This window comes from Lathamus discolor, chromosome 7, assembly GCF_037157495.1.
Source record: "Lathamus discolor isolate bLatDis1 chromosome 7, bLatDis1.hap1, whole genome shotgun sequence".
Taxonomy (NCBI): Eukaryota; Metazoa; Chordata; class Aves; order Psittaciformes; family Psittacidae; genus Lathamus; species Lathamus discolor.
In genome coordinates, this window is record NC_088890.1 from 22,253,520 (window position 1) to 22,321,162 (window position 67,643).

Here is a 67,643-nt window from a genome sequence, read left to right on the forward strand (position 1 = left end):
CTGGCATGGACTAAGTAAGGAAGTTCACACAGCGCCCGTCTGCTCAGTGTGCGGTTCTGGTCAAGGTTATTAATGTCTCATTTTTCATAAGCACAGAGAGATACAAGAAACATACCCACAGAAATGAAAAAGATTGCCTTTTTTTGTTGTTTTTAAGATGGCCTCTGATAACACAAATTCACGAGGGAGAATGTGGTTAAAAGCCCATTTTGTAACTAGATCCTAGATGCACATACCATCAATACTCCAACTCTGGCTCCCTTTTATCAGGCTAATCATAGCTGCACTGTTTTGTTGTCAAAACATAGAAGTCAGACTAGAGAGTCCTTTCAGTAGCAAAAATGTGAGGTTAATATACCAGTGCTCCCTGTACTGAGAATCCCCTACCTCCTAAAAGGGTGTTTAAAAAAGTACAATAATAAATAAATAATACTCTCAAAGCCAGTTAATTTCCTGGGCTCTTCTTGGCCCATTCCTGTGATAGATCATATCCTCAGCAACCACAGCCCCTTCTCAGTTTACAGATGTATTCGTGGGGCTGCAAAACGAGCAATAAATAGCCTGCTGCAGAGTTTCTCTGTAGAAGCAGTACACGACGTGAGGAGCTACAGCAGGTCAGAGCTCAGGAAGGGTGCGAGCCACCTCCCTTGCCCTGGCCACCCCTCCTGAGCATGCTGCTGCACTGGGGTGGGGGGGGGATTGCTTCCAGAGCAAGTCTTGTCCAGTTTTGAACACTTGTGGCAATTAAAAGGTGACACGTGCCCGGCTGGGATCAGATGCCTTGTGTGGATGGACTCGGTGACACAGACAGGCAACTGGCAAGCTCAGGACAAGGGGTCTGAGAAATGTGGTGCAGGCTTGCACCCTTTGAGAGGGACACTCAGACCCCAGATCCCACTGGGGTGTGCTCCAGGTGGGGTTCATCCAAGCCAAGCAGTCAGTGCAAGCCAGCAAAAGTACCTGGGAGCTGATTACCTGCAGCTTCAGTCAGTAGGTGATGGGCTCAGTGTCACAGGGGCTGGATGAGGAGAGAGGTGGGTGACTAGAAGCCAGGAGAAGATCTGGGGTAAGGAAAGAGTGGCTCTGTTTCAGTGATTTAGGAGTCTGCTTCAGTGACTTGGAAGATGCAGCCAGTTGATGCTCATCTGGCATAGAGCTGTGCCTGTGTGTGAGCATCAGGGAAGCACTCCTCTGCTGTCAACTCTGACATTGCTGGATTCTGGAGCTGGACACAGCCTGAGGACCTCCTGAAAACAAAGACTGTGAGTCCTGGGTTTCTCTGGGGTTGCTTAGGCTTTTTAATCTAGGTACGGGTGAAGGAATACTTCACATTAAGGCCAAAGCAATGGGTCTCCCATGTTTCTGCAGGCACCAGGCTGGGCGCTGGGGCTGTATCCTAAAATGGTATTGGCCTTCACCCTGCCTACAGCTGCAGACTGTGCCATGGGTACCACTTCACCCGCTTGGAGTTTGGACCCTGCCCTGCTGCACATACCTGAGAAGGAGATAATAATTAATACACATGAAGTAAGTTACTCTCAAACAGTAATCCTTAACATAGATAGAAGAAGTGGAGTGGTAGACCCCTTGTTGCTAATGGTTTTGAGCCAAGTACCTGAATCCCAGTGGTCTGCATCTTCTGCTCCCTCAACCAATGTGCAGATGTCATCAGGTGCCTATTGCACATCACACAGAGACCTCCAGTTCTACAGTGGTTCACTTTTGGTCCCTGACAGGTACAAACACAGCTCTTTGTTTACAGGGTGCTGCTTCTCCAGGCTTCTTTCTTTTTTGTTTTTCCCTGCACAGCTTCTCTGGGAGTCTTTTCAGATTCTGTCCCATCACAGGTTGGTCTTTACAGACACACTGGGGAATCTCGGTTATCACAACTGCACTTGGGCAAATACTGGGTTTGCCTTTTTGTTGTAGGGGTTTTTTAACAATAAAAAAGAAGAGGCTGACATTTCCTTTACACGTTTATTAATGGGCACAGAGGTGAAAAGATGAGCTGTTAAGGCAGATTATTTGTTGCCAGAGAAAGATCTTAAACACCATGGACCTGATCCAGCAAATATGACACAGTCTTCCAGGCAGTGTAAAAACCAAAGAGCTACAGATGCTGCTAAAAGAAGGTATTCCCAAAGCTATCAGGTTCTCCCCAGGTCTGCAGGGAGAGGGAGTAGTGTGGGGGGAAGAGAGCTGGAGTGCAAAACTGAAGGTGAATCGTGCACCTTTGCCAGCTGTGGCCAGCTGGAGTTGAATCTCAAGTCCTGCTGGTGCGTGTTTTGGTGTTGAAACCTGCTGGGTACCAGTGATGTGCCCCAGAATAAACTCCTGATGGTTGCTCACAGCACAGCGCAAGAGGGGAAGGGTGAAGCAGAGCTGAGCCTGACACTGGTGGCTGCCAAAGTCCCAGGAGCTCCCTGTTGGACAGATGTGCCATGAGTGGGGTGATGTGCGGGAGCAGATAGCGTGTGGCTGGGTGGGGACAGCAGCGTGGACAACAAGGGTGTTGTCCATCCCTGAATGTGTGCAGGGCGGAGACACAGAACTGTGGATGGGAAGGGGTAACAAATAGCATGAGGAAATCATGTGGAGATCAGGGGAAGCAAACTCGTGTTCACAGCAGGAAGGAGAGAAAGGGTGGAGAGAGTGGAATGATGGGGAGGAAGGCACAGAAAGACACGGGTCTACTTTTTGTTCTGACCAAGGCTGACCTTGGATTAACACATGCTTACAAATCTGACAATGGGCAGAAGACATTTTGAGACTGTTACGACTATTGATAAGATTAATATCACTATAATTGCAGTTACAATGATAGAACTCGAAACCTGTCTTTTTCCAAAATGAAGCTTTCCCTTTTTCCTCTATTCAAAGATCTGAGATGTACTTTTACAAGGCTGATGTCAAGGTGCCACTAGCAATTCACATGGCCGCAGTGATATCATGGTGTGAGAGTTATGAGCAATGCACATAAACTTTATGAAACGCTGTGTTTTTTTCCTCTTCCTTTTTAGCCAGTGCCCGAACTGAAACCATAAAAACTGGGCTTAAAATAGCACTACAGGTAAAAAAAAAAAAGAGAAAAAAAAAAAGAAAAGGAAAAGTACTGAACTGGGTTTTGTTTTCCAGCCAAGTTTGTTCAAACAGCCCTTGTTAATAGAGGAGCTTTGGGGGAACTCTGTGAACCCTGGGAAAGGGGATTGTATTGCAGATATCAGGGCTCGTATCAATAATTTCCTATCTATCTCCTTGCAAAGCCAGGAACTTTTTCCTATCTCTCCACACAGAGATATATTTTATGTCAAGGTGTAAGGCAAAATAGGCTTTCATTCAATATTTCGTTTCAAATTACGTAAATAATATTAACTGATCTGTCGAAACTGTGTTCACGGAATACACTTGCATAAGCTAATCCATGGTTTTGGAAAGGTTGCTTGTGCAGACACTGAAAGCACATCTGTTTACCATGGACCAGGTGATGTCTTCAGAGTGAGCCATACAGCCCTCCAGTTATGCATTTCCAAAAAGTAATGTAAAAGTAGAGTAAATCATAGAACTACAGAATCAACTAGGTCAGAAAAGACCTTTAAGATCACTAAGTTCAACAATAAAGGTACTAAGCATGTAATTGTAAACTGCTGAGGGTCTAACAATACTGAAGGCATTGTGATGGAGTCCTGGCATGTGCTCTGTGCACTTGGGAAGATGGAGGCAAATCAGTACCACAAGTGCCAGAGGTTGTCTGGTGGGGGTCTGGGCCATGGTCCTGGTGATGTGGGTTGTTGTGGCCTCGCTGAAGCTCGCTGGATTTAGCCAGATGAAAAGACTTGGCACTAGGAAACTGAAGTTTCTTTATGCTGTGTTGGCAGCGCTGCCCTGCTGCTGCCACAGCTCCTGTACTCTGCCAAGGCTAGACCTGGACAAGGGGTCATCTCTGACGATGAGATTAGGACACTTCACCATTGGTTCTAGTGTCCACCTGCCAAAATGGTTAATTTTTCTAATGCATTTCACATGTTAGCCCAAGGCTGTCATATGGTCACAGAGGATAAGCAAGGTGTCTGCTCTCTGGGCTAGGGGGCACTTCCAGACGTACCCTTCAACTGGTGGTTCAGGTTCAAAGGGCTTTGCAGCTGTGTTCTTGCTGGTCTGGTTCGACTGAGTGCTCTTGTCAGCAAGGGATTTTGCTGTGCTGTTCATCAGAAGGGAAAGCCTGAAAAGACACGAAGAAATTCAGCCTTTACTGGATTGTTCCTGGGAAGCACTGGGGAGCCGTGGCTGGGTTGTGTTAGTGCACACAAACCCTTTGGCATCTCATAGTCTACCCTTTTGTGAAATAATTTCTCATGGAGTCAGGGCCATTTGAAAGGTGTCAGCATTGCACTAGACCTGAGCAGAAGGCACAGGCTGAAAGAATCCCTGGAAGGATTTATATGTTCGATCATGGATGTGTGTGGTAGGAGTACACTCTGATAATTACATTTTCCACATATTGCCATGATTTGCAAGCCATTTGATGGGGATAGACACCTATCTCTTCAGTAGGTTGCCTTTCTGCAGCATCATCTACAGAGGCAGAAGAAGGATCTCATCCCAAAAATTCATTACTGTGTATGTAGAAGATGAGGGTGGAATACATGAGGGTAAGAAGGAAACCATGCTCATCGTTACGGTGAGCAGCTGCTGTGGCTGTAGGAGAAGAGTGAAGTGCTTTTACAAGTAGTCACAAGGAGCTCTAAGCAGGAATTCAGCACCCGGGAACAAGACAGGTGCTTCCTTGGAAATATAATAGTGAGGGATAAAGGCCATTGTAGTGGAGCAGCCGTAGAGCAGCTTCTTATCAGTGAGGGCCAGTATGTCTTGAAGAGCCTTGAAAGCAAAGTGACTCACACTTGATGCTGAAGAGGAGGTGTCAGAAGAGATGTGAAAGGAAGAGTGTATGTCAAAATGCCAGTGACAAACTGTGCAGAGTGCTGGACTGCTGTGAGCAAAACAAGAGTAAAGCTAATGGTCTCATCCGATGTCAGATGGTGAGAGTTCAGCTGAGGGATCACTGGGAAAGGCTCTCAGCCCCTAGGAGCCAACTTCATGAGAATTAATCCCCATTTGAAGGAACAGATTCATAAGCTGGGCATTAGGAGAGAGACAGGAGGCTGTGGTGGGTTGCAGGGTGACTGACACGTGTAGTCACACTGCCAGTAGTGAAGGTAGGTGGATTGCATGGAGGCACGAGCAGGGGCTTTGCTTTAGCCAGGAAGAGTATGAGTTAAAAGCAGACCTAAATAAAAGATTACCTTACAGAAAGGTCTTTTTTTTTTTTTTTTTTACTTTGGGCAGAAAAACCAGGTCTGGAGTTGAGCCGTAGAGCAGGAGGTCTCTGCAGTGGTGGCTACCAAGTTTGTGCGTGGAGGCGAGTTTGGGTTTGTTGTTTGGTTTGATGGGTGGTTTTCTCCTGGAAATGAGATGGTAGGAGAAAAGAGACCAAGATTACCCAATTCTGGTGAAGAAGACTGCTTAGCAAATGCGCTCAGCAAGGGATGGTAAAGGCAGAGGATGAGGGGTGCTGGATCCAGAGAACAAGATCTCAGCAAGCGTGTGGTCAACAGTGCTGAAAGCAAATGAAGAAAGATAAAGAAGCAGTGTCTGACTGAAGTAGTGGTAAGGAGATATGAGAGACCTCAACCAAAGAAGCTTCAGTAAGATGTGAGGGGCAGAAACTGTTGGAGGAACACTGGGACACTACAAACAGCAATGACCTATGGGATGGAACAGTGTCTGTAAGGATAAAAAGGGAATCAAGGACCTTTTGGTACATCTTAAAGAAAGGAGATGCCAAAGAATGTTAGTGAAGGGGAAACTGCAGGATTCAAGGTTTAATAAAGAGGAGGGGGGTTAAGGATAGTTAGAATTAAAAGGCATGAATGAAACTAAGATGGTGTGGAGATACTGTTGGAAGGGAGAACAATGCAGTGCCATACCACAGAGATGAGGAAAACCGGTCAGCTCAAGCTTCCTGGGAGAACAGGGGAGCCAGGAGGAGAAAGTGGTTGAGAAGTTGCATCAGCCAGAGCTGCAGATATATTGCTTCAGCCTCAGCTGGATCTTAAAGCTGCTAAGTTGGGAAGGTGACGCTATGGAGAGGTGGAGAGAATGAATTTGCTGCTGTGTTAATAGCTTCAGGGGGAAACCAAAGTGAAATGAAGTCAGTAGGCCAGGCTCTGTGAAGGCAGTCTAGACTGAAATGAAGCTTGAAAGCAAATGAGCAATCTTCAAATTAAGAAAAGGATGGGGAAGAAAGGTCTGCAAAGAGAGGAGGAAGGAAACACTGATTGAATTACCTGGATGAGCAGTGGCCAGAGGAGAAATCTGCAGAGTGGAGAGGTGAGGAAGAGCAGTGCTAGGTGAAAAAAACCTGTACATTCACCATTTCAGAGTGACTGAGTCAAACAGGAGGTGCAGATCAGCTGAAAGCACAAGGATATGGAGGTGCCAATGTAAGAAACTGGGTGAGTTGTCACATCAGAACCCAGCACCATTAAGAGTGGATGTAGGAATCTGGGAGGAGAAGAAAGAGCTTAGGAACAAGCATGGCAGAGGCTGGGGAGAGGCTGAGCAAAAGAAAGGCTTTGGAAGCAGCAGGAATGGGAGGGATCCCCAACCATTTGTACCATGACCCAAGAAGCTCAGAGAAAGGCAGATACCCGGAGAAAGCAGAGATGAGGTCCCGAGAGCTGGAGGAGCTGTGGGGTGAGCTCACAGGGCCCAGAGATAACCAGGAGTGGAAAGAAGCACAGAGGTGGCACTGGAAAGCAGGTGGAGGTGTGGAGCTGGTGTGGCTGGGTGGAGAGGGTGGTGTGCCAGGACAGAGACTCAACCCAGCGCTGCCAAAGGAAGGGGTGAGGAGCATGGTGGGAAGAGGATAGGCTTGGCATGGAAAATGGGAAGGCATAAGGAAGATAACGGGGACAGATGCTGCTGCTGTGAACAAAGGGTGAGGTCAGAGCAGCGGCCAAGGGGCAGACGGACGCATGTACGAAGCCAGAAAACAAGAGGCAGCTCCTGCCTGTGGCTTCTCGTTGCGGCGCTGGACTGCCTGCAATCAGAGGTGATTGATTACAGAATTAGGCTTGTGCTATTTTGGCCCTGTGACTTCAGATGCTGTAATCTAAGCCCACTGTGCACTTACCCTTGCAGCAAGGAGAACTCTGCAGGCACAGGGATGCTTTTGGGGGAGACATGTCAGAAAGCTTTTCCCCAAACTGCGTTTGTAACCCTGCCACTCCTCTCATCAGTCATCGAGCTAATATCAAACTGGCAGCGAGCTTCCTGTTAGAGTGTTGTGAATTTTCAAAGGCAAAGTGCACCATTGTTTAATAGCCAGTTATTCACTGGCATTGATAAACAGGCTCTGCTCGCCATTACTGCAGCAATTACTCACCTTCCTAATTTAGACATGAGGAAAAATTAATTCAAGCTTCCAGTTGATCATTTATATCTTTGGCTTTGTAATACACATCACAGCACACTGAAAACAGCTCCACCACAAAGGAAACTGATGTGTCCAAATTGATAAGGTGTTTTACTCCTGCTCTGTATCCAAGAGAGGCTCATCCGAGTTCAGGCTGAAGGGCTGGGGCGGAAGGTGGGGCTTTTTATGTTCTGGGGACATAAAAATATGAAAATCATTTTGTTAACACTTAAGAGGGGAGAGATGTTGCTGTGGGCAGATGGGGACTCCATGTACGGCTAGACAAGCAAATCAAACAGGAGGATGTTGAAGTAATTTGACCTCACCTTACCCCAAACCACCCTTCAAGTGCTGACAGACCCATGTCCAAACAACAGACATCCAAGACATTCAGGGGAGGCTCATGGGGAGGAACAAGAGGATGCTGGTGTCTAGTTGAGGAAGAAGCGGTGGCAGAGGTACCTAAAACTGCTCACAGTTGTAGCAATGGTATGTTGCAACTCTCATATTTACTCTTTCTCATAACTCGGGGCAGTGAGGTGGAAAGGCATCCACACAACAGCGAAACACGGAAATGCCTTCATTTATTTTATTATCACTACTGAAGTTACTGCACAAACTGCAAAGGGCACGAGGTTCCTGGGGTAACTGTGGGCTCGAGCCCTCAAGGAGCAGCTCTTGGGTCTCTTCCCTTCCAGTGTCCATCCCTGCTGCTGGCAGCCGGTCCCCGCAAAGGGCAGGAGGAGCCTCTCCCGGGCACAGGCAGTGGGGTCCAACAGCACGCTCCTGGTGGGCACAGACTGTGTGCAAGCTGGAACCACTCCTGTGCCTGGTGAGGAGCCTCGTGCCTTGCACACAGCAACCTCTGCAGTGGAGCTTGGGGTGCCTCTGGCTCCATCCACCAAACTCTGGCTTATTTACCCCAAACGCTGTCACTGCAGAGAGCTTCTGTGTTAGGTGCAGGACAGGGCTCGAGTGACCCCAGATGGGTTTTCACTCTGCCTCTAGCCCTGAGAAGTGCCTGCAGAGGCTTGGAGCAAGCTGCAGTAGTGCAAGGTGTCCCTGCCCATGGCAGGGGGTTGGAATTGGATGAGCTTTAAGGTCCCTTCCAACCCAAACCATTCCATGATTCTGTGAAGTAATGCCACCACTTCCATCAGCCCAGGAAGCAGATGGGATGCAGCACAGACAAGGCTCTGACACTCAAAGCAAACTTGAGGGAAAACACTGGTTGAAAAAGTAAAAGGCAGCAAAATAATGTCTTGTCTTGGAGATAAGCTCCGACTGGCACCATGGGAGTTCAGAGTGTTGAGCTGAAGTAGCTAAAACTGACCACAGAGTTGGCGCATTAACTGAAATTTGGCTATTGCTTTAGTTGGGAGACAGAATCAGACCTTTCTCTTTTCCTCCTTCAGTGCAGCAAAGGCTTGGTTAGCAGCAGATCATCACTGCTGGGGTTTGCATGGGTGTACCCGCCTGCTCCTGCTCCCTGTACTGTGTCTCTGGAGATGCTGCTCTCATCCCATCCCTGGTGGAGGTCATGTCCTACCTCTCTTGCTGCCACCACAGCTCTGCCTGTCTTTGGGATGCTTGAAGCTCTTCTGAGCAGTTTAAGTGCCATGCAGGCGAAGGCACCAACACTGCTGTGCCCGAGCCGAGCAGCCGGGTGGGCACACAGGCTGGCTGGGGCTGAGGAGGGAAGGATGGGGACACTGCTCTGGGGAGCTGCTGGGGCCAGGACAGCTGCCTCCAGGGACAGGGCACAAGCACAGCACTACAGCACTGCCGACAGGAGTCACTGGCTGTGAGCCCTGTGCCTGCACATCACAGTAGTACACGATACAGCCATGGGAAAAGCCATCCCTGGAGATCCTCAAGGTCAGGCTGGATGCGGTTCTGGGCAACCTGCTCTAGATGAAGATGTCGCCACTCATTGCAGGACTGGATGAGCTTTGAAGGTCCCTTCCAACCCAAACTGCTCTGTGATTCTACATAGCAGAGCCTGCAGCACCCTGACATTCCTGGCTGTGGTGTCTGTTCCAGGTGTGGAGCAATCACAGCACCAACAGTTTTGTTAGAACCGGGCTGATCAGAGGAAAGGAACAAACCCCTGTCATTGGGTGCTCATCTTATCTGAGGTCGTCATGCGTGCTCAGGGAACTGTGCAATTCAGTTGCCCAGCTTAGCCAAAAGCTAAATAGTTTCTAAAGTTTATTTCCTGTCTTTATAGCAACTGTCTGTCCCTTTATTTGTTTTCACTGAAAGCTCTGGTGCTCTAAAAATAATCTGTGGAGCAATTCTTGGGGCAGATTGTCCAACAATCGCGGGCTGGGCTGGGAGCAGCTGGAAGTGAAGGATGCCTCCTTGGCCAATCTCTGCTTAGGAACTTCCATCATTTTTATTGTTATGTTTTGTTCTGAAGCAGTTTCTGCCCGTCGCAGCTGAGCAGAGCTGACGGTTCTCATTGTTGTTACCTTGACAGGGCAGTTATCATGGCTAATCCACCCTCCAAGGTTTTTCCTCAGGATAATGATTGTTTCGGTGATTCATCTTGCAGACCCTGCCCTTCCTTATTCACGCAAATATCCTACTCCAGGCAATATTCCCGGGTCAGGCTCGTGCCACACATGTGACTTCCTCTTGGGCACGCAGACAGGGTGGATTTAAAGGTCAGGCATCTCGAAGGCAGCTTCAGTGTCACCTATGGGACGGAACGGGATGAGGCAAGGCCGGGGCTGCAGGGGAGCGGGTGCCGAGATAGAGCTTACTCATGTTTCACATGGGACAGGGGGAATGGTGCCTCTGTTGTTATGCTGGAAAATTTCACTGCTCCTGTCTTCAGTGGAAAACATTATCACCAGCACATCCTGGCATGTAATTTGCCTCATTTATTATTGTCTCGCGTTGGCTTAATGCTTATAGTGCATTTCTAAAGTACTTAGAGAGGGTTGTGGTTTTTCAAGGAAACAACTCACGAGGGACAGGGGAGGGAGAATCCTGAAAGGTTTTGGCACAAATTAAGTCAAATTTTACTGAACATGAAAAATATAACCCGTGCAGGCTTTAACACGAGCCCTGCACGGCCAGAAGGCTGTGGGAAGGGAACATGCCCAGCAGGCAGGATTACCACTCAGGAGACATGGGCTCTGCTTTTCCTGCCAACCTGCTTCTCAGGGGCTGTTTGTACATCCTGTGCCTCCCAGTTTGGGTGCAAACCACCACAGTTTGTCTCAGGCAGATGTTACCCAGCACTTGTAGTTGTCTAATCTCAGATTCCTTCTCTGGACACAGAAGCTGGATGAAACCCGGTGATGCCACCACAAAGGTAGATCAGAAGCTTGGTTTGGGAGGTTTTCCCCCACTTTAACTTTGGTGTTAGGTAGCTTCAGGTCCGTAACTTCCAGGTAGGATGGGAAATACGTATGAGCAGGGAAATCTTTTGCAGTGCTGATTTTAGCCAAGACCAGCAGAACCTGATGGCAGTTTGGCATCAAGCTGCCACCAACAAGTTCACTCGATTTTACTTCAGGTGCTTCGGAGGAAATCCAAGTTCTGAGTAAAGCCCCTCCAGGGACAGAGGAAATAAGGGAGAAAAAACTTAAGCTCCAAACTACATTTCTTTGTACACCGAGCACATAAAGTGGAAGGTGGCAACCGCTGCAACTCGTCCTGCTGCCCTTTCAAGGAGTGCGAGTTGTGGCTGATTCACAATACAGCCATGTGCTTGCTAATACAGTGAGGAACTTATTAACCCCACCCCTTCTGCTCTTGTGCCCCAGCCAGCAGAGCTGGCCCTTTGCTCACACCAAATAGCTCCTCATGGGCTCCAAGCACTACCGGCGAAGTCCTGGTGCTCCTGGGACCGGGACTCTTGCTCCTTGGTGTCCCTGGTAGTAGCAGCACTGGTTGCCTCCAGCATGTGCCTGTTCTGCCTCCTTTAGCCAAATTCGCCCAGTGAACTGGACTGTGTTTTAACGTCCCCGTATCAGTATACTCGCACAGCAGAATTCCTTCCCTGTGAACCTTTCACACACAGGTGGAGCATGATACCTTTCTCCAAACAGGTGTATGACTTTTGGTATCAAGAAATGACAACCAGCACACCCAGTGTTGACACACAGAGTGAAAACCTGCCTGAGGACCAGCCAAAACAAACTGGTCACCCATTCCTCGGGGAGTCAGGATGGGTGCCCTGCAGCCACCACAAGCCAGCACATAATGGGAGGTGTGGGAACCCCAAACTGCTATGTGAGGCACTGTGCATAGCCACCAGCAGTCAGTTTGTGGGATCTTTATGGGGCAGAGGTGGTTCCTTGTGACCCATTTCAATATTTTCAAAACCAAATTAATTTTGTAGATGACTAGTGCCATGGGTTAGTAGTGGCTTTGGCAGTGCTGGGGAATGGTTGGGCTTGAGGAACTTAAAGGTCTTTTCCAACCCAGCTGATTCTATGGTTCTATGATGGTCTTGCTGCCCTTCATTGTGTAGTATAGAGTTATGAGCTCTCTCAGTTCAAACTTTAAAGGATTATTCTAGTGATTTTTGTTCTCACTTTTCCTTGAAAAAGTTAACAGAAACAACGACCATACTGATTTGTTTGGGGAGTTCTCTCACAGGCCTACACTTCCACTTGCAGTTTGAGTGTGTAACACCAATGGTTCAAAGAACTGGGGCTTTAGTGGCAGAACAGAGGTTCAAGCTGTGCCTGCTGCCTTGACAGCAAAAGATGTTGAAGACTTTGAATTGCCTTCAGCATGTCTAAAATCCTTTCTTTTGGTTTGGCAGAGTTCTGGAGCAACACTTCAGAGAACAGCTCCCCAGGCAGGTGAGGCTGCTCCCACTGCCCAAAGGACCAAAATTGGGTTGGTTTGGTTGTACAGTGCTAAAATGAAACCACATACATTGTATGGGTCCATCGTGTATGCATTTGCTCAGGGTTTTACTACTGTGCAATGAAAACACCCAAGTAGCGTCCCTGACAGTAGGCTGGTGGCTGGAAAGACACACCAGCTACCCAGGTAAGAACAGATCCAGTGAACACTGTGTCCAGTAAAGAACCTAAAAATCCAAGTAGGGGAACTGGAAGCATATATTCACCATGGTTTAGGCTTAGGCAGTAGAGAAAATAAGAGTTTATTTGGTTACTTGTCTGGTGGTAGGTAACAGTTTTCAAAATGCTCAGTTGGAATTGAGTTTTGGTTACACTCTCAAAGATGCACATTAAAAGAAGCTACCTATTAAGTTCATACCAGGTATCAGTTACAATGCTTTGAGAGATATGGATGTAACTGTCACATGAATTTAGGCTTCAAGTCCATATTGGTGAGGGGTTTTTTTTAAACAAAGCTTTGCTGACCAACAAATCACCTCTGGACAAACAGCATTTGAGCATTATATTCTCAGGAGACTAAAAATAGAGCTCTGTCTGTTTGTTTTTCTTTACGAAGTGGTTAAATGTAACACTCCCTTACCAGCCCTAACAAAGAATTTATATAAAAGATGGTGACGCAAAACCTTATCTCATTAGCTTATCTCATTAGGTCATCGATGGGATGAAGAAATGGAATCATTTTTAAAGCCTTTTTCCCATCTTTCCTGACCATGAAGCACTTCCAGAAAAGTTCTAGGGACATACGGGCACACCGACATGTGCACTACATATCAATAGTGATAATCTGTTTCTTGAACCTACAGTACAATCTCAATTGTTAATCCTCCATAACAGAGAAACTTCCACATGTGCTGTCATTTCATAATACTCCATAATATGCTGTCTAAAGGGCACGGTATTTTTCCAGGTATACTGAGCTTCACATCTTTAAACACTTTGCTGACCAGAGCCTGTGGAGACTCAAAACTTCCCGTTCTATTTAACTCTGGGGTTTTTCTAACTCTGATTTTATTGTAGGAAAAGCTGTTGTCACGGCTTATCTGTCCAACAGGGAACATGTTTGGTGCTGGAAAGTTAACGTCTAGTACTTGTGCTGCAGGTACTGATGGCACAGTTACAGCCTGGAATGGGCAAGTTGTGAGAACATGAGCTCACATATTTTTTCTCTTGCCTTAAAAGTGACATTTAAGGGCCAAACCGATCCTGCAAATCTACTTACGACTCCAATATTTAGGCCTTCTACTTTGTTTCTTACAGAATCCTACTCCACTTAGGAAACAACTATCGTGACCTGAGAACGCTGGCTTTCAGCAGATAGTACTTCACACACTAAACTCTTTCCAATTTGGATATAGTGACCTCTGATAGAAACACAGATGGCATGGGATCATTTTAGAAAAGCATGTGAGGTACCAGGCATTTAGCTCTTCTAATGTCTTCATACAATTAAATACTCTCACACAGAAACATCTTGATATTTGGGCTGCTTTTCACCATTTAATTTTTTTTTTTCAGGGCCTGGTTTAAAACACCGTATTAAAACCCAGATCCATCAAGGATGTACAAATATTTCATTGGATCTTGATTTGTCTCGAAATAAAGACAGAAGGGAACAAAGAAATGCGCCAGTTTGTATAATTCACATTTTCTCCCTTTGAAGGCTCTTGAGAGGTCTGTACTGAATCCAAAAGCAGCATTTGAGTGTTTTCTGTTGCTGACCTTGATGGAGGAAACCCTGGATTGGAGAGGGGCTACACTATGTGATCCACCCAGTACCGCTGTCTAGAGTGAAGCACTGTGTTCAGTATCAGAGTTGCCAATGAGCACTTCATACGCAAATTTTATCTTTGGAAATTAGCTTCTGAACACTGAAATTCACAGCAGTCACCCTACAGCTAATGAACCCAACTCAAGAGCATCTTCAATTTGGTTACTGTCACAGGGTGCATGTAAAGGCAGTCTTAAAACACCTGGGACACCCGTCTTTGAGTCAACAGTGAACTGAATTGGCAGAGAGGTGTACAGCTGTGCTACGTGTGGCTCCAGAATGGGACTCTGCATTTCACGGGACCTCAGTGCTGCTCCAAAACAAAAGGGAATGGAGTAGAGGGGGATCAGGAGGGAATCTGAGGTTTGATATTGCAAGAGAAGTTGACAGGAAAACTCCTCAGTTGCCCCTACTTGAAATACAACAGCCTGTGGGCACTGAATGAGATCTGTGTGGCCAGCAATACATATATATACCTTATATATAAGGTAATCTTTGGCTGGAACTTCTTGGCCCCTGTTCAGAAATGCTGGAACACAATGGAGTGACCTGAGTCATGGCAGTGGGGACTCAGCTCCAATTGGGTTTGAAATGTGAAACAGAACACAGGTATTTTATTCAGAGTAAACTCAGGAAACAACGAACCTCCCCTAGCTGGGAGTAGATCTTAAAAAACCCAAACAAATTACTAATGTTTATTGGTCTCTTAGGTAATATTCCCTCAATCTGTTGATTCCTGTATTAAGGAGTTAGCTGTTTGCCTTGTTTCAATCACTTGTGTAGGAAATGTACTTGGACTCGAAGTGAAATCCTGCGCTGAGATGAAGGGAAGGATTTCCATTGACTTCAGCTGAAACAGGTTTTGAACGTGCCTGTTCCTGTCAGAGGACAGCTTTCCAGAGCTGCTTGTTGCAATTCATCCATTTATAAAACTCTGCTGTTGAAATACTTTATACTTCATGGCAAATTTTTATGACAGCTGAAACTTTTTAACAGCATGCTGACAACAATCACGTTTCCTGTGTTTGCATCTTTCAGACAGTCCCATACTCTCGTTATTTCACACTATTTATTCCTTAGTTATTCTCATGCCTAAGGCACCTAGTGTTTTACTTGCCTTTAGGGTTTTTTCCATTGGTTTGATTCAGTTTCACCAACCTCTCTCACCTGCTAAAACACCAGAAATCCCACCTATGACTTGGTGTTATGCTGCTGTATCAGAACAGCATCTCCAGTGCTTCTGTACCTACGTACATCAGGAGGCTGCTGTTGAGCAGGGAACAGCAGGAACACTGTTCTGTTCACCACCACCACTGAACAGCAAAAGGTTAGTCAGTGTTGACTTGGCCTACTGGCATTGGTAGTGCTCACTGCTGCTCTCCTGCACCCCCCACAGCAGCCGCATTTAAAGCGGTAACAGAAAAAGGAAATGTTCCGCATTTGTTCAAAACTGAGGGAAATTTGCTCCGTACTGTCCTTCTAGCCATTGTTTTCTGCAGCTGCACCACCTCTTTCACTACAGAGCATACGATAAGGCAGCTGGGGAAGCATATTTCAGCTGATGAAGAAACGACCAGGATGGTGTTACATCAGTGCCTGAAACCAGCTTCAGTCTTACTTTCCTGTAAAGTATCAAGGGAAGTCTCTGACTCTGCTTGTTTTGGCATTAAATATGATTGAGTTCTATGTACCAGGTCCTAACAGCATCAGTCACAGCTTAATCAGGCAGGATGTTAGTCACGAGTATTAGCTCTTTGACATCGTACAGATTTTTTTCTCTAGGAGTGGGGAAGTTCAAACTAAACTACACCTTTCTCTTTTTCTTCCTTACCCCTCTTCATTTTAGGTAGCTACTGTGGGAGGAGGCATTTATACACGGAAGATTCCACATGTGAATTGGGTTTCATGTGCTACATCATTTTGGGATACTGGGATTGATTTACTACTCCTTACTACTTTCACTTAGCAATTTATGTGTACTTACTGGGAGGACCGAGACCACAGATAAATCAAAAGGTAATTAAAGAGTGCATAATATATAAGGAAACATATACAGGGAGAAATAAGCTCCCTCACAGAACTGGGACTTGCAATTACCTTATTTGATCCTTCTCTCTGGCTTTATACTGTGCTGGGTTTAACTCATCAGCACAAGATCATTTATAGAAGAGAGTTTTAACGTCAAAGGAAGTTAAGTATTTTTTCAGTAATGTTCTCCTATTTTAGAAAGGACCTTTTCAGGCACCAAAAAAGCAGTCCTTAGTAGTATTATATGACTGGTAATAGCTTTATTCTAAAGATCACTTTAATACAATAGGCTGAAGTAGAACAGTATCTTCTTTTCTAATGCATGTAAGCTTTGCACTACAGCTTTGCTACAGTGGTTTTAAGTGTCTGAAACAAGCTAGTATAAAAATCAAATTCCAGTGAGACCATCATGCAACAGATCTGATTTCTAGCGTTGGAACAAAACATACATTGACATCTGGTGCTTCCAGTAGCTCCTGTCGTGACTCATCTCTACAGAACCATGGCACTAAATATACAGCTAAGCTTGTCGAGTGAACGCTGCTTTCTTGACTAAACCCAACCTCCTCCTCTGCTGGACCCCTTACGGCTTAGCAGAGGTCTGAAGGCCCCACCATGCACTGATCCTCTAGAACTGAGGGACTTCAATTGTCTTTTGGGAATTATCAGCCAAAGCCACTAATATGCATCTGAACTTGTCTGTTTTGAGCAGATTATCTGAGATTTTCCTCCCTCTCACACACATCCCTCCCTCCCCTTGCATGTATCAGGTATTTAACAGTTTGCTTGGTGAAGCCAAAAGATGAACCATATGTACGCACCTATTACTAAGTCCGGCCTGCTGGTCAGCAAAAGAGAGAGCAAGAAGAGCTTTTTGGCCTAAGTATGACACGGCATTTCATATGACCACAGGACCCCGATATTTGCTGGAAGACTCACACAGCCAGTCATTCACAGTCTAGGAGGTTCCTCGAGTGCATTGATGATAATTTCTTAATGCAAATGGTGGACGTACCAACTAGGGGAGCAGCGCTGCTAGATTTAGTACTCGCCAACAAGGAGGGTTTGGTCGAAGTGGTGACGGTCAATGGCAGCCTTGGCTGCAGTGACCATGAGATGGTGGAGTTTAGGATCCTGTGTGGGAGGAATAGAATACCTAGCAAAGCCACAGTTCTGGATTTCCGAAGGGCCAACTTTGGCCTCTTCAGTCAACTGCTAAGGGAAGTCTCATGGGAAAGTGTACTAGGCGGTAAAGGGGCTCAAGATAGTTGGTTAGCATTCAAGGACCGCTTCTTCCAAGCTCAGGATCGGAGCGTCCCAATGAGTAGGAAGTCAAGTAAGGGATCTAGGAGACCGGCGTGGTTAAACAAGGAGCTGCTGGGCAAACTCAAGTGGAAAAGGAGAATCTATGGATTATGGAAGGAGGGGCTGGCCGCTTGGGAGGAATATAGGACAGTTGTTAGAGGATGTAGGGAGGCAATTAGGACAGCTAAGGCCTCCTTGGAACTCAATCTTGCTAGTCGGGTTAAAGACAATAGAAAGGGCTTCTTCAAATACATAGCAAATAAAACTAAAACAAGAGGCAATATAGGCCCACTGCTGAACGAAGTGGGTACCCTGGAGACAGAGGATATAAAGAAGGCAGAGGTGCTGAATGCCTTCTTTGCCTCTGTCTTTACTCCTGCAGACTCTCCCCGAGGGCCCCGGATTTCTATAGCCCCAGAAGGAGTCAGGACAAAGGAGGAGTTTGCTTTGGTAGATGAGGATTGGGTTAGGGATCAGCTATGCAAACTGGACATCTGTAAATCGATGGGTCCGGATGGAATGCACCCACGGGTGCTGAGGGAGCTGGCGGAGGTCATTGCTAGGCCACTTTCCATCATCTTTGGTAAGTCGTGGGAAATGGGCGAGGTGCCTGAGGATTGGCGGATGGCAAAGGTCACAGCAGTCTATAAGAAGGGCAAGAAGGAGGACCCGGGTAATTATAGACCGGTCAGCCTTACCTCCATCCCTGGAAAGATGATGGAACAACTTATTCTTGACTCCATCACTAGGCATATCAAGGATGAGGGGGTCATTAAGAACAGCCAACATGGTTTTATGAGGGGGAAGTCATGTTTGACCAACCTTATAGCCTTCTATGAGGAAGTGACTAGGTGGAGGGATGATGGTAGAGCGGTAGATGTAGTTTTTCTTGATTTCAGTAAGGCATTTGATACTGTCTCCCACAGCATCCTCATAGATAAGCTAAGGAAGTGTGGGCTTGACGATCAAGTAGTGAGGTGGATCGAGAACTGGTTGAAAGGAAGAAGGCAGAGAGTTGGAGGTCTGTGACTAGTGGAGTTCCTCAGGGGTCGGTGCTGGGACCGGTGCTGTTTAATATTTTCATCAATGACCTGGATGAGGGAACTGAGTGCACCCTCAGCAAGTTCGCTGATGACACAAAACTGGGAGGAGTGGCTGACACACCAGAGGACTGTGCTGCCATTCAGCGAGACCTGGACAGGCTGGAGAGTTGGGCGGGGAGAAACTGGATGAAATTTAACAAGGGCAAGTGTAGAGTCTTGCATCTGGGGAAGAACAACCCCATGTACCAGTACAGGTTGGGGGGTGACCTGCTGGAAAGTAGTGAAGGGGAAAGGGACCTGGGGGTCCTGGTGGATAGGAGGATGACCATGAGCCAGCAATGTGCTCTTGTGGCCAAGAAGGCAAATGGCATCTTAGGGTGCATTAGAAAGGGAGTGGTTAGTAGGTCAAGAGAGGTTCTCCTCCCCCTCTACTCAGCCTTGGTGAGGCCGCATCTGGAATATTGCGTCCAGTTCTGGGCCCCTCTGTTCAAGAAGGACAGGGAATTGCTTGAAGGAGTCCAGCGCAGAGCCACAAAGATGATTAAGGGAGTGGAACATCTCCCTTATGAGGAGAGGCTGAGGGAGCTGGGTCTCTTTAGCTTGCAAAAGAGGAGACTGAGGGGTGACCTCATCAATGTTTACAAATATGTGAAGGGTAGGTGTCAGGATGATGGAGCTAGGCTTTTTTCAGTGATATCCAGTGATAGGACAAGGGGCAATGGGTGTAAACTGGAGCATAGGAAGTTCCACGTTAACATCAGGAAGAACTTCTTTACTGTAAGAGTGACAGAGCACTGGAACAGGCTGCCCAGGGGGGTTGTGGAGTCTCCTACACTGGAGATATTCAAGGCCCGCCTGGACAAGTTCCTGTGTGATGTACTGTAGGTTACCCTGCTCTTGCAGGGGGGTTGGACTAGATGATCTTTTTAGGTCCCTTCCAACCCTTGGGATTCTGTGATTCTGTGATTCTGTGATTGGATCTAACAATCAAGGATTCTAAATATACCATGAAAATTCTAGGTGTGTGTTGCTAACATCTCTCTACATACATTCAATTGATAGCTAAAGGTTAGTTTCCTTGCATCTGCTCTCACAGGTTGGAAGGAGGCTGAATACAGAAGCACAACGGAAAAGTTAAGCATGTTAAGCATGTGAATCTGCTACCCAGCCTGCAAAAGCTCAGCAGACAACACCCTTTGGGGCGCTGGCAGCAGCTCTCTAGGATCTATTATATCAGCAATTCTTCTCTGCCACAATCGCACTGGTCAACACAAGGCTGCAGAGGGGAGAACTTCTAATGTAGAAAGCTCATACACTGAACATGGCACCAAGTGTCCAGAATCCCCTTCGGAAGCACAAGAGAATTTCTTGGTAATGTTTCCTCTTAGGGAATAAGCTCCACAGGTCTCAGGTTTCCCACTACCAGGAAGATTTCAGAGCACACCTTCCTGTGTGGAAGAGCATAGAACAGAAACAATCCTCCTGGGATGTGGAGCTGCACTGACACTGTATTCTATTTTTGGAGCTCTACTGGAACATTTCCAAGACCACCAGGACACAATCACTTCAATATGGGTGGTAAACATGTCTCTACTGTTACTGCAAACTTTTCTGCACTGTCTGCTGTGCATTCTTTAAGCACTGTTTCTTTATTGGAAGGATTCTTGTTGTGGTGTCACTTCATCCTTGGACCTCTCTCTGAATATACACATGGAAAAAAGCAAACAAATCCTGTGCTTTGCTGAGCAGAAACCATTTACTAGGTGGAGCCCACAGACAAATCAAGGTAAGAAATAATCTAATGAGATAGGGCTGCTGAACCACAGCATAATTCCTTTCCAGTTTGAGCCTCATCACTTCATCAAGCTGCTTCCAATTACAAGGAAAAAAATGCCTGTACACCTTATAGGTAAGATAGAATCAGTAACAGAAAGTTGGGGGTCAAGGTTAACATTCTTAGCCTTAAGGCTACTTCAGTATTGCACAAGAGGGGCTAGATTTGATGTGGCAGAATCAGTATCACAGTAGCTCTCTGCAGTACTTGCTTATCACACTACGCTAAGATATGGAGACATTCATCCCAAAATTCACATCCTCTTGCCTAAGAAACACTTTGGCCTCTGCAAGAGGGGCTGGTTTTTAACACTTTTAACTTAAAAAAAAACCCTGTGATAATAGCATTGAGCTGCACATTTCAGTCAGACACTATGAAATCAAAAGCTTCATCTACTTGTTTGCTGAAGTTAAAGATACTGGCTCTGAGTGCTGCTGGGTTTCAAGTGTTATAGTAACAGAATGGCAAAAGTAAGTACATTAAGCCTAAAACTTGTATATTACTCCAAAAGTAAAATAAAACAGCCACTCATTTTCATCTAAGACTCAAGCTCTATTTATTTCTCTCACATATGGGGCCTTACAAATGTGTCAGTGACAATGGGAGTATCACAGATGGAGTGGGTAGCAGGTAATTCTTGTGTCTTTCATAAGCATACTCCTTGTACTTAAAATGTGAAGTATGTTAAAGCTTTTAAGGCACTTTGTACTGCTAGAATCAAACTTACTGGTATGTTTCTCTGCCCAAATCTGCTGATACCCTACCAGCTGTATTTATGCAAAAAGCCAAGGGGCAGTTAAGACTAACACAGCTCCCCTTTAGACTCCAGGTTTTTGTGCAGCAATTTAAACTTCCACTCAGAAACCAGCTCTAGAGCAAGCGCGGTTCCTGCACATTCATCAGCAATGTGGATTCCTGCTTCACAGTGAAAGCTTGTATCAAAGCTCTTCTTAACAAAAGTCACAGAATAATTTTCAGTTAACACTGAATAACTGATTAACACTAATTCTATAGTTAAAAGTTCTTTTTTTTAACATGGTCTTGTCTTTATTTCCATAACATAGGTTCTGATTTCCTGTAAAATTCACTTTTTTTTTAGAGAAAGTAAAGGCCATTCACCGTAAGATTGCATAGAATGCTGTATTTTATTAACTAAATCAAACACGTACAATTAAATTCATACAGGATGTTCAATATAAGCACATTTAGCATGTTTATAACCTACAATTCTGACTCATTGTCGAGTTTAAATAGTGGCCAGTGCAGGAATATCGTTAGCTCTATACAAGATGCTCAGCAGTTAAAGTCTCTGTATCCCATAGCAGAGGGTATCCAGCTGAAGCCCTACCAGAAGTATTGCTGTAGTGATGGACTACTTTTTAACGTGTAATTAATTCCATGAGACAAGCAATGTAATTGTTCATTTTGACTGAAAACTTCCCTTCTGTGAGGCTGCAAACAATCCACGACCAACAGCTTTTTTATTAGGAGTGCCTGTACCTGCTGAAAAACCACCAGTTTCAGGTAAGCTGTAAGCTGATCCTGCTGGGAAAGGGAAACTTCCATTTTACCACTTGACATGCACAAAGCCAAAGGAAGATACATTTCAGCTACCTGATTAAGAACACAGTATTACTACCTTAATGTTCAGTTTAGAAGTCCATACCACCTCCATCCTAACTGCAGGGAACTCAAATCTTACTCTTGAAGGAGCTGACTTCCAAACACAGCCTCTTACATATCACAACCTACGGATATCACAATCCAATGTCTCCAAAATGGCAAAAGCACCCCCAAAAGCAGCATTTTCCCAGCAGCTGGAAATACTGAATTCCAGCTAGCAGCATTACACTTGAGTTTGGTACCAAGTTTGCTGATATAGTGGTTTCATATGCTTAGAAATAGCTTGTCATTTCTCTTTACGTACCAAAGCTGCAGAGGTTAGGGTGGAGCCAGAACAGTCCTGGTGTTATAATAAAGCCCTAAGAAAGGCAGCAGGTTGTATAGTTACCTCCTTGTGAGCAAAATCCCTGCCCTAAAACTATGCAACCTACTACCTCTTCCTAGGAGCCCAATGCTTCCTTTTTGCAGTTCTTCTCCCTTAGCAGCTGCTCTGTGAAGTCATTTTAGCTTACCAGCTGCTTCTGGTCTTCTTCCTTCTAGGCCTTGGCACAAGTTTCAAGTTTACAGTGTTATTGTTGCTTGGTAAGTAGTTAACCTGTTTTAACCCTCCAGGCTTAAATACTCACAAACGGCTTCATTTTCACTATGCCCAGAATGCTAAACTTTCAGTCCCAAAAGGCATTTCATGCTTTTCTTTGTTACTATAGCAAGATGCTAGCTGGTCACACTAGTGCAGAAGCACTTAGACTGGTTACACCTAGGATGTCAGGAGGAATAAGAATGCAGTAAGTTTTAAAATGCCTTTTTATAACAACATTAATCACCTCAGAGAAAAATTACAGATCTTGGATACTCAAACTTCAGTTTTATGCTCCCCCCAAAAGGTGAGGGTTGCATTTTAGCCATTCAGCACTTTAATTTTGTATTACATTGTCTCACATGCTAGAAGAGTTGGAGAAAAGTAAGCAGACTTGTTAATGAAGTATAATTACAAGTTTTCCCTCCAACTTCTACTAAGCAGGTGGAGTCAAAGAATTTTAATGCATTGTAGAAGCTGGAGTCTCAAAGCAGTTTACCTCACAATGTACAAGTCTGAGCTACTCGTATTTTTACATTCAAACCAAAATTCTGTTAAAATGATTTCCACTCTATATCTAGCAACATGTGTGTGTTCAGTATCCAGCCAGCACTGTGCCACTCACCTTGGAAGAAAAAATGTATTAGTCCAATACATCATTTGGGGATTACACCATTCACACTGACTGTTAGTCCTGAAAACTCTGTCACTGATTAATCTGATACTTTACAACCCTAAATTTATCTTACAGATAAATTTTTACTCAATGCAGACATGAATGACTGCAAAGGACCGCAGTTTGTTTTACTCCTCAGGGAAGGCAATAGATTGTATAGTTATCTCCTGAACAGGGTAAAATGACTACCCTACAACTATACAATCTACTACCTCACTCTGACAGAGAAGCATAAACTTCATCAAAGACCTTAAGCAGCTAACCACAGTTCCATTCTAAAGGATATTTGATACTTCACTTAGCAATGTTAAAACAACACAACAACCGGAACATCACAAATTTATATTTGATTACCCCACCATATTCATACAGGAATCACTCTAGTCTTCACTTTTTTTACTCGTTAGAAGAGAAAAACTAATGCAGAATGAGAACAGATTTTCTAAGAATTAGAAAAGTCTAAAGACAATTGCTCACAGGTACTACAGAAATATATTCTCCTATAATAAGCATTATAAGTACAGAAGTTCAGTAGAATCTGACATTAAGCTTAAAACTGAGAAGTTTCCATTGCTGATTTTCTGCTGCTTTAGGAAAGACAGTAGATTGTATAGTTATCTCCCAGTTGCGGGTATGACCCTAAAACTATACAACCTACTACCTCATCCCACAGTGCAGGCATCTTCACAGTAGACGTAGAGAGAGTGTTGCTTTAATAAAGACAAGTTAAGCTACCTGCAGACAGCACTTACATAACGACCACAGAAAAAGCATTCACACAATGAAGTTATTTTAAAGATGTTTCCTTAATTACAGAATTTTACCAAAGGCTTGGGTCTTAACTATATTTCATCTTTAGCAGGTTAGCAGTTAGCAGGTTGTAGCAGTCACAGAAACTAGTCATTAAACTTCTGTTAAAAAGCTATTCCTGTTCCACAGCTGTAACCTCTCATCTGAAATTAGAAGAAAAGTCTATCAGACATCATGTGCAGATACAAACTTCTTCCTCTTTAGAACTTTCAAATAATATAACCTAGGACCACAGCTATGCAGCCAATTTCCCTGGATCAGTATAAGGCCCTAATATTTGTAATTCTGATCAAATAAGTATTACGTATAGTTACTTTTCCCAGCTATTTCAACAGTAAATAGCTCAAAGAAAATAATTTACTGTCAAAAGTAGTATTTTGTCCTGCTTCTGTCTGTCTTCAATCATATACAGTCCTATGGCCAGTGATTCTTTTATTATAAACAAAACTCATAAAGATTACAGCCTATACCCTGACATGTAATAATAGTTAAAGTGCCTTACCAAAAGGCCACTTCAATTTTACAGTTTTCAGATCAGAAACAAGTGGGTTTCTCTAACTGCTCATGACATAACCTTAAAGCCAATTTCTACATTATTAACACAGCTCAAAATGATCCTGAAGTAAAAAACGTCTTAGAATACTGAAATCAAAATACTTGCCAGAGAGATGTATGACTTGCAATCCCCTTCTTCGCAAGGACATCCTAAGAATAGAGCTGAAGAGGAAAAACAATTGTTTTGTTAATGTAATTTATAAGATAGTTGAACATGTTTACAGAAAAGCAGTTTTTGAAACATGAAATGCATGTTTTACTAGTACTTCATCCCAATTCTAAACCGAGGTTTTAAAACCACTCTTCAAACAAAGCCCTGATACAACGAGAGCGCCCTAATGCATGATCATGTCCTTGCCAAAAACCACAACGCGTGACCCAATGCATTAATATACAAAGGGATGACGTTATTCCTTGAACAGAGAAAAAATTAAAAGTATTTTCCAACCCCCTCAACACTTTACTCCAGAATCCTTTATACAAATATTGATGACAAGTTATGGTGAATCACTCTTAAAATCTTGCTTGTAACTGGTACAAATCCCATTATTTGCTTTTACTAATTTACATGCCTACCAGAATATATATTTTAGCATGCACCCATGGACAGAAGCAGTTGATCCTAATGCCCAAAACAGTAATAAATCAGAAGAGTAGCACTGGGACAAAGTCAAACCATTAAAGAATACTGGCACACACCACAGCCTTTATACTGGCTCAGGCAGAGGTCCCGCTATCAAGCACATATTCAGTTGGAAAGATGACCCTCCCAGGTCTCTGCATCCAAACCTTCACCAGCTGAGCAGAATTCCTGTAAAGCACCACTTCTCAATGAGGGAGGCAGCCTGCAGAGGCCTGTCCAGTGAGCCCAGCTGCAGAGAGCCAGCTCAGCATCTGGAGCTTGTCACTTAGCAATTCCAGGTGAGCTTCAGAAAGAACTTTAAGATGATGCTGAGGATTCTGTGATGTACTGAAAACCTTTAAGCGGTATGAAAAACTGAACAGGTGTTACCACACAAAAACCTTATGTCAAAAAAGCAAAATGTATAAAAAAAACCTGTAAGACAACACTTCTGAACTTCTGTTTTTAAAATGAACTCTGAAGGAGACAAGGAACGTAGCATACCTAGAAACCATCTGCTGCATTTCATCACCTTTAGACAAAAGTTAATTATAAACCTAACCAACTTGAGATGTAGCAAAAAGTTTTTGAGTTCTATTGACAGTAGGCCTTTCCAATCTAAAGTTCCAATTTAAAAATTCTAACTCATTTTCTACTGACACCACTAGATTTTCCTGCTCGGTACTTGCAGCTCCTCAATCCATAAGATTCTACCTCCTTTCAAGAGCCCTTCATCTAATACAGGTCTGGATGGACTGTTACTTAAGGTAAAACGTGTCCTTACTTCCAACTGTTATCCTGTGGTTATCGTAAGTGCACACAAGACAGTCATGAAAACCTCATTCTGTAACAAATATGCTTTATGAAAGATCACCAGGTCATTCTTCTAACTACTGCAGAAAAGGAATTTGATGTTATATCACTCAGGTGCCACTTTTATTTGCTTTAATACTAGAAAGAAATAAAAGAATTAAAATTCTAGTCAAAATCCTCTTTTGAAAGAAGTTCTAGTTACCTTCTGCTTTTCTGTTTTCACTGTATACTTACATAAAGTCTAGCTAATTTGTGTTCTGCTTTATATTAATCCTGCAGTTTTGGAAGTTTCTAACTTCTGGGTTATATTTAATAGTGTTTAAAACTACTATCACCCAAGTTGCAATGTCCTTTCACAGAATGAGATCTGCCAAATCTCCTTGGGAGGCCTGCTGCATGCTGCTTCCCTGATACCACGCATTAAGGTTTTCTGGCACACAGAAGCAGAGAAGCTGGATGTACAGCATGCTCCTGGCACAGCCTCTACTGATGTGGTATGTTCTCATCTCCAAGTGAATCTGCTATCGCATACACCCCTGCTACTGAAGTCACCATGCAGAAGATACCATGTCTTGGTACAGCACAAAAGTTTCTGGGTTATCCACCTTTATATTCTCTCCTTCAGCAATAAACACCTAGACTATGATGAGACTTTCAGCTTTTAAGAAATAGAAGTTTAACTTGTTTTCCACGGTAAAAGCTGAGTTCAAAGTTCTATTTCTCCAGTCCCCACGTGTTTCAAACCCCCAGAGAACTGAAAGCAAAGGACACTGCAGTTGTGGAACTGTGTAACTTTCACAGAGCACTGGCACAGAGGAACATGTCCTCTGCCAAACCTCTCCACTGAAGCTGCCCAGCGCAGGCCAGGGCTGAGACACAGCCGGCACACAGCTTCCACCACACGATGGAGCTCCAGGCCTCGAGTCAGCACTAATTCAGTGACTTCATGCAGACTTACAAACTCAAGCTTTTTGTTAAGCTTTGATGGGGAAAAGGAAGCAGCAGGATTGATGTGAACTTGATCATCCTTAACGTTGCTTCTCCTCACCAGTTACCCCTGCACCGTCTGTCACATGCTACATGCACAGCTCATCACCTCTTTCCAAAAGTCCCTCAGCAAAATTACTGTCACAAAAGTTTCGATGTGAATTAAAATGTTCTCCTCTTCTATATTTAGTTTTTGTACCTTCCTTTGTATTAATAAAGTGCTTATCTGACTAGAACCTTGCTCCTAATTTGTGTCGAAGAGAAGTGACAGTAGCAGAATCTAAATACGCTCTATCACTCTGAAGTATGCTTTCCATGTTTTTCTTGAGCTACCTGCCTGAAACGATCCTAAACTGCATAGGAAAAAAAGGCTCAAGAATGCACATGTTCTTGTTTAGTAGCACACAATGGGACATTAAGCACTTTTAAGCTATTCTCCAACCTGCAAAACTGGAAAAAAAATCCAGCTCAATAGCTATGGTTTTTATTTGCTATCTGCTGAAGGAACAAAATGTGTATATGTGGAAATAACAGAAGTCCTGCTTCTTCTCAGTGTGATCCTAAAAGACTAATATTTTATTCTCCCAGTTATCATGTCCACTTTGCAGCACATAAGAAACCTCCTGAAGCTGAAAGTGAGCTCGTAGAAGGAACATTCCTATACAAACTGTGCTTTACTGACACCTCCTACATGCAGTGTGGAGATAAGCATATACGTTAACTTGAGGTATACAGTGCTGCAGTACATCCTTCTGTGAAAGCATCATCTGGCAATTGTAAATTTGTGAAGAGTTTGTTATCTGAAAAGACTCTAGTGCTTCGGTTCAGCTGTAGAAATTCAGTGGGTAATATTAAGCACAGCAAAAATCAAAACTAAATTAAAAACGTGTGTGAAGATTAAGACTAAAGAAATCAGTTTATTGATTATCAGACTAAACAAATCAGTTTCTTGGTTTGGGGTTGATTTCTTTACTGTTACTTTGTGCAAAGCAAATTCACCTGCACTGAATACAGACACTGACCAAGAAAGCAAAAATTCTTTCAGCGGAATGTAACACTTTCCAGGTGAAGTCCAGGCACCTTTTCACGCCCCAAACCTTAAATTTCAATACCTCTACTCAGCCACGCTAGTCCATTCAGCAACAGTACACTTGGAGTAAGTGTGAATCACAACAGAATGCTGTTTTGAAGTGGCAAATTTTACAAAGAGGAGAAAAGGAACACAAGCAGCTTCGGCACTCAACGCTATACAAATGTGCTTCACCTTGAAGCACAAGCAGCACCAAGGCCCACACACCTGAGGGATGTGAGTCCACTACGGTATTTCTTGGCATTTTTCACACAACACTGTAAGATTAATACATCTGATTGTCACCAATAACGTATTTCTCTGGTGCCTCAATCAGAAATAGGTATTTTTAATTAAAGAAAAAAATCTATATCCCATCTACAATTAACTGCTTTAACACAAAGTATTCTGGTTTTAAGTAATTATAAGATGAAATATACTGGCTTGCCACACTTTTAATTAGTATATTTCATTTTGGCTTATTTTTTAATCATGTAGTTACAGACAGAATATAAATATCCAGAAACAGTGGCTTGAAAGAAAACAGAAGTCATTACTGTCCACTCATTAACTGAATGAAGCACATCTCCTGTGGAGATCTCCAATATTAACAAAGAAACAAAGTAATACAAATCCTACCATCTTCTCACACGCATATTCAAGTTTACAATATTGGTATTAAACTACCTGTATAAGTGCTGCATGCATTACAGTACTGTACAAGGCTGGCAAAAACCTCAGTGAAAGGAGTAACATGTAAGGATTAATGCTGTAAAAACTTTGTAAAGGAGTAACGTTGTAGTAGTGTACTACACCAAAATGTTGTGTATTCAAAAAGAATTTGTGGAAATCTGACATCTGTCAGTGCACTGCAAGAAGATTTATATAAGCACATTTCAGTTTAGCTACAGCTTCAAATGAAACAAAGGCCTCAACACACTTCTGAAGAGGAAACCATAATTTGGTTATTTATCCTGCTTCAAGCAAGAGTGCATACTTACTTCCAAGCATAAAACTCTGTATTTAATCACTAGATTCGCGTCTTTTAGATCATGCCACTAGTAAGACGGCTAGCTTCTCCAGCATAAACTTTGCATGTTAATCTAATAATTATGCAAATTGAACAAATAATTAAGTTAGTGCATGACAACATTTTCAAGTATGTTGTGTTACATTATTAATTCCCAGCATAACATCTAATGCAATTTACAAGGCCTGGGAGCCTTTCACTATTTTGCAAATGAACTGTTTTCCACTGTTGACAACAGAGGAAAATACAGAAGGCATTTATCAAAAGGAAAGTGAAATAAAGATACAGCTTCTTAGTAGCAGAAAAACAAAACAAGTGATTCCATGTTCTATCTAAGCTTCCTTTTGGCAAGTCTCCAGTATTACTATACAACTATATGCATGACCTATATGGATTGAGGTTGCATTTCAGATATATAGAGTACAACTTGGTGAAACAGTGAAAACAATTACAATCAAAAATTTTAAATTAAAAATACCACGATAAACAGCTATCTAGTATGCTCATCTTCATGCAGCCAACTACTACATACAAAATACTACTACTACATCTGTTACCACATGTCAAGTATACTGGAATGACTCTGAACAAGTCTTGAAGCAAGTCTGAACAGCCACTGTAAATAACTCCTTGGGTGAGTTCAGGTTGTTTAACAGCCGAGTGTTGCTGTGAACAGAACATATCACATTTGATGAGGAGCCACCCCAATACATGTGTGCTTTGGTGAAGTCCCCTGGAAGCCAGGTTGGCTTGCCTGCTCCAAGAATTAAGAAAGGATGCCCTGTTTCTTTAATATTAATTTAAAGAAATATTATTGGTTTTGAAGGGACAGACTCATTTTCTGCAAAATTCTGCTACTGATTAAGTGTGACCCACTGTTTTGATTAAGCACCATTCTGCAAGATTTCTATGCACATTTTTAACAGAACCAATTTTTCCATGCCAGTTGAGACTTGTATCAAGGCCAGAAAACGGTCTATGGAAAACAGGACAATTAAAGTCACAATGCAGAACACAAATCTCTAAGTGAGAATTACCATACCCTTCAACACCAGGTTGAGCTTCCACTCCTACCAGTCATGAAGATACAGTCTGAGCAGTCTCTCCCTCCAGAACTGACTGCACTGTGGCAGAATAAAGTCACATACACACGTTACTGAGCAGCAGGGACTGGTCCTACCCTGTGCCAGCAGCAGCACAGAGGCACAACAGTGGACACCTGCAGTTGGTGCCGCCCTGCCGTGCGCAGGGCAGCACGTTCCGCCGCCGCACTAGGTGCGTTCCATCCCGTATTTCCCCAGCCTCTGCCCCCTCGTTCTGAACGTGACTCGCCCCACGCGCCCCACGGGCTCCTATGGCCCCGTCGTGGCGGCACTGCCCGCCCCCCGCAGGGACCCCCGGCCGCAGCGCCGCCAGCGCGGGGCACGGCGGGCGCGGATCTCACCCCCGGCTCCGGTGCTGGAGGACCGGGGGGGGCTCCCCCCTGCGGCCAAGGTCTCCCCTGCCCACACACTTGATAGCGGAAGTGACGTATCCAGGCGCTGACGGCATCCGCAGCCTATCCCCAGCGGGCGGCGGAGCCAAGGCACCACTGCGGAGCGCCCGGGGGCGGCACTTCCGGGCCCGCAAGTTAGTCTGGAGTAGACGGGGGGGGGGGGGGGGAAGGCCTCGATGAGGAACATCACGACAATAACCGGGGGGCCCGAGGGCGGTGGAGGGGGGCAGTAAGCCCAGCCCGGCAGCAGCCGCCACGACCCCGCCTCTGACCGGGCCGGCGGCCCCAGCCCGCGGCCCAGGCCGCCCCGCCCGTCGGGGACAGTTCCCCCCCGCGGGGCGGGGACACCGAGTGGAGGAGCCGGGCTGAGGGGCGCGCGCACCGGCCCGCGGCTGGGTTGGGGGCCGGGCCCAGGCCCCCCCGCCTGTTCCACCCGCCTGTTCCGCCCCCCGCCCAGGCACCCGCGGCCATTCCCCGCGGGGTGCCCCCCGCCCGCGGGCCATGGCAGCGCCTCACGGGGACCGCGCCCACCGCCGCCGCCCCGTTACCTGCCGAAAGGGTGACCCAGAGCAGCGCCGGGACCCGGATGGAGTCGCGAACGCTCCTGCCGCCGCTCCCCGCGCGGCACCACGGGAAGGCGCGACGCGCCCCAAGCCGCACACCGCATTGGCTGACGGGCACCAAGGCCCGCCCACTGGAGGCACTGGGCGGAGGAGGCGACCCGTCCGTCATCCGAGGCCTCTAACACCCATTGGGGTTAGTGGCGTGGGGCACCGCCCCCCCGGGGCTTGAGGTCCTCACTGGGCAGCAGTGGAAAGGTCTCCGCCCCCTCCGCCATTTATTACAGGCGTCGGGGCGGGTGGCCCCGTAATGGCCCCCCCGGCGGCGGAGGCGGCGGGCCTGGAGCAGCGGTGTTGGGGGGTGCGGGCCCTTTCGCTCAGGGCGTGCGTTTGTGCTGTGCTGCTGGCGCAGCAGCCCTGAGGCCCGTGAGCCGGCCTCATCCCCTCCGGAAGGGGCTGCGCGGCCCAGCCCGGGTGGCCTCGAGTTGCGAGGCTGGGGGGTGTACGTCCTGCAGCCTGTGGCCGCTCAGGCGCTGGTCTGTAGTTCGGACAGCGCCTAGTCCTGGCTCTCGTTAGCACCGTTACCTAGCCCCAGGGGCTTTGGGTCCCCTTTGGGCCGTTGCCATTGCCCTTGTGGCTGCTCCCATGTCATTTCTCGTAAGCAACTTGCACTGGAAATGAGTGAGAAGATTTGAGACCAGTGATAATACATCAACACAACTTTGCAGCAGTTAACCAGGCTGTTGTGTGGTGCTGAGTAGTACAACACGAGGTAAATCACAAACGCCAAGTGCAGCCAGAACAGGTTAACCAGTGTGGCTGCTGCAGTGCCTAGCAAGCTCTCCGGGGTGGGGGGGAGAAGTAACAGCTCCAGGTAAGTACATATACTTAGGTACAGGTATCCACATATATACATATATAAACGTGGATGTGCAGTTTATCCAGAGCTCTTGTTAGCCTCTGTATTGCAAGAGTGGCTTTCTCCTTGTCACTGACAGCTTTTAATTGTATTTTTGTAGCCTATTTAAATAGATGATCGAATGAGCAACACAACTGGAGTTTTAATTGCTTTGCTGATAGCATTCTTTCATAGATGACAATTCTCTTTGACTGGGGAGCAACCACTGAAGCACTTTCTTCATCATTCCCTGCAATCCTGATGAGCTCTTCCAGTGATGAGTTTGGACTGTTCCTTGCTGGGAGGGAGGAGAGTCTCTGTTCCAGTGGCCACCCTTGTAAGTGATTCCTGTTTTCAAGTTACTGGCCATAGCAGCTGGCTGAGATAATCCTCTAGCTTGTTGATGACGCTATATTATGAATTTTGTGGTTTGGGCAAAATTTGTACTTTTCTTTTTCCCACTGTGTTTAGTTTTTATCCTTTTCTGTTGCAGAAGTGACATGACATGGAAGTACTATGTTAGTGTGTTGTTACTTGATTGAAATGCCTTTTCTAGTTATATTCCTGATAGACTTTTTTAAATGTTCTGGGGACGCACAGGGTCTAGAAGGCACATCAGTCTTTCAGAGGAGGAGGTGAGCCTGCAGTTTGTTAATATGTCTGCAGAATCAGAGACATCAGGACTAATACAAGCTCGGGGAGGGAAATGCTGTTTAAAAATAAACTTCAAATATAGATCTGTTTTCTGTGTCTCTTTATTTTTACAAGATCAGTGGGTGAGAGAGACCTTAAAAATGTGTGAACGCGCAAAGTATTCCTATCCGTCTTTCTTTGTAAGTAAGCTTTTTTTTTTTTTCTTCTTTTGAGATGTTTTAGAAATAATGGAACTTTGGTGAGTTCTTAATTTTGTAAAGGTGTACAGAGTTTGCATGATGATGTTCTAATGTGTGTGGTACTTCAGAGGTTAAGATTTTTATCACAAATGCAAGAAGGGATCATGGACCCTTGGTTCTGATGATTGAGAGCAAGGAGCAGCTATCCAGCACCTGTCTGGATAATGCAGATACTTTGTACGTCAAACCAACTAAATAATGATGCCTCATCAACTAAAACGTGAACCCAAATGCAGTTTTCATCCTCGTGCAGGTAAGCCTTTTTCATATTTGGCCGGCTGCTAAATTACTTTTTAATCTTTCCTTTCAAAAATACAGAAGCTACAGCCTGCGTTAGGGGGGGAACTGTTGTCAGGTGTCCTCGAGGTACAACAAGCAAGAAGCGCTTTGGTCGCTCCTGCACTTCCACTGCGGGTCACAAGATGGGGTACGAATACACAGAAAGATGATTGTCCGAGTAACACATTCAGCAGTGAAACACCATCAACACTGTATTTTGCTGAAGCACTGTAATAATTCTTGCTAGCACACAAACAGAATTTACTAGAGGTAGCAGTTATTAAATGTTACTTTCCAGGAGTCATATTCAGAAAGGTTATAAGAGGTATGAGTAAATTCAGATGTGCAATTTCAGTAATTTACAGCTTGTGCTGGCTATAGTGAGGATTCACTTCCTTACTGCAGGCTCTGCTCCTCCAGCAATCACAGCTACCAGATCCATGAGGAAGGATATGGAAGCATTTTTTAAAACTGAAGAATTCTACAGATGACACATTTCTTTTTAAGCAGGAAATACTGAGTGAGTGATGGTGTTCTCCTGGGCCTGTGCTTTGCCAGATGCACGCTGATTCATTGGTGGCCATTGCTCACTATACCCATAAATGGGAAGTGCCATTGGTTTTGGCTTAAAGAGAACAATTCCACAGCATGCCTAGTCAGACACCAGCCAGTTGTTGAGGTGACAAATTGTTTTATCACTTTTTGCCTACCTTAAGTCTTGTATTTTAATGAGGAATTCCAGTCCTTCTTGTGGATTCCCAGTTGTGGATTAGCAGGCCATTTTCACTAGTAGTGATTATTTCAAAAACAGATCAAGGGATACTGAAACCAGTGTCTTGAAATGTAATAGCACAGAATCACTTAGGTTGGAAAAGACCCTTAAGATCATCAAGTCCAACTGTTAACCCAGCACTGTCATGTGTATCCTAGGAAGAGTCTTTGGTCTTGCAAAATAGTGCGAGATAGTTCTGCTCCCCTTTCTATTTCTTTAGTACAGATATGGATTAGAGAGTTTTAATCCTTTTTCTCATCTAACTGGATAGCCGTGTAAAAAAGGCTGAAAACATCAGTTCAGAAGGTGATTCAGATGTATAAACCACTCGTTCTGATAAATCCATCAAATGAAGTTCTTTGGAAAAGGGTGATGTAGAAAGCCCAAGTTCTGACCCCAGCTGGTAGGTGCAGCAAACCAGTGTATGTTGCTCCTGTGGATCACCTCATACAGTACTTAAGCTTCAGTTTTATCAGGTGTAAACGATCAGAAGTGACAGTGAAGTTATTCTGAGCATTTGACTTGACAAGCACTGCCTGACTGCAGCAGCGATTACAAGCTGTAACCTTAGCCATGTGAAGCTCAGGTTACCTTCTGAACACAACATTCATTACAATTAAACAGCACTTGATCAGCAGCTTGGGGCAGCACCTTAGCAGGCTCTAAGTGAGAAGCAAGAGATAAGGGTGATAAAATTTATGGTTGGTCCCAGTTCTGTTCATTCTGTGTGACAGTGACAATGTCAGTATGTGTCTCTTTACAAATGACACAAAGTTAGAAGATGATCAAAACAGTGAAGATGAGAAAAGTGAAAAGATCTGGCAGCACTGGGACTGGAGGGAGTGTCCCAGCCTGGTGAACATGGAAGTGCATGGTCACATAGGATTGGAACTGGTGGAACCTAGATCCCAGTTTTCTGTTTGCTTCTGGATTTTCCATTAACAAGTTATGTACAAGTGACAGCTGAAGCTTTTCTCACAATTAGGGCATTCATATTTCTCCACCATTCCCATATGAATCCTGTAATATCAAAAAAATGGAATTTGGAACAAGGACCATGTCTGCCACTTCTTGTATGAAGCATGTGCGGGCTGAGAATAAAGTTGCTGGTGCATGTTCTCTCAAAAGCATCTTGACAGTAGTTAAGATAAGTCAGGGATGCAATACCTGTTCTTTTTGATTTGCACATTCCACCAGTATGCCTGTCATCTCTCTTTCTCATGGGGTACCAAGGAGCTGTGGGGAAATAACAGCTTTTAGTCCCAGTCTGGTCTGTTACCCTCATTAGCAACATTCGTTGCTCACACAAGGAGGCTTAATACTGAGTAGGGGCTGATCCTATAAGCTTTCAGCATCGGTGTTTTGATCACTACCACCCTCAGGCATGATCTGAAGTGGTATTTTAAAAGGAAAGCCTTCTATACATGGAAAGTAATAATCTCCCAGAATCCTATAGATCCCTTCTTACATAGTACCAGGAGTACTATTTGACATATCCCATGTTAGATTTCCAAAAAGGTAGTCCTGATACTATCCAAAGAAAACCCAGCTGAAAACTTTTTAAGTTTTCCAGAGCTAAAATGTGCAGAGGTTGAGTGGGCATTACCCTGAAAAGCAGAAAGGCATTTGTGTTCATTGCCAAAGGAATGTAGAGAAATTATGTAAGGAGAAAAGTGGTAGGTAGGCTCTATGCCTGCCGAAAACTTACATGGTGCACTCATATAAATATGTTCTGGAAGAATGATCAGCAGATTAACAAATCCATGAAGTGTTATAGCCCAGCATTTATAATTTTTAAAGACATTTAAATAATTTTGTAATTCCCTTGAATAAATTGTTATCTTCACCTTAGTACTTAGCAATAGGTTTATATGGAAGCTGTCGGGTTGTAGGAAGGATTCACAGCACAGGCTGTACATAGGCTCCTTATCCCCAACATCTCTAAATCCACCCCTGTTAGACAGCCTGTGTTAATCTGTCCTAGGCTACTGTTGTAGTGACACTTGTAGTGTCAGCTTCAACAGTTACTAGTTTATGGTGGTACGCTAAAGCAGGCAACAGAGCATATATAATGAACACCTCTCATTCTGTTTGTCTTTCAAAGTGACTTTTAGTTGTTTGATGGATACTGTTAGAAGTGTTAAAAGTTGTTGGTGAAGCTGTAGTGGTTTGTCTTCCAAACCAAGATTGCTGCTGTATGTGTTCCATTGGCATTTGCAATACACGATGTGAATTTTGCCAAAACACATGCCTTTTAGTTGCTAAGTAAAAAAAAAATACTCCCTTCCTGTGTCATGTGAATTTTGCTATCAGATGGTATAGGATAATTTCACATTCAATAAACCGTACTATTGGACCTTACAGCACACACAGTATTACACATTTTGCATCTTGGTGATACATAGTGCTAGGTAGCCCACTGGTGATGGGGGGTGTAGTGGAAAATGATGTGTAAGTGCAGATGAACAATCCTTAGCTGCAAAACCTTTGAATTATGAAGGTAGGTGATATCTGCAGGAAGGATAAATATTTGTGTTATTCCTTCATTCGTATTGCTTGCCTGTTAGACAATACAGTCACACAAGCATACCCTAACACATACAAACCAGGGTGTTTTGTATGAGGGAGAGAACTCTAACTTATGCCTAGTTCAGGAGGTGCTTTCTGTGCCTGAATGATGAAGGCATACATCAGCATGGGATATGGTCAACAATGGCTTCACTGGTGGAACAGGAGGAGACCCTGAAATGGCATCATAAGACTGAAGAGCAGACCAGAAGGCAGATGTAGTTTTGTAAGAAGTTTAGTGTTTGAATACAACGTTTGAGTGAGGTGCAGTGAAATGAGGAGCCAGTTGGAGAATTCAAAGAGGAGATGGCAGTTTTCAAAGACAAATGGACAGTATGTGTCCACAGTGTGTCTAGAAAATTACTAATCACCATCTGTGGCACTGGGTCCTCAGTCCATAGAATTAATGAAGGGGGTTTGTGTCTTTCAAGCTATTTATGATTATTTATGGTGTTGCTACTTCTAGTAAGTGCTGGTGTAGGAATGTCGGTAGAATGATTCAAGTCCTTGAGGAATGAGAACTTGGACCCCTTAAGATAATTGATTTCAATGGGTCTGCTCATGTGCTTACCTCTAGCCATGTTTTTGTAGCTTTTGCAGCTAATTTCATCAGTGAAATATTGGGAAAGGAAGCATTCAGTACGATATAAGGGAAAAAAACTCTGGTCCTTTTTAGTCATTTTACCACAATGCAAAGAAGATATTTATCTTCACCACTTAAGTCAGGTTCAGTAAGAATAGTTTTAGTTCTGTTCTTAGTCTAAAAGTCTGAGCTTGACTTTTTAAAAGGTTATAGTTCTTCTGAAGTTTATGGAGTGCTTGCTAGTGGCTGCAGAAAATCCCCTGTTAGTGGGATGAATAAAAATATTCTGCATAAGAAATCTTTATCAATATTTAGCATTATTTTATTTTTTGATAATTTTGAAATAAATTTCTATTTTTTTTTTTTATTTTAATAACTGCTATGTGTAAGGACTTCATGAAGTATTGATCATCCACTAGGATTTCCAATAAACACATTCTGGGCTTAATAGGGACTGAGCACTTGGCGGATAAAAAGTGTGCAGATTACTAAAATGAAAAGGGATGGATAAAAATTCCTACCAAATTCCTCCATTCTCCATGTTCCTCACAGGTTTGGGACAGTTGCCTTTTCTCGTGAGTACAGATTTTTTCAAGCTCCTATTTCAGTTTCTCCAGTATTTTTTTGTACCAGAATGACAATTCCTTTGCCCCCAGATAAATGACCTACAAAGGAAAAAAAACAGTAAACTAGTTTGAGTGATACAGGAACAGTTTGTTTCTCTAATAACTCTATGCAATATAGAAAAAATACATCAGTTTTATTTAGGTAATATTTGCATAAGATCTGAGCCGTGGTGAAATACTGCAGAAGTACATCGACAGCCAGTTCATTCAAACAGGTATTTTGTAACTTGAAGGCTCATGAGTGTCCCTTGCCCATGCTTTGCCTCTTGTGTATAGGAAGTTTACTCTAACGGGAACTGCATTGTTTAGTCTGAAATACAGAATTTAGCAAATCAGAGAGATCTTACAGTTCCTGTAAAGTTCCTGAACAGGTAAAAGGAGGGGGTTTGTTTTGTTTTGGGGGTGGTTTTGCTGTTTGTTTGGGGGTTTTCTTGTTTATTTTTAATATTCAGAGCCATATCCTCTGAGATATGAGGCTTTATGAGAATCCATAAGGCTCACATGGGCCTTCTCAAGCCTCTCCAGGGCCCTCTGGATGGTATTCCTGTCCTTCAGGCATATCAACTGCACCAGGCAGCTTGGTGTCACCAGCAAGCTTCCTGAGGTGCACTCAATCCCCCTGTGTCACCAATGAATATATTAAACAGCACCGGTACCAGGACGGGCCTCAGATGGGCACCACATGTTGCTGATTTCCATCTGGACATTGAGCCACTGTCCACTACCCTCTGGATGTGACCATCCAGCCAATTCCTTATCCACCAAACAGTACGCTGAAAGAGGGAAGTTTTAGATTAGACACTAGGAAATTCTTCCCTGTGAGGGTGCTGAGGCCCTGGCACAGAGTGCCCAGAGAAGCTGTGGCTGCCCCATCCCTGACAGTGTTCAGTGCCAGGTTGGAAGGGGCATGGAACAACATGGTGTAGTGGAAAGTGTCCCTCCCCGGGGCAGGGGCTTGGAACTGGATGATCTTCCAACTCAGTCCAGCCGTGAGATCACAGAGCCCCATGGTGCCACACAGCCATAGAAGCCATGGCTCAGCCCTCATTCCTGACTGCAGCGGCAGCAGGAGCAGCCATAGCAGTAGCTGTACAGCTGCAGCAGCAGCTGTAACAGCAAAAGCAGCAGCTATAACAGCAATAGCAGCAGCAGCAGCAGCAGCCACAGCAGTGTGGTGGGGTGCGAGGGGCAATGGCCCTCACTGATCACTTCCTCCTCATCCTCCTCCTTGCCCCACAGGCTGTGGCTGCTCCATGGCAAGCGTGGAGAGCAGATGAGCAGCGGCACTGGTGCAGCCGCTCACGGGCAGTGGCTCCTCTCCACAGGAAGCATGGATGATGGCTTTTCCCATCAGTGCTTTAGCCAGGGCTTCCTCTCTGGTGGTAAATTACAGTATTACATGTAATTTTTCATTTAGAATTGTGTCTTTTGTTTTAACTCACTCACTCCAACTCACATTTTCATTATCTTGTGCGGAAAGCTCCTTCAAAAAACCTGTGCCTTGTTAGCAATATTCCTGTTGCTATCACTAATGTCTTTAAAATGTATTTTTTAGACAACGGAGTAACTCAACAACATCAAACGCTAACATGGCATCTGTTTGAGGAACTTAAAGTAACTGTTCTCTGCCAGGTAGTGAAATAAAAGTGAAGACTTTCTTGCCTGGTGTTGAAAGTCTCCATCAGGCAGAACCCCTTGCTGTCAGTAAGGCTTGTGTATTTATCAACACAGTAGCATTTGGCTTGCTGCTTTTAGACAGGAAGACAGAAACCATGCAAGATATTGCTCATCTACTGTTACATCTATTGTGTCTTGTACAGCAGCTTGGAAATTAGAGCTAATAGATTAATGACTGAAAGAAATCAAGGTAACTGGACAAGGATAATCATGAACAGGTAGACGAGTGCATATACACACATACACTGATCAGACATTGTCCTTTGGGAATGATAATACCTGGCTGTCGTAGCAGTTACACTCCATCTTTTCTTAGCTCCAACCGACCCACAGCTGTCTGTGGACATGACTGCAACTTTGGTTCAGGCAGGGTAGGGCTGATTGGTTCTGTGCTCTGCTTACCTGGGATATCCCTACTCCATGGGAATGAAGTTTTGGCATTCAGGTCTGAGACGTTCATAGGTTTGTGAGGTAAACCTCTGTCAATTAACTAGAAATGAGGAGTGAAGCCAGCACGCTTCAGACCAGTAGGTAAGGAGAGTTATTTTTCCCCAATTTTCAGATTCAAGACCTTTCCCAGAGAAAGCAAACGGGGGACGCTACGCTAGAAATTGAAGACAAAAGGTCTGCTTGAATGTTGAGTCCAGTTGTAGCACTGCGAGAGTTTTCTAGTGGATTCCATCAGTGCGCTTAGAAAACAACATGCAGTCCCTCTGGTTTCACCAGCAGCCCCTCACTGATCTTAGCTGTAGCCCTTCTCCTTTTTCTGTGACCTTTGTTTCCTGCAAGCTGTGTGGTGCAGACAAGCAGAGGCTGCTGGAAAGAGGTGTGCTCTCTAACTGGGACAGGGTGCAGAGGTGTAAAACCAGGAGTATCAGTAAGAGCATGTGGAAACGCTGCGTGGAGTCACTCTCAACGTATATTGCAGTCAGCCAGTGTCACTGCCAACACAATGCTTTGGGGGGTTTCGGTGGTTGTGTAGAACATCCCCTTTGAACTTTCTGCACTCTAAATTGGTATCTTGGTACAGTAGAGTTGTTTATTCTCTGTAGAGCCCTTTTCTTGGTGTTCAGTGGGGCTGCAACACAGGGGTTGCAGGAGGATCTCTGGCTGCCTAGACCGCAGGGACAGGGCACCTCAGCTCCATCCTCCTTTTGGTTGTGATTTGCTATGTCATTATGCAGGCATTTTACATTAACTGGCCTCACTTTATTCATCTTGAGAGTAAATGTGAAAATGTACCCAAAAGTGGGTTTCTTACCAGTTTTAACTGTGTTTGAAATATTCGAATACATGTTATAAACAAGTACTCTGATCAAAAGGTGTCTGAAGATGTATTGCTAAGGGATGGTGTTGAGTTCCTAAGTGCAGATAGTATAGAAGTAGAAAAAGCTCCCAGAAATTAAAAATGCACACTCATTGTTTGGGATTTAATGCATTCTCTTTCCTGAAGTCAAGCTATTTATCTGTTTGAGGTACGGTATTTCTTGTTTGTTGTCTTTACCGTTTCAGTCTTTGGAAGCCCGTTACTATCTCATGCAAAAGCTATTTCAGTTATCAATGAAACGGGTAGCCGAGATTGCAGTGTAAGGACAGGCACCATTTTTTCTTTAATCTTACAAAAGTCCAGTATGCAATTTATCTATTCTAAGCTGGCATTGGCTAACCCTTATGGTAGTACAAAAATCGCATCAGTTGCATGAAGCAGGCAGGGATGTTAACAGTCCTGCAGTGCTTCCCATGTCTGGAGCTAACTTGATTGCTCCAGATGCAGGAGCATTGGGTTACTTTTTATCAACTTACAGCATCAAGTCCTCCACTATTTAAATACGTGCCAGAACACAGCAGTGAGTGCAGAGCACACACTTCATGTCAGCATGGCAGGGAAGCTGGCTGTGCTGCCTGCACTGGGGGGAATCACCAGCATGAGTTGTAGTTTTGGACTTGACAGTAATACTGCAGTAGAACCATACAATTTTTCACTTGTTCAATGTAAAATAAACGAGTTCTTATGAAAAAAGTAGGTTCTGAATAATATGGGTCAGATTCTCCTTAGTGGATGCATAAAAGGTGATTGGGGAGGCCCAAAGTAAGTAAAGCTGCAAAAAACCATCTTTATATGCTATGACAAAATACTAAGTGAAATACTTCACCTGAAACTTAGACTTTCAAGATATATATATCTATATCTATATATAAATATCTGTCAGTCAAATGTATTATTTTAAAATCCATTCATTTTTAAGAGCTTGCCACCTACTAATTTCTGAGACATGAAGCCCTTCTCAGTAATGGATTTTTTTTAACCCAGATTATTTGCTGTGGCGGTGGATTTTTCCTTTTGAGACTTTGGAGTCAGGCAGTTTAGATCCATATCCATCTCTGCCTGACAACTGTAGTGGGCATAACCCAGGCATCTCTTCAAGAACTCAAGGACAGGGACGGTAGAGGTGCTTTCAGACCTCTGTGCTGAAATAGAGGCCAATGCTCTGTATGCTATTTAGATTTGTAGTATGCAGGGTATATCAGATAAAATATATGTCAAAAAACTTGGGCAAAGGAGTAGTTTGTGACTTTTTATTTCAAGTCTATTAACAGTTAGGTGATAAAATACAGAACACTTTGCTGGCCTCTCGGAGCCAGAGCTGCTCCCGGTGCTGGCTGAGAAGCCAGCAGGCTTGTTGGGGTTGACTTTAGAGCTGGTGTGAGCTCCTGGGAGTCCTTCCTGGGCCAGCTCACAGCATGATGCATTTTGCCCAGCCTGTTGTCACTGGGGGTGCTCTCCTCCTGGCCCCCGAGTTGTGTTCACTGGGACGCCCTGTCCAAGAGACAGGGAGCAGCCTCCAGGCACCAGCACTGGGGCAAACAGAGTCTTTCCTGGGCACGGCACCGTGCTGCCAGCTTAGCAGCGGTGCACAGGCCATGCTCACTTTCTGAACTGCCCCTGCAGGCGCTGACAAGGAGAGATCCTCCAGCACTTCCAATGCTCAGGATGCTACAAGTTTTGTCTGCCCACAAGACGTGAGAAGGAGCTGCATGATCAGCACAGCAGCCATTGTGATTTCTGTGCCTCTTGCACTTGTGTTACCAGCGACGGAAGAAGTCGTAAGAGTGAGTTGGTCATTTCCTGCACAGACGCTCTACTTCCTTCGTGCCTGGGAGATGGGCCATCCAGCCTATCACCCCTGGAAGCTGGACCATCCAAGCCATCACGCCTTGGAGATGGGCCATCTAAACCATCACCCCTAAGAGCTGGGCCATCTAAACCATCACCCCTGAGAGACCATCTAAAGCATCACCCCTGGGAGATGGACCATCTAAAGCATCACCCCTGGGAGATGGGCCATCCAACCCATCTCCCCTGGGAGCTGGACCTTCCAACCCATCACCCCTGGTAGATGGACCATCCAACCCATTACCCCTGAGAGATGGACCGTCCAAGCCATCACCCCTGGTAGATGGACCATCCAACCCATTACCCCTGGGAGATGGACCGTCCAAGCCATCACCCCTGGGAGATGGCCCATCTAAAGCATCACCACTGGGAGCTGGACCATCCACACTATCACCCCTGGAAGCTGGACCATCCAAGCCATCACCCCTTGGAGCTGGACCATCTAAAGCATCACCCCCAGGCGATGGACCATCCAAGCCATCACACCTGGGAGATGGACCATCTAAAGCATCACCACTGGGAGCTGGACCATTCAACCCATCTCACCTGGGAGATGGACCATCCAGACTATCACGCCTGGAAGCTGGACCATCCAAGCCATCACGCCTTGGAGATGGGCCATCTAAACCATCACCCCTAAGAGCTGGGCCATCTAAACCATCACCCCTGAGAGACCATCTAAAGCATCACCCCTGGGAGATGGACCATCTAAAGCATCACCCCTGGGAGATGGACCATCCAACCCATCTCCCCTGGGAGCTGGACCTTCCAACCCATCACCCCTGGTAGATGGACCATCCAACCCATTACCCCTGAGAGATGGACCGTCCAAGCCATCACCCCTGGTAGATGGACCATCCAACCCATTACCCCTGGGAGATGGACCGTCCAAGCCATCACCCCTGGGAGATGGCCCATCTAAAGCATCACCACTGGGAGCTGGACCATCCACACTATCACCCCTGGAAGCTGGACCATCCAAGCCATCACCCCTTGGAGCTGGACCATCTAAAGCATCACCCCCAGGCGATGGACCATCCAAGCCATCACACCTGGGAGATGGACCATCTAAAGCATCACCACTGGGAGCTGGACCATCCAACCCATCTCACCTGGGAGATGGACCATCCAGACTATCACGCCTGGAAGCTGGACCATCCAAGCCATTACGCCTGGGGGATGGGCCATCCAAACCATCACCCCTAAGAGCTGATCCGTCTAAAGCATCACCCCTGGGAGATGGATCATCCAAACCATCACCCCTGAGAGCTGGACCATCCAAACCCTCACGCCTGGGAGATGGGCCATCCACACTATCACCCCTGGAAGCTGGACCATCCAAGCCATCGCACCTGGGAGATGGACCATCTAAACCATCACCCCTGGGAGATGGACCGTCCACGCCATCACCCCTGGGAGATGGACCATCTAAAGCATCACCACTGAGAGCTGGACCATCCAACCCCTCTCACCTGGGAGATGGGCCATCCAAACCATCACCCCTAAGAGCTGATCCGTCTAAAGCATCACCCCTGGGAGACGGACCATCTAAACCATCACCCCTGAGAGCTGGACGATCCAAACCCTCACGCCTGGGATCTGGACCATCCAAACCATCACCCCTGAGAGCCGGAGCATCCAAATCATCACCCGTAAGTGCTGGCCCATCCAAACCATCACCCCTGAGAGGTGGAACATCCAAACCCTCACGCCTGGGAGCTGGCCCATCCAAACCATCACCCCTGAGAGCTGGACGATCCAAACCCTCACGCCTTGGAGCTGGGCCATCCAACCCATCACGCCTGACAGTTGGACCATCCAACTCATCACCCCTAAGAGCTGATCCGTCTAAACCATCACCCCTGGGAGATGGACCATCCAACCCATCTCCCCTGGGAGCTGGACCTTCCAAACCATCACCCCTGAGAGCTGGACGATCCAAACCCTCACGCCTGGGATGTGGCCCATCCAAAACATCACCCCTGGGAGATGGACCATCCAAAGCATCACCCCTGAGAGCTGGCCCACCCAAACCATCACTCCTGAGAGCCTGACCATCCAAATCATCACCCGTAAGCGCTGGCCCATCCAAACCATCACCCCTGAGAGCTGGACCATCCAAACCCTCACGGCTGGGAGATGGACCATCCAAACCCTCACACCTGGGATCTGGGCCATCCAAGCCATCACCCCTGGGAGATGGACCATCCACACTATCACCCCTGGAAGCTGGACCATCCAAGCCATCACCCCTTGGAGCTGGACCATCCAGACTATCACCCCTGGAAGCTGGACCATCCAAGCCATGACCCCTGGGAGATGGACCATTTAAACCATCACCCCAGGGAGATGGACCGTCCAAGCTATCACCCCTGAGATGGACCATCTAAAGCGTCACCACTGGGAGCTGGACCATCCAACCCATCTCACCTGGGAGATGGATCATCCAGACTATCATGCCTGGAAGCTGGACCATCCAAGCCATCACACCTGGGAGATGGACCATCCACACTATCACCCCTGGAAGCTGGACCGTACAAGCCATCACCGCCTGGAGCTGGACCATCCAAACCATCACCCCTGAGAGCTAGACCATCCAGACCATCACCCCTGAGAGCTGGACCATCCAGACCATCACCCCTGAGAGCTGGACCGTCCTGACTATCACCCCTGGAAGCTGGACCATCCAAGCCATCACGCCTGGGAGATGGACCATCCAACCCATCACCCCTGGGTTAGGACCATCCAGACTATCACCCCAGGGAGCTGGACCAGCCAAGCCATCACTCCTGGGAGATGGGCCATCCAAACCATCACCCCTAAGAGCAGGACCATCTAAAGCATCACCCCTGAGAGCCGGACCATACAAATCATCACCCGTAAGCGCTGGCTCATCCAAACCATCACCCCTGAGAGCTGGACCATCCAAAGCATCACCCTGAGAGCTGAACCATCTAAACCATCACTCCTGGGAGCTGGACCTTTCAAACCATCACCCCTGAGATATGGACCCAACATCAAAAACTGCTTCTGCCTGAAAAACTGTCGCACTCAGCCTCCACATGGGCCCACACCCCTCGTCTGGTCCCCACAGTAGAAGCAGCCCAGCATCCTGCAGCCCCAGCTGAAACAGCCCCACTGCTCTGGCCCTCCAGCTACGGCTGATGGTGCCCCGCTGTCGTGGTTTAAACAAAGTCAGCCATAAACCACACAGCCCTTCCACTCACTCCCCCCCTTCTTGCCCTCCCCCTACACCCAGAAGGACGGAAAGGAGAATTGAAAAGAATGCAACTCCCAGTTATCTCCCTGGGCATGACATGCTGTGGTATGGAATACCTTTTTCGCTAGCTTAGGTCAGGTGTCCTGTCTCTGCTTCCTCCCGGCCTCCCCTCGTCCCCGGCAGAGCATGAGGCTCACAAAGTCCTTGGCCGGAATAAACATTACTTAGCAACAATTAAAAACAATCGGTGTTCTCAGCTCTCTTCCCAGGCTGGAAGTCAAAACACAGAGCTTGCACCAGTTACTAAGAAGGAGCAAAATGGCTACTGGTAAACCCAGGACACCCGCTAGGGGAGGGACTTGGGGTGTGTGGACAGAATCTGACCCACAGCTTTGGGGATCAGCCCTTTGTCTCCCAGTGGAGATGGAAAGCTCTTGCCATGTGGTACCAACAGATGCCATGGTCAGTATGTTGAAGCTGCCTGAAGCATTCACGAGAGTTCACCTGTGCTGCTGAGGCTGTGGCCACTGCTCACATCATTTAAAGCAAACCACACGCCTACAGCCAAGGCCATTCATTAGCACAGATAGGGCAGTTTGGGAGGGGGCAGCAGTACGCACGTGGGTTTTTAGATTGAAGGGTGTCTGAGCCTGTGTAAATCCTGAGGCCTTGGCTTAGATCAGTTACTACTGCCAGAAAGGTCTAAAGGTGCTGAGGGGGAGAGGAGTGCAAGGCTTCTCCCTGAGAAGTGCAGATAATGGGGTTTCCCTCAGTGCTTTAGTGAGGGCTTCCTCTGTGTGCTGGAACGCTCTGTACTTGGCAGCTCCATACACCAGTCTTTCGCCTCCCTGTATCATTTGCTGCTAGCCCCTGGGCATGATCAGCTGCTGGAAAACCATAATTTTCAAGAAAATCACAAAACCCATCCAGTTCTATAGTATCCATTTATATGGGCTGCATGTATGTTATTTTTCAAATGCCAACACCTGACATTAACTTCAGAAAGATTATTCTTGCTGGATCTAAAAAATGACATTGATTTAAACAACACTGAGCTGGTTTCTACACCTCAAGTGTGTAACAGCCGTTGATGCTCGCTAGTCAAAGCTGTTAACTGTAGTAAACTGAAATAATTTCTGAGGAAACTAAAACACCTGCAAATCATAGAATCCCAGACTGGTTTGGGTTGGAAAGGACCTTAAGATCATCCATTTCAAACCCCTTGCCATGGCCAGGGACACCTCACTCTAAACCATGTCACCCAAGGCTCTGTCCAACCTGATCTTGAACACTGCCAGGGATGGAGCACTCACAGCTTCCCCGGACAACCCATTCCAGTGCCTCACCACCCTTAAAGAACTTCCTCCTTATATCCAATCTAAACTTCCCCTGTTTAAGTTTTAACCCGTTACCCCTTGTCCTGTCACTACAGTCCCTGATGAAGAGTCCCTCCCCAGCATCCCTATAGGCCCCCTTCAGGTACTGGAAGGCTGCTATGAGGTCTCCACGCAGCCTTCTCTTCTCCAGGCTGAACAGCCCCAACTTCCTCAGCCTATCTTCATACAGGAGGTGCTCCAGTCCCCTGATCATCCTCGTGGTCTCCTCTGGACTTGTTCCAACAGTTCCATGTCCTTTTTATGTTGAGGACACCAGAACTGCACACAATGCTCCAGGTGAGGTCTCACAAGAGCAGAGCAGAGGGGCAGGATCACCTCCTTCGCCCTGCTGGTCACGCTCCTTTGGATGCAGCCCAGGATACGGTTGGTTTCTGAGCTGCGAGCGCACACTGCAGCCGGCTCATGTTCATTTTCTCATCGACCAGCACCCCCAAGTTCTTCTCCACAGGGCCGCTCTGAATCTCTTCTCTGCCCAACCTGTAGCTGTGCCTGGGATTGCTCCAACCCAGGTGTAGGACCTTGCACTTAGCGTGGTTGAACTTCATGAGGTTGGCATCAGCCCACCTCACGAGTGTGTCAAGGTCCCTCTGGATGGCATCCCTTCCCTCCAGCATATCAACCGGACCACACAGCTTGGTGGCATCGGCAAACTTGCTGAGGGCGCATTCAATCCCACTGTCCGTGCCAGTGTCAGACACCCTCGTTACCGGTCTCCAGCTGGACATCGAGCCATTGACCACAACTCTTTGTGTGCGCCCATCCAGCCAGTTCTTTATCCACCGAGTGGTCCATTCATCAAATTGATATCTCTCCAATTTAGAGAGAAGGATGTCGTGTGGGACAGTGTCAAATGCTTTGCACAAGTCCAGGTAGATGACATCACCTGCTTTACCCTTGTCCATCAGTTCTGTAGCCCCATCATAGAAGGCCACCAAATTGGTCAGGCAGGATTTCCCCTTAGTGAAGCCATGCTGGCTGTCACCAAGCACCTTGTTGTTTTGCATGTGCCTTAGCATGCCGTCCAGGAGAATGCGCTCCAAGATTTTGCCAGGCACAGAGGTGAGACTGACTGGTCTATAATTCCTCAGGTCTTCCATTTTCCCCTTCTTGAAAATGGGGGTTACATTTCCCTTTTTCCAGTCGTCGGGAACTTCACCTGACTGCCATGATTTTTCAGATACGATGGCCAGTGGCTTAGCAACTTCATTCGCCAGCTCCTTCAGGACCCGCGGATGGATTCCATCAGGTCCCACAGACTTGTGCACGTTCAGATTTTTAAGATCTCAGACCAGATCCTCTCCTACAGCGGGCCGAAGGTCTTCATTCTCACAGTCCCTGCGTCTACCTTCTAAGACCTGCGTGGTGCAGTCAAAGCCTTTGCCAGTGAAGACCGAGGCAATGAAGTCATTCAGAACCTCAGCCTTCTCCAAATCCTGTGTAGCCAGTTCTCCTGAAAGCTTCCTCAGAGGGCCTATGTTGTCCCTAGTCTGTTTTTTGTTTGCTATGTCCAGGGCAGTGAGCTTGCTGCACGCTCTTCTCACTGTCCTGGGGATCTCAAATTCGATCATCATGTCACGCATCCCTTCCACCTTGCAATGCCTTGCGAGAGATACACAGAAGCACCAAAACAGTAGGAGGCAGAATTCCAATTTTTACTCTCAAAATAAATCTCTAAACAATCAACACACCACAGGTCTCTGTGTGCTCTCTCACAGCTTCCTTCTGAACGTCAGTTTAAGACAACATTTTTTGGCTTACGGATTGACTTTGTTCTTCGAGGATCCTGACTGAAAATACTCACTTGAACTCCATGGGAAGAGGAAATGGAAAAGTAAAGGCCTCATCTTCCCTGTAAGGTGAAAGTGACTTGTGAGCCCTGGGGTCCCCCAAGGTACCAAACTGGGCTCCAGCCTGGAAGATGCCTCCAGGAGGGGATCTTGCACTTGCTTTGGGACTGAAATCACTCGCTCCTCAGCCTCATGAGCGGCTGCTCCTGCCCCTGAGGAGGTCCCATCTCCCTCGGCTGTGGTTCCCTGTGGTTCTGGGGGACTGTGAGCCCCTCGCTGCCCCCGTGACAGCGCCTGGAGGGCAGGGCAGAGCTGCGGGCTCAGCCGCGGGTGGGCTGTGTCCCGGGCCCTGGAGCGAGCTCCCCTTGGAACGTGCGCCCCCCCCCGAGATGGACCGAGAGCTCGGCCATGACGTCACAGAGCCCCATGGTGCCAGCCAGCAGTAAGAGCCGCCGCTCAGCCCCCAGCCCTGACTGCAGCGGCAGCGGCAGCGGCCATAGCAGTGCCTGTACAGCTGTAGCTCCAGCTATAACAGCAACAGCAGCAGCTATAACAGCAATAGCAGCAGCAACAGCAGCAGCAGTCCCAGCAGTGTGGTGCGGGTGCAGGGGGCAATGGCCCTCGCTGATCACCTCCTCCTCATCCTCCTCATCCTCCCCGTGGCCCCGCAGGCTGCGGCTGCTCCATGGCGAGCGCGGAGAGCAGGTGAGCAGCGGCGCTGGTGCTTCAGGCAGGGCTTCCTCTGCGAGCAGGAGCGCTCCAGGGAACAGCGCCCCGAGGGGCCTCATGTTGGTCCTTCCGCCCCTCGAGGGGTGCTGGACATGGCCTTGAAAGAGGGTTTGTAGCTGCTACATGCCAGCCAAGAGCTCACCAGTACCCCCAGAAGCTCTGTCAGGCTCCCACGTTGTTACCTGACCCTCGCAGTGCCTGCAGTTCGCTAAGGCAGAAGTGGATCCCAGCGTGTTACAGCAACGTTTCTCCCCTGTGCTTGGGTCTAGATAAGGCTGGTGGCAATGGTTGAGAGGCTACTTGGCAGGATGTTGGTTTAGTGCCCTTGGAGACCTTGGCACAGCCTGGGGGTACATCCTCAATGTCCCTTTCCTTGACAGAATCAACAACTGTCAATGTGGCAGAGCTTATGTGTCTTCAATTTTCCTTCAGATCCTCTCCAGGGCAACAGCTTCCTAGCTCCTTCTGCTGGTCTTCTCCCCAAGCCTGAAAGCAATCCCAGAGGTACGTCAGAGGGAGGGAGAAGGAAAAAAGTCCCAAGTCTCAAGGCAAATATTGGAGGAACAGGAGAGAGGACACAGCGGGTTTTCTGCAATTATTTGTGTGAAACTGAACCAAATATCTCCTGTTCAGGTCCTCCAAGAGCAGAGCTCCAGGATGAAGGCAGAATAATGACCCCAGAGCCCTCTGAAGTTCTAAGGCAAATAGTGGAGGAACTGAGGAGAGGACACGGTGGGTCTATCTCACTCTGCTTTAGCTGTGAGGTTGTAGCTACACATCTGGAGGTGCCATTGCCTGCCCAGCAGGAAGGGATCGATCAGAGCCTCGCTGCAGCGATGCTGCTTTCGTGCCTTGTAGGAGCTGGAGAGCACAGAGATGGGTCAGAGCCTCTGCTGCCAGATGTGGCTCCAGCGAGTGCCAGGGGCAGCTGCTCCCCGGTGTTCCCATTACAGCTCAGAGCTGGTCTCTGCAGATGGCAGTAGCAGAGCTGGGGCCAAGCCTGTGATGAGCTTTTCTTCACCTCATGTACAGCACTGCTCACCCATGGGGCCAGTTCCATGCAGGAGCGAGATCCCAGCCAACCTGGCGACCCTTTCCCAGCCCTGGAAGTCGAGTGGAGATGCTGATACGGCAGCTGCCTGGGATGTGTTTCATTTCCTGCCTGCAGAGCGATGGCTGCATGGAACAAATGTGACCACTGCTGGTGCTGATAGGGATGGGTGCAGGAGCCCTTCTCAGAAGGGCTGTTTCCTCGCTGGCCTGCCTGCAGCTTCTTCCTGTCCTCTCTGAAGGACCATTTAGCATCACCTCACAGGGCACAAAATGCACTTGTGCACTGCACACCATGAGGCAATTGCCACTCCCCGGTCCCAGTGCTCAGGCTGGTGGCTCCTTGGAGTCGTGACGAGGTGCAGCACCAAAACCTGATCGATGTCTTTGAGAACTGTTGCCTCATGAAAATGCCATCTCCCTGGTGGGGAACGGTTCCATCAGATCCAACTTTCTTTCCCAAGGGATGGAACAAGAGGCTGTGCAGAGTGAGGCGGCTGCGGGAGCACACAGCATCTCAGGGCCTGTCTCCACCCAAGACACAGTGGCGATGCAGGACACCGACATGCGAGGTAATTGCCCTGACTGCCAGAATGGGCAGGGGCTTACAGGGAACCTCCCTGTCCTCCTGCCCCTCTGGGCCTGAACCAAGCTGAGGCTCTACCTGTTGACTCTGCTTTCTGGCAGTGCTGTCACGGCCTGGAGAGGACCAGCATGACCGCGTGTATGGCTTTTATCCATTGGACTCAGGTACTGAGTGGCTGGTGGCCATTTAGCATCACCTCACAGGGTCACCTCACAGGGCACAAAATGCACTCGTGCACTGCACTCTGTGAGGCAATTGCCACTCCCTGGTCCCAGTGCTCAGGCTGGTGGCTCCTTGGAGTCATGACAAGGTGCAGCACCAAAAGCTGATCGATGTCCTTGAGAACTATTGCCTCATGAAGAGATCCAACTTTCTTTCCCAAAGGATGGCACAATTCTATCCATTGGATTCGGGTACTGAGCACTCTTGGTGGGGTCCCTAAGCGGGAGACGCATCCCACAACCTGGCAGGGGCTGTAAACCGTGCCTGTGCTGGAGACAAGGCAGAAGGGGAGAGCAAGGCTCAAGTCTCTCCCGGGAGGGGTGACTCTGTCCCCTTGGGGTGGGGGAGCTGGCCTGAGGTGAGGGAGATTTGGGGCTGGTCAAGCAGTTGTGCCCCCCAGGCTCTCCTCCTGGCCCCCGAGTTGTGTTCACTGGGACGCCCTGTCCAAGAGACAGGGAGCAGCCTCCAGGCACCAGCACTGGGGCAGAGTCTTTCCTGGGCACGGCACCATGCTGCCAGCTTAGCAGCGGTGCACAGGCCATGCTCACTTTCTGAACTGCCCCTGCAGGCGTGGACAAGGAGAGATCCTCCAGCACTTCCAGTGCTCAGGGTGCGGCAGGTTTTGTCTGCCCACAAGACGTGAGAAGGAGCTGCATGATCGGCACAGCAGCCATCGTGATTTCCGTGCCTCTTGCACTTGTGTTTTGCTATTGCATGTACCAGCGACGGAAGAAGTCGTAAGAGTGAGTTGATCCTTTCCCCCCCGCACACTCTGCTTCCCTTGTGCCTGCTCTTGGGACAAAGCATTTCTCATCAGGCTGCTGTGGAGTGGCAAGTGAGTGGCTGGCCAAGACGATCTGTGGAGGTTTCTGCTGCAAATGTTTTAATTGGCCTCTTAATTCCTGCCCCTTGCTGTGGGCAGCCCGCTGCCACTGGCCCTCATTGCCAGCTCTGGCCGTGCTGTGGAGGACAGTCCCTGTGTCCCGCCTGCAGCTCAGGGCCTCACCAATTTCCTCTCTCCACAGGCACCTCTCCGCAGCTGAGCAGACCAGCTGGAAACAAGCGGCTGCCCCAGCGCCCCCCATGGGCTGCCTCTGGCCATGCCAGGGGAAGGGTTTGTGCCGCTCTGACGGGACTCTGGCTTTAGGATCAGCCGTTTGCCTTTCAATAAAGTCAGAGCTCTCACACGAGTGTCCCTGCTGCTATGCAGCCTTTCCGCCGCTCCCTGCAGCTCATCCCCCCGCTGCAGTGGATCCTCCCCCTGGGCACCCGCAGGGCCGCTGTCTCTCCCTGCCCCCGGGGAAGACGTGGGTTCTCCCTGCAGCCCGAGGTCTGCACTGCAGCCTCTCCCTTCGCCAGCTCATCGGCCGCCCGAGCCGGAGCTGCGGCCTTTGCTCTCAGCGGGCGCCCACCCTTCTGCCTTCAAGGGCGGCTCGGCCCGGCGCTCGCCGCCTCAGCGGCTCCCGTGGGAGCTGTCGCCTCCCGGCTGGACGCGGCGGTATCGGGGGCCTTCCTGGCTGGGGAAGCCCCCGGGTCCGCCGCCCTCCGCCGCGGAACGAGCCTCTCCGGAGCTGTTCGCCTCAGCGAACGCAGCGCGGCCCAGTTACCCCGGCAGCCGTTAGCGCTGGCTCCGCCTTCGCCGCCTCAGCTTCTCCCGAGCGAGCGGCAGGAATCGGCGCTGCCGTGCGGCTCCCCGCGCAGAGCGAGCTTTGCCCGCCGCCATCCGCCGCCATCCGCGGCGGAACGGGCCTTCTCCGGGGCTGTTCGCGTCAGCTTCGCCTCGGTGCCTGTGACACGTTAGGCAGGGATGTGAGGGAGGGTGAGGAACTGAAGAGAGGCTATGGCGGTGTGTCTCTCCCGCCGTGAGGCTGCAAGCGGCATGGCAGCGGAGAGAAGAGTAACGAACTGAGAAGGGCACTAAAGGCACGGGAACAAGCACATTTGTTTTTAAGGTATCAAACTGCACGCCTAGAACAACAACTGAAGCCAAAGGAAAAGCAAAAGCCTTCGAAGAAAAACTGGAACTGACATTACCTAAAAGCCCTCAGTGCTCTGGATACTAACAGGGTAGCGATGGGAGCCCAGCCTGCCCACTCCAAATTAATAAAAAAATCTAAGTACAAGATGTAGCATCTGCCCGGCTTCCCTGCCGTACGCAGGATCACCCGCTTTACCTCCCTGCACAGGGGCAGCAGGAAAAGTCGCTGATGTGGTGAGGTATTCAGTGTAGCAGGACCTCCTTCGGGCACTGCTTACACAAGTTGGGTGCAGAGGGCAGGGCCAGGATGGGGCCATGAACAGCTCCAAACATACGGGGCTCAAGAGTGTTGATTTCAAGGTTTCCATGGTGGTGGTTGAGGAAGTGACGGAAGACCCTTTTTGAGAGGTGCCAGAGCAGCCCTCCTGCACCAGCACCAGAGTTCTAGAACTGGCCCTCGTCTTTGTCATCACATGTCCATGGCAGAGGCAGTTCCCTTCTCCAAGATTCTGTTCAGTACATGTGCCGAATCACTGTGTTACACCAGGACGTTCTGCTGGAACACCTTGGTCTTGATTGAAGTAAGCTCTTAGGTGATTTAACGCTCAGAGATGCTGAAACAACCCAGAGATACACAACAAAAATTAGAAGAGCTTTGCATCTCAGTGCAACGAAGTTCCTTCTGGTGATAAATTACACTATTACATGTAATTTTTCATTTAGAATTGTGCCTTTTGTTTTAACTCACTCACTCCAACTCACATTTTCATTATCTTTTTGCGGAAAGCTCCTTCAGAAAACCTGTGCCTTGTTAGCAATATTCCTGTTGCTATCACTAATGTCTTTAAAATGTATTTTTTAGACAACGGAGTAACTCAACAACATCAAACGCTAACATGGCACCTGTTTGAGGAACTTAAAGTAACTGTTCTCTGCTAGGTAGTGAAATAAAAGTGAAGACTTTCCTGCCTGGTGTTGAAAGTCTCCATCAGGCAGAACCCCTTGCTGTCAGTAAGGCTTGTGTATTTATCAACACAGTAGCATTTGGCTTGCTGCTTTTAGACAGGAAGACAGAAACCATGCAAGATATTGCTCATCTACTGTTACATCTATTGTGTCTTGTACAGCAGCTTGGAAATTAGAGCTAATAGATTAATGACTGAAAGAAATCAAGGTAACTGGACAAGGATAATCATGAACAGGTAGACGAGTGCATATACACACATACACTGATCAGACATTGTCCTTTGGGAATGATAATACCTGGCTGTCGTAGCAGTTACACTCCATCTTTTCTTAGCTCCAACCGACCCACAGCTGTCTGTGGACATGACTGCAACTTTGGTTCAGGCAGGGTAGGGCTGATTGGTTCTGTGCTCTGCTTACCTGGGATATCCCTACTCCATGGGAATGAAGTTTTGGCATTCAGGTCTGAGACGTTCATAGGTTTGTGAGGTAAACCTCTGTCAATTAACTAGAAATGAGGAGTGAAGCCAGCACGCTTCAGACCAGTAGGTAAGGAGAGTTATTTTTCCCCAATTTTCAGATTCAAGACCTTTCCCAGAGAAAGCAAACTGTGGTAGTTAGGGTTCGGCGCTCGGAAGATGTCGTGTTGTACGGAAAGATCAGAAGATAAGGCCCCTCTCCCTAGAGCCAATAACACTTGGTTTGTGATGTAAGTAGACGGAAGTGACGTTGTAAAGTTAGGGTATATAACGCTGTGTCACCTATCAATAAATACCATTTGCCGTCCACCATATTGGTGTCTGTGAGCAGATGGACCGAGCGGCCTGGGGTTGGTCGCCGTGCCGTTCCTGAGATAGGTGGTGCCGAAACCCGGGCAGCGGGGCTTCGGGAATCGCCTGGACGGGTGAACGGCGGCCGGAGCGGCTGGACCAGCCCGGCGAGGAGAAGGGAGCTCCCAGGACCTGCAAGGAGGATGGAAGCCCTTGTGAAGGCCGTATCACAGTTACATAGTCAGTGGGTATTGATTGTAAACCCAAAGATTTTACTCCCGCAGTTGCGAGTCTTTTGCAGACTGGGGTTATTGCCCAGCCGGTGGATATCCTCCACCCCGAAGTGTGGGATAAATGCACTAAAGCGCTGGCCGAAGTAACGATGTCTTCGGGTTGTGGGAAAAATCTTAAGTCATGGGGGAAAGTCGTGCAGGCTCTGAAAAAGGCCGTACAAGAGCAGAGACCTGGAAGGCGGCAGAGAACTGTTTGTTGGCAGCCCCGAAATTGGGAGTCCCGGCGGCCACGCAGACTTTGCACCCCCCAGACGGTGCTGATTGTACTGAGCCTAAAGATCAGCAAGAGGGCGACACGTCCCCTCGATCGGATCCCGACACGGGCCCCGACATGTTAACGGAGGGACAGAATCGAGATAAATCCCTCTGGGGCAGGCGAGCCGAGGAGGCCAGGGGCGCCGCGGAGAAAGCGGGGTCTGGGGCCGTCTGGGCCAGACCGCCGCCATATGCGCCCCAAGATGGCGCCGAGCAGAAAGGCGGAGGGCGGGGCGAAGATGTCCGTGGCGGGAAAAAGGAGGAAGCGCTGGCGCTACCATGGCATGCAGACGGGAAGGGGAGGAGAGCGGGGAGCAGGGAACTGGGGGGGCACCCGGGGGAGGGAGGAGAGCGCGAGTGCAGGGCAGAGCCGATCGGAGCGGGCACCGGGAGCGATGGCCCTGCAGGGCAAACACCCCGCCGAGTAACGGGGGGGCGAACCAAGAGGGAGGGAGCGGCCCGCCTGCAAGGAAAGCGGGCGGGGCCGGAGCCCGACAAAGAAACCGGCAGTGAGCAGGCAGTGGAGCTCTGACTGAATCAGGCACCGGCTGGGACGGGTGGGTCACAGCCGAACCAAGCTTAGAGGAGGAGGAAACAAAGACGAACAAAGGGGGGGAAATCCCCCTCACGGACTGGAGGAAAATAAAGACTGCTTGCGCCGACTGGGCCCCATCACCCAAATTAGCGTTCCCGGTTCGGGTGACAGATAGGGGACAGAGGGTCCACTCGCCAATAAACCCTAAGGACATACAAGCGATTGTTAAGGCAATTGCGGATAAAGGGCTTAATTCTGCCATGGTCTCCACCCTTATAGATGGTGTTTTTGGGGGAGATGATATGCTCCCATTCAATATAAAACAAACTTGTAGAATGATCTTTGACAGGGCGAGGTTATGCTGCAGTTAAAAAGGATGGTAGAGTTAAGTGGTGTCCGCTTAAGTCCATCAAACCAGACCTTCAAAATAAAACTAATGAAAATTGTGAGTTTTTATCCGCAGGATCTTGTTATCGGCTGCCCCTGTAACCTGTATTCTCCGTTGGCAAGAAAGAACGGCAGTTCGACAGAATCCAGAGGAGGGTATGCAGATCACACTGGAGTTGTCAGAGATACTGTGACCAAACTTAGAGATGGTCTAGAAAAAAAAAAAAGGGATCCAACCATGAAGGGTGGTATGAAACATGGTTCAACCATTCACCATGGTTGAACACCCTGATATCTACCCTAGTGGGGCCTATTGCAATGATTGTGATGCACTGATCTTTGGACCCTGTGTCCTGAACAAGCTTATGGCGTTTGTCAAGAGCCAGCTGGAACGAGTCAATGCTATGTTGATAGAACGCCAACAACTGCTTTAAAAATGTTCTTATTTGAAGTCTTTTTTCGCCATCTTCAATTATATCTCACTGATCCTAGTTACCCTCTGGATACCTCTTGTTCTACGTGCCTTATGTTCTATATTCAAGTTTGTCTGTGATACATATCTCAAGATAAGTAGATAATGATATACCTTTTTTAGAACTTAATAGATTTTAGTTGATTTTATTGATGTTATGAGATTATGGTGCATGCTTTTATACTTTCATATTTTGGCTTATTTAGTTGAGCATAGGGAGGGGGAAAATGTGGTAGTTAGGGTTCGGCGCTCGGAAGATGTCATGTTGTACGGAAAGATAAGCAGATAAGGCCCCTCTCCCTAGAGCCAATAACACTTGGTTTGTGATGTAAGTGGACGGGAGTGACATTGTAAAGTTAGGGTATATAATGCTGTGTCACCTATCAATAAATGCCATTTGCCGTCCGCCATATTGGTGTCTGTGAGCAGATGGACCGAGCGGCCTGGGGTTGGTCGCCGTGCCGTTCCTGAGATAGGTCACTACGCCACCCAAAGGCAACACAAACGGGGGACGCTACGCTAGAAATTGAAGACAAAAGGTCTGCTTGAATGTTGAGTCCAGTTGTAGCACTGCGAGAGTTTTCTAGTGGATTCCATCAGTGCGCTTAGAAAACAACATGCAGTCCCTCTGGTTTCACCAGCAGCCCCTCACTGATCTTAGCTGTAGCCCTTCTTTTTCTATAACCTTTGTTTCCTGCAAGCTGTGTGGTGCAGACAAGCAGAGGCTGCTGGAAAGAGGTGTGCTCTCTAACTGGGACAGGGTGCAGAGGTGTAAAACCAGGAGTATCAGTAAGAGCATGTGGAAACGCTGCGTGGAGTCACTCTCAACGTATATTGCAGTCAGCCAGTGTCACTGCCAACACAATGCTTTGGGGGGTTTCGGTGGTTGTGTAGAACATCCCCTTTGAACTTTCTGCACTCTAAATTGGTATCTTGGTACAGTAGAGTTGTTTATTCTCTGTAGAGCCCTTTTCTTGGTGTTCAGTGGGGCTGCAACACAGGGGTTGCAGGAGGACCTCTGGCTGCCTAGACCGCAGGGACAGGGCACCTCGGCTCCATCCTCCTTTTGGTTGTGATTTGCTATGTCATTGTGCAGGCATTTTACATTAACTGGCCTCATTTTATTCATCTTGAGAATAAATGCGAAAATGTACCCAAAAGTGGGTTTTTTACCAGTTTTAACTGTGTTTGAAATATTCGAATACATGTTATAAACAAGTACTCTGATCAAAAGGTGTCTGAAGATGTATTGCTAAGGGATGGTGTTGAGTTCCTAAGTGCAGATAGTATAGAAGTAGAAAAAGCTCCCAGAAATTAAAAATGCACACTCATTGTTTGGGATTTAATGCATTCTCTTTCCTGAAGTCAAGCTATTTATCTGTTTGAGGTACGGTATTTCTTGTTTGTTGTCTTTACCGTTTCAGTCTTTGGAAGCCCGTTACTATCTCATGCAAAAGCTATTTCAGTTATCAATGAAACGGGTAGCCGAGATTGCAGTGTAAGGACAGGCACCATTTTTTCTTTAATCTTACAAAAGTCCAGTATGCAATTTATCTATTCTAAGCTGGCATTGGCTAACCCTTATGGTAGTACAAAAATCGCATCAGTTGCATGAAGCAGGCAGGGATGTTAACAGTCCCGCAGTGCTTCCCATGTCTGGAGCTAACTTGATTGCTCCAGATGCAGGAGCATTGGGTTACTTTTTATCAACTTACAGCATCAAGTCCTCCACTATTTAAATACGTGCCAGAACACAGCAGTGAGTGCAGAGCACACACTTCATGTCAGCATGGCAGGGAAGCTGGCTGTGCTGCCTGCACTGGGGGGAATCACCAGCATGAGCTGTAGTTTTGGACTTGACAGTAATACTGCAGTAGAACCATACAATTTTTCACTTGTTCAGTGTAAAATAAAGAGTTCTTATGAAAAAAGTAGGTTCTGAATAACATGGGTCAGATTCTCCTTAGTGGATGCATAAAAGGTGATTGGGGAGGCCCAAAGTAAGTAAAGCTGCAAAAAATCATCTTTATATGCTATGACAAAATATTAAGTGAAATACTTCACCTGAAACTTAGACTTTGAAGACATATATATCTATATATATAAATATGTCAGTCAAATGTATTATTTTAAAATCCATTCATTTTTAAGAGCTTGCCACCTACTAATTTCTGAGACATGAAGCCCTTCTCAGTAATGGAATTTTTTAACCCAGATTATTTGCTGTGGTAGTGGATTTTTCCTTTTGAGACTTTGGGGTCAGGCAGTTTAGATCCATATCCATCTCTGCCTGACCACTGTAGTGGGCATAACCCAGGCATCTCTTCAAGAACTCAAGGACAGGGACGGTAGAGGTGCTTTCAGACCTCTGTGCTGAAATAGAGGCCAATGCTCTGTATGCTATTTAGATTTGTAGTATGCAGGGTATATCAGATAAAATGTATGTTAAAAAACTTGGACAGACAAAGGAGTAGTTTGATGTGGCTTTTTATTTCAAGTCTATTAACAGTTAGGTGATAAAATACAGAACACTTTGCTGGCCTCTCGGAGCCAGAGCTGCTCCCGGTGCTGGCTGAGAAGCCAGCAGGCTTGTTGGGGTTGACTTTAGAGCTGGTGTGAGCTCCTGGGAGTCCTTCCTGGGCCAGCTCACAGCATGATGCATTTTGCCCAGCCTGTTGTCACTGGGGGTGCTCTGCACCATGAACCTGAGTGGGAGAGACGAGTGCTCTGGAGTAATCCCATCGTTGAACCACACTTGCTGAGGTGTGGATCTGCCCTGCACTTCCTTGCAGCCATGCCTGTAAGTGAAGGTGATCCATCTTCCCCTCTGGGTTCCAGGACTGATGCTACGGGAGATGGAATGGATACATCACGGCTTTTTCCTCCCTTTGAGAGCTCTGGCTCAGAGCCCAAAGCTCAGCCAGCTAGGAACCTCTGCAGAGTGTGGACAGAGACGTGCCTCTGTGTGCCCCCTCCTTGCAAGGTGCCCTGACCACTTCAGCAGTGCAGCCCTGCTGATACAGGTCACAGCAGATGACTGAGGCTTCTCTGGGCATGTGTCACAAACATGCACGCGGGGAGAGCTTTGCCAGCTCCTCGACTGGATGCTGTGTTCAGGCCTGGCTGGCATCACAGGGGTGCAGAGTCTGTCTCTGCTGACATCACAGCCTAAAGAGGGGTTTTCTGGAATTATTCATCTGAAACTGAACCAGTACTTTCTGCTGAAGTCCTCTAAGAGCAGAGCTCCAAGATAAAGGAGGAAAAACAACTCCAGAGCCCTCTGAAGTTTTAAGGCAAATAGTGGAGGAACTGAGGAGAGGACACGGTGGGTCTATCTCACTCTGCTTTAGCTGTGAGGTTGTAGCTACACATCTGGAGGTGCCATTGCCTGCCCAGCAGGAAGGGATCGATCAGAGCCTCGCTGCAGCGACGCTGCTTTTGTGCACTGTAGGAGCTGGAGAGCACAGAGATGGGTCAGAGCCTCTGCTGCCAGACGTGGCTCCAGCGAGTGCCAGGGGCAGCTGCTCCCCGGTGTTCCCATTACAGCTCAGAACCGCTCTCTGCAGACGGCAGTAGCAGAGCTGAGGCCTGGCGAGAGCCAAGATTGTGTTCAGCTCATGTGCAGCACTGCTCACCCACAGGGCCAGTTCCATGCAGGAGCGAGGTCCCAGCCCACCTGGCGACCCTTTCCCAGTCCTGGAAGTTGAGTGGAGATGCTGATTCAGCAGCTGCTTGGGATGTGTTCCATTTCCTGCCTGCAGAGCGATGGCTGCATGGAACAAATGTGACCACTGCTGGTGCTGATAGGGATGGGTGCAGGAGCCCTTCTCAGAAGGGCTGTTTCCTCGCTGGCCTGCCTGCAGCTTCTCCTGTCCTCTCTGAAGGACCATTTAGCATCACCTCACAGGGCACAAAATGCACTCGTGCACTGCACACCATGAGGCAATTGCCACTCCCCGGTCCCAGTGCTCAGGCTGGTGGCTCCTTGGAGTCATGACGAGGTACAGCACCAAAAGCTGATCGATGTCCTTGAGAACTATTGCCTCATGAAGAGATCCAACTTTCTTTCCCAAAGGACGGCACAATTCTATCCATTGGATTCGGGTACTGAGTGCTCTTGCTGGGGTCCCTAAGCGGGAGACGCATCCCACAACCTGGCAGGGGCTGTAAACCGTGCCTGTGCTGGAGACAAGGCAGAAGGGGAGAGCAAGGCTCAAGTCTCTCCCGGGAGGGGTGACTCTGTCCCCTTGGGGTGGGGGAGCTGGCCTGAGGCGAGGGAGATTTGGGGCTGGCACTGCCTGCTGAAGGGATGGGTTCTGCCCCTGGCCCTCGAAGAGGGGGCTGGTCAAGCAGCTGTGCCCCCCCAGGCTCTCCTCCTGGCCCCCGAGTTGTGTTCACTGGGACGCCCTGTCCAAGAGACAGGGAGCAGCCTCCAGGCACCAGCACTGGGGCAAACAGAGTCTTTCCTGGGCACGGCACCGTGCTGCCAGCTTAGCAGCGGTGCACAGGCCATGCTCACCTTCTGAACTGCCCCTGCAGGCGTGGACAAAGAGAGATCCTCCAGCACTTCCAGTGCTCAGGTTGCGGCAGGTTTTGTCTGCCCACAAGACGTGAAAAGGAGCTGCATGATCGGCATAGCAGCCACCATGATTTCCGTGCCTCTTGCACTTGTGTTTTGCTATTGCATGTACCTGCGACGGAAGAAGTCGTAAGAGTGAGTTGATCCTTTCCCCCCCGCACACTCTGCTTCCCTTGTGCCTGCTCTTGGGACAAAGCATTTCTCATCAGGCGGCTGTGGAGTGGCAAGTGAGTGGTTGGCCAAGACGATCTGTGGAGGTTTCTGCTGCAGTCACGTGTTTTAATGTGCCAGGAATTACCTGGCCCTCCCTATGGGGAGCCCACTCTGACTGCAGCCAGTGCCAGCTCCAGCACCCTGCCGGGACAAGAGCAGCTCCCAGGAGCGACAGGCAGAGGCAGGGTGAGATGGGGCAGGGGTTGACATTGCACTGCGAAACGGGTGCTCGTGCGCTCTCCCGACCCCTGAACCTGCCCAGAGGAATGCCCCTGCTTGCTGGTGCTGTGAGGTGCACGTGTTCACCTCGGCCACAGTGTGCCAGCAGCGGCACTCGTGGTGGCCTTGCCAGCTCTGAGCCGTGCTGTGGAGGAGAGTCCCTGTGCCCCATCTGCAGTTGAGGGCCTCAGTGACCTCCTGTCCCCACACGCACCTCTCTGCAGTTCAACAGACCGCCTGGAAACTGGTGGCTGCACCTGGTGACTCGGCAGCAGGACCATCCAAAACATCACCCATGGGAGCTGGACCATCCAACCCATCACCCCTGACAGCTGGACCATCCAACCCATCACCCCTGAGATCTGGAACATCCAAACCCATCAGCCCTGAGAGCTGGACCATCCAAACCATCACCCCTGCGAGATGGACCCAACACGAAAAACTGCTCCTACCTCAAAAGCCATTGCTCTCAACCTCCCCATGGGCCCACACATTCCATCCTGCCATCACAGTGCAAGCAGCCCAGCATCCTGCAGCCCCAGCTGAAACGGCCCCACTGCTCCGGCCCTCCAGCTACAGCTGAAGGTGCCCTGATAGGGTAGGGACCGTGGGTGCACTGACAGAATCTGACCCACAGCTTTGTGGATCAGCCCTTTGTGCCAATAAAGAAGGAAAGCTCTCACACAGGTGTCCCAGAGGAGAAAAAGTGTGGAGGACCTTGGCTAAAGTCAATGTAATAGGAAAGACACAGCCTCAACCTGTGCAAAGGACCAAAGCAGAAAAGGGAAGCTGAGGAGTGCCCTCCATCACCACTGAGCACAAGAGGTGATGGGAGAAGTGGTTAGACAAAGGGCCCTCCCTGAGTGCATTAAATGCGCTCGCAACTCCCAGTTACAGCAACTGGTCGGGTTTCCCTCATGAATTCCTCATCACTGTCCTGCGGGGTCTGTGTCAGGAGAGGGATTGACACCATACAACACAGTGTTCAGGGTGTGAGCCCCAGGCCATCAGCACTGAACCTAGGCTGCCAACATGCAGGAATCAAGACTCAGACCTTGATTCTCGGGGCTGCCGTCCCCGCTGCTCTGGCTCCCAGACCTGAGCTGATGGCAGCTGTTAGTGATTGCTACTTTGCAACATTCCTTACGGACACAGGCACCCGGAGACTGATGGTAGATAGGGACACATGAGAAGGAACAGGCTCCACTGAGGAGGCACATCATTTCTCCTGCAGGTGGCAATGGCAACTACCCACTGGTCAGGGCTAAGTGAATCCTACCTAATGGACAGTCTGGCTTTACTTCTGGGTCACAGAATAGGTTAGGTACGGATGCACAGAAGGGTCAGTTGAGGGTGGACTCGTGCGGAAGGTGGGAAATAGGGGTACCATTCGCTCTGCCCCACAGTTTACCTCCCACCAAGACATCCCTGGGCACAAACCTGTTGCAAACACCACTGCCAACACCACAGCACATCCAAAAGTTAACAGACACCTCACAGTTAGATTATGGGGACCTGGTTTTCAGAAGGACAGATGGCAAGTCCATATCCTCTCCTGTGTACGTTCTCCCACAGGAGTTTATGATCATTTGTTGCCCTTAAGACCCTAAAGACAAGAGCAGGCTGCAGGCCAGCCCACAGGCGCTCACTGTGCAGGTGCCACGGGACAGCCCAGGTCCCAGGAGTAACACAGGAGCACAGAACTCGGTGAGACAGGTTTCCTTGACCCAGGCTGGGAAGCAGCGAGACAGCCCCCACAGCACTCCTGGCACCAAACCAGGCTGCTCCCAGCTGTGGAGCACTCAGATTCCTCTTGGGCACTGCAGCACAGCTGGCAACAGAGGAGGGCCCCCAACAGCCCCCCGGATTCCATGCAAACCAAATAGTGAGCAAAGAACAAAACCCGTGGCCACCCCTTCCCGCAGCCTCCCTCTGTGCGTCGCATCCAGTGCTGTGGCTGTACCCACTTCAGAACATCAGCTAAGTGCATCGGTTTGCCTTGCTGTGCCAGCCGTCCCCATAAACATCAGTATGGAGGCAGAAGAGTGCTGCTGATGACGTCTGCTCCAGGGAGCCCTATGCGGAGTGACAGCCACGCAGGGGCAGCCCCCATTCGGGGGGCAGTGAGGTGGGAGGGGAGGTGGAGGAGGTCAGACTGGTCCTCACCGCCCTCAGCACACCTGCAACCACGGAGGTGTGAGAGGCGAGGCAGGAGCCACCAGCTGTCCCCCAGCAGCTCCAGTAACCCCAACAGGGAAACACAAACCCACCCCTGGAAACCTTTGTCTCGGTTCCAAGGGCCGGAGCAGGAAAAACACTCACGAAGGGTGTGTACGGCCCCTCCCCTTGTGTGAAGGGCAGAGGATCCAGCCTGGGATCAGCACCGTGCCTGGTGAACCCCCCCAGCCAGCGCAACTCCAGCTCAGGGCTACATCCTCACACCCAAGCGCCAGCCGCAGCTGAGCCCAGGCTCTGATTCGAGGCTCCAGAAGAGTGCTGCTGTCCAGCAACCACCACCCGCGGTCCCACAGACACTGCGGAAGCGTCTGCTGCAGCCCCTCTGCCCACAGTGCAGAGACAGCCTGAGGCGAGCCCCCCAGGGCTGCTGCCTGCAGCACCAGGCAGCGGGACCACGCTGGCCAGTGCCTGCAGGGCATCCGTCATGTCACGCATCCCTTCCACCTTGCAATGCCTTGCGAGAGATACACAGAAGCACCAAAACAGTAGGAGGCAGAATTCCAATTTTTACTCTCAAAATAAATCTCTAAACAATCAACACACCACAGGTCTCTGTGTGCTCTCTCACAGCTTCCTTCTGAACGTCAGTTTAAGAGAGAATTTTCTGGTTTACGGATTGACTTTGTTCTTCGAGGATCCTGACTGAAAATACTCACTTGAACTCCATGGGAAGAGGAAATGGAAAAGTAAAGGCCTCATCTTCCCTGTAAGGTGAAAGTGACTTGTGAGCCCTGGGGTCCCCCAAGGTGCCAAACTGGGCTCCAGCCTGGAAGATGCCTCCAGGAGGGGATCTTGCACTTGCTTTGGGACTGAAATCACTCGCTCCTCAGCCTCATGAGCTGCTGCTCCTGCCCCTGAGGAGGTCCCATCTCCCTCGGCTGTGGTTCCCTGTGGTTCTGGGGGACTGTGAGCCCCTCGCTGCCCCCGTGACAGCGCCTGGAGGGCAGGGCAGAGCTGCGGGCTCAGCCGCGGGTGGGCTGTGTCCCGGGCCCTGGAGCGAGCTCCCCTTGGAACGTGCGGGCCCCCCCAGATGGACCGAGAGCTCGGCCGTGACGTCACAGAGCCCCATGGTGCCAGCCAGCAATAAGAGCCGCCGCTCAGCCCCCAGCCCTGACTGCAGCGGCAGCGGCAGCAGCAGCGGCAGCAGCGGCAGCAGCAGCAATAGCAGCAGCAGCGGCGGCAGCGGCAACAGCAGCAGCAGCAACAGCAGCAGCAGTCCCAGCAGTGTGGTGCGGGTGCAGGGGGCAATGGCCCTCGCTGATCACCTCCTCCTCATCCTCCTCATCCTCCCCGTGGCCCCGAAGGCTGCGGCTGCTCCATGGCGAGCGCGGAGAGCAGGTGAGCAGCGGCGCTGGTGCTTCAGGCAGGGCTTCCTCTGCGAGCAGGAGCGCTCCAGGGAACAGCGCCCCGAGGGGCCTCATGTTGGTCCTTCCGCCCCTCGAGGGGTGCTGGACATGGCCTTGAAAGAGGGTTTGTAGCTGCTACATGCCAGCCAAGAGCTCACCAGTACCCCCAGAAGCTCTGTCAGGCTCCCACGTTGTTACCTGACCCTCGCAGTGCCTGCAGTTCGCTAAGGCAGAAGTGGATCCCAGCGTGTTACAGCAACGTTTCTCCCCTGTGCTTGGGTCTAGATGAGGATGGTGGCAAGGCTCAAGAAGCTACTTGGCAGGATGCTGGTTTAGTGCCCATCGCGACCTTGGCGCAGCCGGGAGGTACGTCCTCAATGTCCCTTTCCTTGACAGAATCAACAACTGTCAGTGTGGCAGAGCTTATGTGTCTTCAATTTTCCTTCAGATCCTCTCCAGGCCAACAGCTTCCTAGCTCGTTTTGCTGGTCTTCTCCCCAAGCCTGAAAGCAATCCCAGAGGTACGTCAGAGGGAGGAAGAAAGAAAAAAAGCCCCTGGAGCAATCTGAAGTCTCAAGGCAAATATTGGAGGAACAGGAGAGAGGACACAGCGGGTTTTCTGCAATTATTTGTGTGAAACAACCAAATATCTCCTGTTCAGGTCCTCCAAGAGCAGAGCTACAGGATGAAGGCAGAAAAACGACCCCAGAGCCCTCTGAAGTTCTAAGGCAAATACTGGAGGAACTGAGGAGAGGACACGGTGGGTCTATCTCACTCTGCTTTAGGGCAGGGCACAAAATGCACTCGTGCACTGCACTCTGTGAGGCAATTGCCGCTCCCTGGTCCCAGTGCTCAGGCTGGTGGCTCCTTGGAGTCGTGACGAGGTGCAGCACCAAAACCTGATCGATGTCTTTGAGAACTATTGCCTCATGAAAATGCCATCTCCCTGGTGGGGAACGGTTCCATCAGATCCAACTTTCTTTCCCAAGGGATGGAACAAGAGGCTGTGCAGAGTGAGGCGGCTGCGGGAGCACACAGCATCTCAGGGCCTGTCTCCACCCAAGACACAGTGGCGATGCAGGACACCGACATGCGAGGTAATTGCCCTGACTGCCAGAATGGGCAGGGGCTTACAGGGAACCTCCCTGTCCTCCTGCCCCTCTGGGCCTGAACCAAGCTGAGGCTCTACCTGTCGACTCTGCTTTCTGGCAGTGCTGTCACGGCCTGGAAAGGACCAGCATGGCCGCGTGTATGGCTTTTATCCAATGGACTCAGGTACTGAGAGCTCCTGCTGGGGTCCCAAAGCGGGAGACGCATCCCACAACCTGGCAGGGGCTGTAAACTGTGCCTGTGCTGGAGACAAGGCAAAAGGGGAGAGCAAGGCTCAAGTCTCTCCCGGGAGGGGTGACTCTGTCCCCTTGGGGTGGGGGAGCTGGCCTGAGGCGAGGGAGATTTGGGGCTGGCACTGCCTGCTGAAGGGATGGGTTCTGCCCCTGGCCCTCGAAGGGGCGGCTGGTCAAGCAGCTGTGCCCTCCCAGGCTCTCCTCCTGGCCCCCGAGTTGTGTTCACTGGGACGCCCTGTCCAAGAGACAGGGAGCAGCCTCCAGGCACCGGCACTGGGGCAAACAGAGTCTTTCCTGGGCACGGCACCATGCTGCCAGCTTAGCAGCGGTGCACAGGCCATGCTCACTTTCTGAACTGCCCCTGCAGGCGCTGACAAGGAGAGATCCTCCAGCACTTCCAGTGCTCAGGGTGCCACAAGTTATGTCT

At 48.2% G+C, this 67,643-nt stretch overlaps 1 protein-coding gene and 2 long non-coding RNA genes across 7 annotated transcripts; 2 read left to right on the forward strand and 1 right to left on the reverse strand.

Annotated features, from left to right (window-relative positions):
• Positions 1-1,969: 1,969 nt before the first annotated feature.
• On the reverse strand, positions 1,970-31,376 carry LOC136018050 (uncharacterized). Of its 4 annotated transcripts, XR_010614202.1 has the most exons (5): positions 31,150-31,376; positions 24,692-24,747; positions 7,445-7,665; positions 5,301-5,458; positions 1,970-4,219 (listed from the first exon to the last, which is right to left on the reverse strand). It is a non-coding gene; the product is annotated as an uncharacterized LOC136018050 (long non-coding RNA). The 4 variants fall into 4 exon arrangements; XR_010614203.1 differs by lacking the exon at positions 5,301-5,458 and having other exon boundaries at positions 31,150-31,368; XR_010614204.1 differs by lacking the exons at positions 1,970-4,219; positions 5,301-5,458; positions 7,445-7,665 and adding exons at positions 23,886-24,173; positions 30,149-30,230 and having other exon boundaries at positions 31,150-31,356.
• An 18,087-nt stretch (positions 31,377-49,463) lies between these two features.
• Positions 49,464-53,078, forward strand: LOC136018207 (uncharacterized). 2 transcript variants are annotated; one of them, XR_010614294.1, is made up of 7 exons: positions 49,464-49,741; positions 50,198-50,269; positions 50,399-50,497; positions 51,280-51,387; positions 51,503-51,565; positions 52,192-52,458; positions 52,649-53,078. XR_010614294.1 is itself a non-coding variant. In XM_065687244.1 (7 exons), the coding sequence occupies exons 1-6, from the start codon at positions 49,651-49,653 to the stop codon at positions 52,362-52,364; spliced, it is 606 nt and encodes a 201-aa protein (XP_065543316.1). In that variant the 5' UTR covers positions 49,464-49,650; the 3' UTR covers positions 52,365-52,366; positions 52,649-53,078. The 2 variants fall into 2 exon arrangements, 1 of the variants encoding a protein (XP_065543316.1); XM_065687244.1 differs by having other exon boundaries at positions 52,192-52,366.
• A 12,597-nt stretch (positions 53,079-65,675) lies between these two features.
• LOC136018465 (uncharacterized) lies at positions 65,676-66,394 on the forward strand. The gene is made up of 3 exons (XR_010614428.1): positions 65,676-65,866; positions 66,160-66,240; positions 66,323-66,394. It is a non-coding gene; the product is annotated as an uncharacterized LOC136018465 (long non-coding RNA).
• The last annotated feature ends 1,249 nt before the right edge of the window (positions 66,395-67,643 follow it).

What these genes read in the sequence shown, in the direction of transcription:
- LOC136018207 (XM_065687244.1), top strand. Translation starts at nt 49,651, where the DNA reads ATGGCCCTCGCTGATCACCTCCTCCTCATCCTCCTCATCCTCCCCGTG. An exon ending in ATGGCGAGCGCGGAGAGCAG is followed by an intron (nt 49,742 to 50,197) that starts GTGAGCAGCGGC and finishes ATTTTCCTTCAG; the next exon opens with ATCCTCTCCAGGGCAACAGC. An exon ending in GCAGGACACCGACATGCGAG is followed by an intron (nt 51,388 to 51,502) that starts GTAATTGCCCTG and finishes GCTTTCTGGCAG; the next exon opens with TGCTGTCACGGCCTGGAGAG.